General features: G+C 43.9%; 2 protein-coding genes across 3 annotated transcripts; both read right to left on the bottom strand.

The window, feature by feature from the left end:
* Positions 1-41,460: 41,460 nt before the first annotated feature.
* Positions 41,461-62,377, bottom strand: MIEF1 (mitochondrial elongation factor 1). Of its 2 annotated transcripts, XM_063426396.1 has the most exons (5): positions 62,207-62,377; positions 61,198-61,378; positions 60,461-60,714; positions 45,688-45,862; positions 41,461-41,693 (listed from the first exon to the last, which is right to left on the bottom strand). In XM_063426396.1, exons 1-5 carry the CDS (start codon positions 62,348-62,350, stop codon positions 41,614-41,616), a joined length of 834 nt encoding a protein of 277 aa, XP_063282466.1. In that variant the 5' UTR covers positions 62,351-62,377; the 3' UTR covers positions 41,461-41,613. The 2 variants fall into 2 exon arrangements, with proteins under 2 accessions (XP_063282466.1, XP_063282465.1); XM_063426395.1 differs by lacking the exon at positions 41,461-41,693 and having other exon boundaries at positions 44,450-45,862.
* Positions 62,378-62,974: 597 nt separating this feature from the next.
* Positions 62,975-63,216, bottom strand: LOC134568100 (mitochondrial ribosome and complex I assembly factor AltMIEF1). Its single transcript, XM_063426397.1, has one exon. It carries the CDS (start codon positions 63,214-63,216, stop codon positions 63,004-63,006), a length of 213 nt encoding a protein of 70 aa, XP_063282467.1. The 3' UTR covers positions 62,975-63,003.
* Positions 63,217-72,089: the final 8,873 nt, after the last annotated feature.

Genomic DNA, 72,089 nt, shown 5'->3' with positions numbered 1-72,089 from the left:
ATATGCCTGAATGTCCAGTCCAATTGCTGGGACGTGATATGCTATCAAAATTACAAGCGCAGATTACGTTCCTACCAAATGGAACAACATCCTTAAAGTTTAATGGACCTTCAGGTATTATGACTTTATCCGTACCAAAGGAAGAAGAGTGGCGACTTTATACAGTGTTGACTAGCCAAAACCCTAGGAGTGATGAGACATTGTTTAACATACCAGGAGTTTGGGCAGAGAACAACCCACCAGGACTGGCCCGCAATATTCCACCAATAAAAATTGAACTGAAACATGGGGTTTATCCAGTGAGCCTAAGACAATATCACATTCCACAGAAGGCTAAGAAGAACATCCAATCCTATCTGGATAAGTTCATACGGTATGGTATCCTAAAATTCTGTACTTCCCCCTGGAACACCCCATTGCTGCCTGTTCAAAAGCCCGGTACAGATGAGTATCGACCTGTACAGGACTTAAGAGCAGTCAATGATGCGGTTGTTAGCATACATCCAGTTGTACCCAATCCATATAACCTGCTTGCTTTAATTCCGGGCGGGGCTACTTACTTCACAGTCTTAGATCTCAAAGATGCCTTCTTTTGCCTCCGAATTGCCGCAGAAAGCCAATGTATTTTCGCTTTCCAATGGGAGAACGCTGTAACGGGCTCAAAACGCCAAATGACTTGGACAAGACTGCCCCAAGGGTTTAAAAATTCACCTACCCTATTTGGTTCAGCTCTAAGTCAAGATCTACTGGATTTCGAGTCTATCCCAGGAGAATGTGTATTGTTACAATACGTAGATGACTTGTTGATAGCAGCAGTTACAAAAGAAAAATGTCAGCAAGCAACGCACGATCTACTACATATTCTCTGGAAGGCAGGATACAAGGTGTCCAGGAAGAAGGCTCAGTTGTGTTTGCCAACTGTCAAGTATCTGGGATTCCATATCTCTGAAGGTCAAAGGATTATGGGGCCAGAGAGAAAAGAAGCTGTCTGCCAAATACCAATACCCAAGAATAGAAGACAAGTGCGAGAATTCTTGGGGGCAGCAGGCTTCTGTAGGATATGGATTCCCAGCTATGCGATACTGGCAAAACCTCTGTACGCAGCCATCAAAGGTACAGAGCACGACCCCTTCTTATGGACCCAAGAACAGCAAACGGCATTTGAAGATGTGAAGAAGGCTTTGATGAGTGCCCCAGCATTAGGTCTACCTGATCACACACGACCATTCTACTTATATGTACACGAGCAAAGAAGAATGGCTGTGGGAGTATTGACACAGTACTTGGGATCATGGCAAAGACCTGTTGCCTACATGTCTAAGCAACTGGATGCAGTGGCCAGCGGACTTCCACCTTGTCTAAGAGCCGTAGCTGCAGCCGCCCTGCTAGTAGCTGAAGCCGATAAACTCACTCTGGGTCAAGAACTTTATGTACGAGTCCCACATGCAGTACAGACGTTGTTGGATTACAAAGGAAATCATTGGTTTAGTAACAGCCGTATGACCAAGTATCAAGCAATGTTGTGTGAAAACCCAAGAGTGCATTTAGAGACTGTAAACACCTTAAATCCAGCTACCCTTTTGCCGCAACCTACTGAAAGTCAACATGATTGTTTGGAAGTAATGGATGAAGTATTTTCAAGTAGACCAGATCTTCGTGATTTTCCCATCCAGAACCCCGATGTTCAATATTACACCGACGGCAGTAGTTATGTGAAAGAAGGGATCCGCTATGCAGGATATGCAGTGACAACAATAGACAAGGTGATAGAAGCTCGGCCACTGGCGAAAGGAACATCAGCACAAAAGGCAGAATTAATAGCACTAACACGAGCGTTACAATTGGCTGAAGGTTTAAGAGTAAATATCTATACGGACTCTAAGTATGCGTTTTTAACCACTCATGCCCACGGAGCTTTGTATAAAGAAAGAGGACTACTGAATTCAGAAGGCAAAGAAATCAAGTACGCAGCTGAAATCCTACAACTATTGGAAGCAGTGTGGGAGCCGAAAGAAGTCGGTATCATACATTGTCGAGCGCATCTGAGAGGAGATGGTGATGTAACCAAGGGAAATCGGATGGCAGATAGTGCAGCTAAGCGTGCTGCTGAATCAGGAAGACAGGAGTATGTGGGGCATATAGCTGCTCTTATACCAACTCCACTGTCTCAATGGACTCCAGTTTATACAGCTCAAGAAGAGGAGTGGTTAAAGACTGAACCGGGAAAGTATTTGGAGAACAAGTGGTATCAGCTAGAAGATGGAAGAATAGTTATACCAGCATCACTAGCAGTAGAAATTGTCCAGAACTATCATAATGGGACATATTCTGGGAGAGACAGTACTGAAGAATCTCTCAGGAAACATTTCTACATACCAAGATTGTCCAACTTGACTCAGGCCATTGTACGCAGATGTGTAACGTGTGCTAAAAATAATGCAAGACAAGGACCAGTAAAGCCACCAGGAGTCCAGTTTATGGGGGGACTCCCCATGTCCGATCTACAAATAGACTTTACAGTGATGCCTAAATCGGGTGGACATCGTTACCTGTTGGTAATTGTGTGCACCTATTCAGGTTGGGTAGAAGCATGTCCTACTCGTACAGAGAAAGCAGGAGAAGTTGTGAGATTCCTGCTACGAGAAATAATACCCCGATATGGACTACCCTGTTCTATAGGATCGGACAATGGTCCAGCTTTTGTTCATCAGTGCCTACAACAACTGACTCATATGCTTGGTATAAAGTGGAGGCTTCATACTGCATATAGACCCCAGAGTTCTGGTAAGGTAGAGAGAATGAATAGAACTATAAAGAACCAGTTGGCTAAAATGTGTCAGGAAACCCAACTTAAGTGGAACGTTCTCTTACCTATAGCCTTATTGCGAATCCGCAGTACCCCTACCAGAAGGATGGGCCTCTCTCCTTTTGAAATCATGTATGGGCGACCACCTCCCGTACTTGGTAACTTAAGGGGGGACTTGAGTCAGTTGGGAGAAGGAATTACCCGGCAGCAGGTTGTAGAGTTGGGTAAGACTATGGAGGAGGTACAGAAATGGGTACAAGATAGATTACCGGTGAATATTTATCCCCCTGTTCATAGTTATCATCCAGGAGATCAAGTGTGGATTAAAGAGTGGAATAATGTACCGTTAGGGCCCAAGTGGAGAGGTCCTTATGTTGTTCTTTTGTCTACCCCTACAGCGATAAAAGTAGCAGAAGTGACTCCGTGGATACATCACTCCAGGGTTAAACCAGCAGCAGTCGATTCTTGGCAAGTTACAGCAGATCCAGAGAATCCCTGCAGGATCCGGTTGAAACGCACTACTCAGTCGGAGTAACGAGGAATTATTGTGGATTACAAATTTTATTGTTACAGGTGTGAGTGAGAAGGCCATAATAAAGCCTGTCCGCTTACCAACACATAGTGTATAAGCCAGGAAAGTCTCGAAGGGACACCTGTGAAGACGAGCAGAACTCCATTCCCTGCAGCCCTCACATCCTGGAAGCTGAGGTTCCATCGCACGGACGAAGACTGAGGATGACGGCGAAAGATGTGCTTTTGATTGTGTTTATTTATATGTGTTTTTATATTCAGGAAGGTAGAGGTACCGACACCCCTAGCTGTGAGGTATGCATTAAGACTACGAGAACAGGTAACCATATTTCCCAAACCCTAATTTGGCATTCACAATACGAATGTAAAGGAGAGGTATCAAGATGTAGATACCTAAATATAGACTATAGTGTGTGCCATTTAGGAGTAGGAGAACCTAAGTGCTTCAGTCCAGAGTATCAACCTCGTACAATTTGGTTGACTCTCAGGAATGGAGATCCTCAGGGGACCCTAATTAATAAGACGGTGTTAGAATCCGTACATTCTTCGGGTGTTCTGCTATTTGATGCATGTAAGGCGATATCAAGTGGTAGAAAACCGTGGAATGTATGTGGGGATCTTAGATGGGAGAGGACGTATGGGTCTAATGATAAATATATTTGTCCCAGTAGTAAAAATAAATATGTGAGTCCTAGATGCCCAAATAAAGACTATAACTTTTGTCCATATTGGTCTTGTGTGGGGTGGGCGACTTGGGGACAGACAGTAGATAAAGACATGATAGTGACTAAGTTGCCGACTAGCCCTTATTGTAAGTCTATGGAATGCAACCCAGTCCATATACTTATTAATAACCCCGACAAGTTCCTAGATAAGTATGGAAATTTATTTGGGTTTCAGATATACGGGACGGGTTTAGATCCTGGGACATTATTGTTTATAGGAATAGAGACTGATACGGTATCCTCCCAGACTCATCAAGTATACCATTCCTTTTATGAAGAGATGAGTATAGATAATAAGATCCCCCATAACGCTAAAAACCTGTTCATTGACCTAGCTGAAAGTATTGCCGGTAGTCTTAATGTTACCAACTGCTATGTGTGTGGAGGTACTAACATGGGAGACCAATGGCCTTGGGAAGCAAAGGAGGTAATGTCCGGTTCTGAGGCAGTTGACCAACTAATATCTACACAAGCCGATTATCATTTGAGTGTTAGAGGTAAATCTGAGTGGAGATTAAAGACCTCCATCATAGGTTATGTTTGCATAGCAAGGAAAGGAATAATGTATAATACTTCTGTAGGAGAATTAACTTGTCTAGGGCAAAAAGCTTATGATGATGATACTAAAAATACAACTTGGTGGTCGGCTTCAAATGTCTCAGAACCATCTAACCCGTTTGCTAGATATGCCAATTTAAAGGATGTGTGGTTTGATTTATCCATCACATCTACCTGGAGAGCCCCAGCAAATTTGTACTGGATCTGTGGTAAGAAAGCCTATTCGGAGTTGCCACAGGACTGGGAAGGGGCATGTGTGTTGGGTATGCTCAAACCATCCTTCTTCTTGTTACCGATTGAAACAGGTGAGACTTTAGGTGTTAAAGTGTATGATGTGAATCATAGGAAGAAAAGGGGACCCTTAGAGATAGGCACCTGGGAAGATAATGAATGGCCTCCCCAGCGTGTCATGGATTATTATGGGCCAGCCACGTGGGCAGAAGATGGTACCTTTGGTTATAGAACCCCTATTTATATGCTCAACCGTATTATAAGATTACAGGCGGTGGTTGAGATTATCACAAATGAGACATCACAAGCGCTCAATCTTCTAGCGAAGCATAACACCAGGATGAGGACAGCAGTCTACCAAAATAGATTAGCCTTGGATTACCTTTTGGCAGTAGAGGGAGGTGTATGTGGGAAGTTTAACCTGAGCAATTGCTGTCTTCAAATAGATGACGAAGGGCAAGCAATAGCTGAGCTTACTAGCCATATGGTTAAACTAGTGCATGTGCCTACTCAGGTATGGAAAGGGTACAATCCAAGTAGTTGGTTTGGTAGCTGGTATGAGTGGTTTGGAGGGCTTAAGGCAGTGGTAGGTGGAGTCCTACTGATTTTACTGTTGTGTCTACTCCTACCGTGTCTTATACCCTTAGTAGTTAGGTCTGTGCAAAGCCTGATAGGAAGTATAGCAGAGAGGAAGGCTGCTGCACAGATAATGGCGATATATAAGTATAAGGCTCTAGATCAAGGAGAACCAATGCAGGAAGATGAGTGTTAAAAGATTCACATCATAAGATAAGTCTGGTCTGGTTCATGGTAACCTGAGGTATATGCAAACCAAGGTTAAGTGATGCCTCAAGTAATTGTGAAATATCAGAGGCATCAAAGGGGGGAATGTGATGTAATTCCAGTAAAATACAAGTTTAGCAGGCTAAGATTGCCACAAGGCATATGTATGTATATGTGTTTGTAGTATCAGTTAGTTAATTACACGTAACTAAGATACTGTTATCACTGTACTGACCAGGTGCAGGAATGTAAGAACTGGAATTACGCGTCCCTCTCCTTTGTATCAGATGAGCCACGTGGTTAGACCGGATGGATGAGTTTAGACTCTATTTATTAAATAGGTTAAGGGTATGTGTGGGTGTAGTTAATTGTGGGAGGAGCTACAGTGCTATATAAGGAATGTACTCTATGTATTCAGTACTCAGACTTTGCTGTATTTTGGTGACGCTAGTCCCTCTGAGTCCCGATCGGTGATCCAATAAAGAATCTCTTCCTTCCTGAAGAAACCTGTGTCCATCTCTCTGTGCTTGGCTTCCGTCAGTTTCTCCGGTATCAATATTATATATTATATTATAATAATATATAATAATATATAATTATAATATAATATATATAATATATAATATATATAATATAATAATTATATATATTATATATATTATTATATTATATATTTTATTATATTATATATTATATATAATATAATAATATATTATATATAATATAATATAATAATATATATAATATAATAATATATAATATATATATATATATATATATATATTTTATATATATATATATAATTAATTTAACTTACCCCCCAGCCTCCTTACCTTTGGGAATGCTGGGGTTTCTCTATCTCCCTGGGGTCTAATGGGGCTGCCGGTCGGGCTGCTGGGCTGGTTGCTGGGCGGGCGGCTGGCGAGGGAGCTCTTCCTCTGACCTCTCTGCTCAGCTCCCTCGCGCGCCGCAGAGTGAGGCTGGGAGCCGGAAGATGACGTCATATTCCGGCTCCCAGCCTCACTCTGCGGCGCGCGGGAGCTGAGCAGATCGCTCAGAGGAAGAGCTCCCTCGCCAGCCGCCAGCCGCCCGCCCGACCAGCCCATCAGCCCGACCGGCAGCCCAGTTAGCCGCAAGGCTAACAAGGCACTTGCCCTGGGCATTTGGGGGCGGCGTTTTTTGCCGCCCCCTGGAAAATGCTGCCCAAGGCAAATGCCTTGTTTGCCTTGCGGCTAAAACGCCCCTGGGTATAGCACGACCGGGCCCCTTTAAACAAAAAAAAAAGCAGCCGCAGCAATTGCTGCTGGGAGGAAGTGGTCACTTCCTCCCTGCTCACTCCGCAGGGGGGGGGGGGGGCGCACGAGCGGCAGTGAGGGAGAGCTGGCCGACTACTCCCATCAGCCCCAGCCACCCTCCTGCAAAGACAAGGTAAGAGACAGGAGGGTGGCTGGAAAATGAGCTTTGTGTGTGTGTGTGTATGAATGTATGTCTGTCTGTATGCATGCATGTCTATTTATGTCTGTATGTATGTATTAATTTTGCACGGGAAAAGGATCAGAGAAGAAAGGTATGAATACAGCAAAGTGCATGTTGGGTCTCTTACTAGGGAAAACTTGGTCATTGTTTCCAGTGTTTCATCAATTTCTAGAGGTATGAAATCAATGTTTAATAGTAATTATTTTCCAAAGTACATATTCAAGGGGCGACTAGTTTTTGCGTATTTGAATACCATAATTTATTGCAAACTTATCCTGGTAAACATGGGAGGGGGAGATTTTCTAAATGTAATCATAACCGAGAAGTGGAGCAAAGTTTTAAAAGAGAGCAATCAATCGTTGAGGACATTTATATGATTGCTCTTCTTTTAGAACTTTGCCCAAACCTTCTTTTATCAAAACATTTCTAAATTCTCTCCATGTGTCATTCTATGCATGTCAAGTTATTTGTGTGCATCAAAATAGATACGCAAAAAATTTAGATTGTCATAACTTGAAATTATTTATTTATTCATCTTTAAATAGAAAAACTGAATTTAGTGGAGCATAAAAATCATCTTCATGGATTTTCTTTTCTGTATTTGTATTTTCAGTATATACATGTATGCCATTAACATTGTGGGATGTCAAATTTGACATTTGGGTAGAAACTGATGCAGTGTCATCCACATAAAGAAAGTGCCCTTATTCAGGCACTTCCTAAAAAGATTTCAGTTTGTGGTGGATGTGAATAATTTTGGGGCATGCATTATGTTTGTCAAGACAAATGGACTTTCATTTTTCTCAGCATGATATTGGCTGTCTGTAATAGCATGCTATTTGATGTTACCTAAAGATCATTTTCAGTATGGGAGATTGATTATGGTTGTCTGAATTACATGAAAAACAATATGTAGACAACTGAGTAGAATTCAGGTACAAGCTGGGGAGATTTTGTTAAGCTTCCAGCACAAAACATAAAGCTAAGCTGTTCTAAAGTTTGTTGATGTTGGAAAAAAATTTTTGATAGCACTTTGTCGGTAACACATCATCTACATATTGTACTAGGCAGCCAGCTGGGACAAAACCACAAGGTACGTATATAACTTAGTACATATTTATTTGATCTCACAAACACAAGGTGTAAATAGGGTTGTATTTAGAGATTTAAAATTTCCAGAAATTAGGAAGTCCTGTTCTTTTTCCGAAAAAAATTGACATTTTTAAAAAAATGCATAGTGGAGTAGTTTTACAAACTGAAAATAATTTTGTTACACTGGGAACATGAAATGCTGTGTATATCAAAGTATTATGCTTGAAATAAATGTACAGCATAATCAGTAAATAATAAACTAAATTTGCTTTTTTTTTTTTTTAAATTTAATTTTTTTGTTACAAACGGAACAAGGTCTGTAAATGTTAAGAACATTTCAACTATACATGAGAACAGGTAACTCCTCCCTTTCCCTCAAAAGCTGCAAAAAAAAACAAACAAAAATAAAACCATCAACATAAAAAAAAATCTTCTCTAATCCTCCTCAAAATCTTTCACTGGGTGAGTGATCACAAATACCCAATCAGATTTGCACGTTGGCACAAATTGCAAATAAAATGGTAAGTAACTGGCATTATTTGTGCCGGTAGGATGTGGCCACATGGCATTGTGGAGGTGGAAAGACCACCTCAATATTTAATCTTCATATTGAAGGTTTAACATTGGAGTTGTCCTTTAACTGGCATAAGAACTTTGGAGGAAAAAGCTACTTGCACTTTCATTGCCTTGGCCCTCATCGTTTAATTCCATAAAGTATTTCTTAATGTCTTTAGGACACTTCTGACGTGCAAGGGTGTGTTTTGTCATCCTTGGAGCATTTGGGAAATAATATTTCTTGTCATAGTATTTGCAAATTACAGCATTGTTCTCAGCAGAAATGGCATTGTGGAAATGTTTACCAATACTGAATGTTGGTCTACCCATCTTACTGAGAGGAGGAAAAGAAAAGCCAATTTACTGGCCAGCCAGACAATAGGTAAACATTACACAGTTAAGGGGGAGAACATTAATAGGAATCATTTAGATAAAGGTTATAAAGATAACATAATTTTTCAGAGTAATTTAACCTGTTAACTGTCAACTATAGACTGTAAGCTCGTTTGAGCAGGGTCCTCTCCAACCTATTGTCCCTGTAAGTTTTCTTGTAATTGTCCTATTTATTGTTAAATCCCCCCTCTCATAATATTGTAAAGCGCTACGGAATCTGTTTGCGCTATATAAATGGTGATAATAATAATAATAATAATGTATGTCTATGTATGTCTGTATGCATGTATGTCTGTCAGTATGTATGATATTATGTATGTCATTATGAATGTATGTCTGTATGTATGCATGTATCAATGTATGTCATTATGTATGTCTGTCAGTATATATGTATATATGTCTGTCAGTATGTATGTATATATGTCTGTATGTCTCTGTCTGTATGTATGTATGCCAGTAGCAATGTATGTCTGTATGTCTGTATATACGTCTGTATGTATGTATGTATGTATATATGTCTGTATGTATGTATGCCAGTATCAATGTATGTCTGTCAGTATGCATGTATATATGTATGCATGTATGTCTGTATGTATATATGAATGTATGTATGTATGTATGCCAGTATCAATGTATGTCATTATGTATGTCAGTATGAATGTATGTCTGCATATCATTATGAACGTATGTCTCTGTGTATGTGTGTATGGATGTCTATGCATGTATGTCAGTATGTATGTATGTCTGTCAGTATGTCTGTATATATATATATGTATGTATGTATGTATGTCTGCCATTATGAATGTATGTGTGTATGTGTGTATGTATGTCGGTGTCTGTATGTATGTATGTATGTGTCTTTATGTCCTTATGCATGTGTGTCTGTATGTATGTTAGTATGTGTCTGTCTGTCACTATGTATGCCTGTGTGTCTGTATATGTGTATGTCTCAGTATGTGTGTGTCAGTATGTATGTCTGTATGCATGTATGTCTGTTTCAGTATGTGTGTCTGTTAGTATGTATCTGTGTCCTTTTGTATCAGTGTGTGTGTGTGTGTGCCTGTGTGTATTCCTGTGGGCGGTATTTGGAGGCGGACCCTATGGGCGGTATTTGGAGGTGGGCCCCAGGGGGCCCAGTCTCTGAGCTGAGTTAGGGGCCCCAAAATTTCTGGTGGCGGCCCTGATGCTGTCGAGTTGGTTAGGCATGCAGGGGTGTGGCGTTGATGGCTGAAGCTCACTTGGAATCTGTTTTTCATCAGTTACCAATTCATCCCCATTGTCACAATCTTCTTGGCTGTTACTTAGAGGGTAAGTACTTTGTGCTTATTTTCCCTCCAGTTCGGATGCCTGTCGCATAGGGTTGCGTACAATGGAATGAGTTGCCCATGTTTTTGGAGTCACTTTGGCGGCTGACAAAACGGTGGGACCAACCTCTTGTCTTAGCTTTTTGGGTCTACAAATTGATTTGGTAGCAGGGGAATGTCATTTGCCGCAGGATAAGTTGGTAGCGCTTCGCCAGGCCATTCAGGAAGTTCGGCCGGAATGTAAAGTGACGCTGAGAACACTGCAATCCTTATTTAGACGTCAGAATTTTGCATGTCGAATTGTACCGGTGGGGAGAATTTTTAATAGGTTCTTGGCAAAGGCGACGGGAGGGATCAGTTCTCCTCATCATTTTAGCAGAGTTACTGTCCCAATGAAGGAGGACTTAGAAGTTTGGGATATTTTCCTTAGGGAATTTATTGGGCGGGTCTTTTTTTTCGTGATGCAGTGGTCCACTCACAGGAATTGGAACTTTTTTACGGATGCTTCGGGGAGTGTGGGTTTCGGGGCATATTTTGCGGGACAATGGTGTGCAGAACCATGGACCGAAGGTTGTAAAGTGAATCCCCTCATTCGGTATCTTGCATTTTTGGAACTTTTTCCCTTAGTAGTTGCGTTGGCTTTGTGGGGACCCATGTTGAGAGATAAGAAAGTTATCTTCTTCACGGATAACATGGCAGTGGTGTCAGTGGTTAATCTGTTATCTTCCTCTTCTATTCCAGTAATTCGCTTGTTGTGACATTTCGTGTTGTTTTGCATGCAACAAAATCAATTTAACTTTGATTTTCGGGCGCGTCATGGGCCTGGATTTTTGAATATCATTGCTGATGTGCTGTCTCGTTTACAGTGGGAGGAGTTTCGTGTGGCGGCTCAGGGTGCTCGGTCAGAGGGTCTGGTCTGTCACTTGCATGGGGATTGTCATATAAGGCAAAGTGTGGCTCCCATCAATGGCCTAGGCCATGGAGCCACACTTGGCCTTATATAACAATCCCCATGCAAGGGGTACGCCCACATGAACCTTGTTGGGGACTGCAATACAAAATTATAAACCAATAACAACAAGGTTACAATGCATGACACTCCCATGTACAATACAATAAGCCTTCCCCTTTACTTAGGAGATAATTGAGTCAAGCACTATACTAAATCCAATTATCTCCAAACACAAAAAAACACATTTTTACAAACCCCCCAAAATACCTTAAAAAAACAAACCCTGATGGCCCTGATCTGGGTGACCAACATATCCAAAAATCACCCAATCAGTTCAGGGGTTCAAGAATTCTATGGAAGTCATTTATTTGACTGACCGCAGGCATGGTCCCATGCCCAAAACAGTTCCAGAGAATCAGGGCTTGTGGTTGGTGTAGTTCGGTAGTTTGAAAATGAAAAAAACTACCGAACAGAGTCAATAGTCTTACCCTGGAGCTTGTTCCCTTCATCCAGATGAATGATCCCACTGAACAGTGCTCTTCTAACTTGTATAGAACCGAACGCAGGCGATAATGGAAGTCCAGCGGTGTCCAGGAGTTTCTGTATCCGATTTTAGTTCCAGGAGATTCATGCCCAAACACCGCTGCCTGTGTTCAACAAGATGGCCACCACCTCGTGGTTGTCCATAGGAATTGCAGCCACCCAGATGAACAATTAGAACACTGCGGTGAGAAACATTCCAAGTTGTTAATAGGTGTTAACAAGCTCCAGGGTAGTCTCTGGTTCGTGAAGTTGTTAGGTAAATGAACCATATAGTCCCAATTGCATGAACAAAGCCTGTTTAAAGTATTTTAGCTGGGTCTATTGCAGGGGCCATGGTCACAGGGTAAGAGGCTGGCCAGCAGGCTCCTCCAAGAACCAGTGACGAGGTTCAATTCGTCACAGTGAGGGATAGTCGAGCTGGTGGGGGAGGAGGGCATTCAATTGGAGGATGTTGAGTTAACTGATGTTTTTGGTAAAGGTTGCATGGTTACTCTTTATTTGTTACAAGGATCGACAGTGTGTCTGGTTTTCTGTGCTTCTGCCTATTTAAAAGATCTTCTGATGCATGATGATGGGTCATCTTTATCAAAATACCAGTTTTTCTGTGTTTTTTGCTTGGGTCTAGGCCATTTGGGCTTGGATCCTTTACAGTTTGGCACATATTCTTTTAGGATTGGGGCTACAACGTAAGCAGCACGGTTGGGCCTAGGGGACAAATTAGTAAAAAGGATTGGACGTTGGGAGTCTGTCAGGTTCCGGCCATATGTGAGATTAGACCGTCTGATATAATTTTTTCTTAAAAAAATTACTACATTTTGGTTGTTCCTTGTTGGTAACATGTTTCCTTTCTTTCGTAGGTTGGGTCGCCTGGTTGGTGGGCCACTCATTCGTTCATTGGGCGCACAAGAGAGCCGCAGTTATACATCACAGAGGACAGCTGGGCTTTCCACGGCACTTGGTCCAATTATATTGGTTTGACTATCGGGGTTTTAGATGGAGGGAAGTTTGTTCAGAGAGGCGTTTAGGTTCAGGGCCATCACCGGATTTTCTGTTGCTACATGCAGGGGGTAACGATTTGGGTCGGGTGCCCCAAGGGGAACTAGTGCACTGTATGAAACGGGACATAGATAAGTTGAGGACTATGGTGCCAGGTGTAGTTTTAATTTGGTCGGAGATGGTGCCCCGGTTCTATTGGCGTCATGCTAGGTATTCTGTGGCAGTGGCTTGGAGCAGGGGGAAAGTTAATAAGATGTCAATTTTTGTTAGACGCATTGGGGGTATAGTAGTTGTGAGACATGTTGAACATGTTGAATTGGTAGCCAGGCTTCCCGGTTATTTTCGGCATTATGGGGTGTACCTCTCCGACGTAGGTAACAACTTTATTAATATGGGTTTTCAGGAAGGCTTGCAGTGGGCATTGTTTATGCGGGGGTGGGGCACGAGAAGTCAATCTCTGAGCTGTGGCGGGGCTAGATAAGACATTGGGGGGTAGGTAGGTTTGGTAGCTATGATGTTTGGAAGTTTGGTAACAATATTCACATGGTTAAATTTGTTAATTGATAGGTTTGAGCCCGTAGGTGGTTTTATCTCCGTATACCCCTACAATGTTAAATCACTTGGAGTATGATGCCTGTTGTGGCTGTGTCTTGTGTACTGTTATTCTTGTTATATAGATTATTAGCTTATGTTATGGATCATTGTCAGTGGGTATAGTACTGTTAAAAGTTGGGGTGAATTATGTGTCTATGTTAAAATTGGGTATGTTTGGCAATGACCCATTTTGTTATTTGTATAGTTATTTATATATATATATATATTATTAAAGCCGTGATATTATATCCACTTTAAACATGGAGTCCGTGTCTTTTTGGGGGGTTTAAGATTATGATTTTATAACAAATGCAAAAAGGACGACTACGCGCATGTCATGTCAGTTTGTACTAATGTTTTAGCAAAGGTTGACTTTGTATCCTAGTGAACGTTGTGCTGAAAGGTCAAATAATGTTTAATCTTAGTGACATCCAAACTGCTTAGCTTCCACAGGTTTCATAGCAACAAACTGCGCAAAGCTTCACACACAAACAAGACGCGTGGATGCAAAGGAATGCAGAAAGAGAAGCCTAAACAAATGCAGACACAACTAAACAAATGCAGACGCATCTTGTTATACAGGACAATGAACTTGGTATCGTTACTAAATAGCTCAGTATGTGGTTTGACCTCTTCATTGTCAGCACATCAAAGGAATACAGCCTAGCTTCACTGTATCTTAATATGAAGAGGCTACTTGCTGTGGATGTGTTAGATGTGGCAGTGCTTTTGATTAGCTTGTATAATATAACAGACATGCATGAGAATTTAAAACATTTATTAACCCACTACCACAACATTTGGCTCTGATATTCAACCCCAATGTGTAAATAAATCCAAACCAAAAATGTTACCTAAATGTAACTGTGACGGACCCGCTGGCACTCCGACCGAGTACCTCCGCCAATCGATGCTCCTAGTGCTTGCCGAGGACTCCAAGCACTCCAACCGACACCATCAGCACTGCAGACTTATCCCATCCCCCAAGCAGGAGCCAAGGCTTCAAGAAAGGGTCAAGCAGGTCTGTTTAATGAGCATAGAAACATAGAAACATAGAAACATAGAATGTGACGGCAGATAAGAACCATTCGGCCCATCTAGTCTGCCCAAAAGCACACAGAAGCAGCAGCACTCATGCAGCAAAACAACTCCTCCTCAGAGGAAAACAAAATGACAGTTAAAAGGGTCAGACAGAGTTTGAAAATATGACAGTTATTAAGGGTTTAAACAGTCAAACTAAGTCCATAAAACAGGGGTTTTCTTCACACTCTGCATCCAAAGTGCATAGCAAAACTGCAGATCCTTTGTCAGAGCATGTAAAGGGCCAGAACCAGTCTAATAAAAATCCACCATGCCCAAATAACGTATTTAAAGGGCAAGAACAGTCTTTTAACCCCTTAAGGACCAAACTTCTGGAATAAAAGGGAATCATGACATGTCACACATGTCATGTGTCCTTAAGGGGTTAAAACACCAATAAGTCCAAATGGTGTTTCTAACTGGCAGAATCTCCCAGGGACCATAGTCATACGGCAAGAGGCTGGTAATTAGTCCTCTCCAGGCACAAGTGGCGAAGGGCACTTCGTCACGCATCTTCCCTCTGGGGGGAGACTAACCAGGTACCTGACCTTCTGTCGGTCAGTACCTGAGTTAGTCGAGTAGCCCACCCACAGTACACCATTACTGCACCTGGTGATTCCTGGTGTCCGGCTCTGGCCTGTATGTCCCAGGTTGCTGAGGGGAACTAGGGGGCAGAGATCAGCGGCGCTCTGCCCTGATGCCAGCGCTTCTGCTGGGTTGGCCGGTGGGTATTCAGGCTCTGACCAAGAGGGCAAGGGAGGGCAGAGGCCGACTGCGCTCTGCCCAGATGCCAGCTCTTCTGGCATCGTCACAGTTACCTATAATAATAAATTTGTATAGACAGGGAGAGTGTGTCAGGTTGCTGGATGTGCAACCTGCACAGCCTTTAATGCTTAGTATGCAGGCAAGGTAAAACTTGCTCCAAAAGATCAGACCAGGGGGCACTTGTGAAAAACATAACCTGTTCTAACAGGTTATTCAATAAATCGTGAAACAGAAATTCAAAGTAAATTTTAACTTATAGGCCCAAATAGCCAAACCAAAACATAGCTGACTTCTATAAATATTCAATTTCTGCTACAGTAACCCTAATGCGTGACATTCCCTTTAAATCCCAGACACATTATACCTTAGTGAAAAACCCTGTTATAGTGCTGCTACTTCACCACAATGTGGAAAAGGTTGTTATAAGTTTAAGATTACAGGTCTTATTCTATAATATTTTGTAGTGTTTTACTGCAATCTAGGTCACCCATGAGGCTGAATAATGAATGAGCTACTATTTTAGTTTATTAATATATTTTGCATTTATAATTAATTCTATTTTATTAATCCAACTCAAATAATGTGCTGTACTTCAGTTACATTACACACATATACTTGTTTGTCAAGGTAATTTCACAATATATGCATGCTGTTTAGGATAACACATGTATCTCAACCTCTTTTAAACTGTTATTGCTTGGGCGTTGATATTGTTTTTTAGATGTGTTACATTTATATATATTATTGCTCATTTCGTTATGTATTCAGAAGCCATAAATGGGCACCATTCCCTTTTCCCACCTGAGATTAAGGAATCTATAATATAGTGTATTACACATAGTATTGGTTTATCTTCCAGACCAACCAGATTAACGTCTTTCGACAGAGGGTTTGCAAGCTGACTAATTATTGGCTTTTATCTAAGGTGGCACTTGGTATTTTAGACTTCAGGGCAACATTTTAGCTGGGTCTCCTTGGCTTACACACTCCCCACATATTTACGGAACAGTTCTTACATATATATATATATATATATATATATATATATATATATATATAAATAGACGTGTAATACACATACTTATACGTACATACACAGATCAGCAACATATAGACACACACTGATATTCACACCCAAGCATACATGAGCAGTGTGTATAAATATCAACTATTCATATCAGACGCGTAACTAGAAACCATGGGACCCGGTGCAGAAATTGCCCTGGAACCCCCCCATACATCTACCCCCCACTCCATACGTCCCCGCCCCCATACAACTCCCCACGTCCTCACCCCCCCACACGTCCCCGCCCCGACACACATACACACACATACATACAGACACACATACACATACATACAAACACACACACACACACAGACCCATACATACAGACACACACACAGAGACCCACTGCTGTGTGTATGGGGAGCAGTGTATGTGTATGGGGGGCAGTATGTGTGTGGGGCAGTATGTGTGTATGGGGGGCAGTGTGTGTGTATGGGGGGCAGTATGGGAGGCAGTGTGTGTATGGGGGCAATGTGTGTATGGGGGCAGTGTGTGTGTATGGGGGCAGTATGTGTGTATGGGGGGCAGTATGTGTGTATGGGGGCAGTGTGTGTATGGGGGCAGTGTGTGTGTATGGGGGGCAGTATGGGGGGCAGTGTGTGTATGGGGCAATGTGTGTGTATGGGGGGCAGTGTGTGTGTATGGGGGCAGTATGTGTGTATGGGGGGCAGTATGTGTATGGGGGCAGTGTGTGTGTATGGGGGCAGTATGGGGGACAGTGTGTGTGTATGGGGGCAGTATGTGTATGGGGGCAGTGTGTGTGTATGGGGGCAGTATGTGTGTATGGGGGGCAGTATGTGTATGGGGCAGTGTGTGTGTATGGGGGGCAGTGTGTGTGTGTATGGGGGGCAGTATGTGTATGGGGGGCAGTGTGTGTGTATGGGGGCAGTAGGGGGGCAATGTGTGTATGGGGGCAGTATGTGTGTATGAGGGCAGTATGGGGGGCAGTGTGTGTGTATGGGGGGCAGTATGGGGGGCAGTGTGTGTGTATGGGGGGCAGTATGTGTGTATGGGGGGCAGTATGTGTGTATGGGGGCAGTGTGTGTGTATGGGGGCAGTATGGGGGGCAGTGTGTGTGTATGGGGGCAGTATGTGTATGGGGCAGTGTGTGTGTATGGGGGCAGTGTGTGTGTATGGGGGCAGTATGTGTATGGGGCAGTGTGTGTGTATGGGGGGCAGTGTGTGTGTGTATGGGGGGCAGTGTGTGTGTATGGGGGCAGTATGGGGGGCAATGTGTGTATGGGGGCAGTATGTGTGTATGGGGGCAGTATGGGGGCAGTGTGTGTGTACGGGGGGCAGTATGGGGGGCAGTGTGTGTGTATGGGGGCAATGTGTGTGTATGGGGGCAGTATGTGTGTATGGGGGGCAGTGTGTGTGTATGGGGGGCAGTATGTGTGTATGGGGGGCAGTATGTGTGTATGGGGGCAGTATGTGTGTATGGGGGCAGTATGTGTGTATGGGGGCAGTGTGTGTGTGGGGGGGCAGTATGGGGGGCAGTGTGTGTGTATGGGGGCAGTGTGTGTGTATGGGGGCAGTGTGTGTGTATGGGGGGGCAGTATGTGTATGGGGGGCAGTGTGTGTGTATGGGGGGCAGTGTGTGTGTATGGGGCAGTATGAGGGGCAGTATGTGTGTATGGGGGCAGTATGGGGGGCAGTGTGTGTGTATGGGGGCAGTATGTGTATGGGGGGCAGTATGTGTATGGGGCCAGTGTGTGTGTATGGGGGCAATGTGTTTGTATAAGGGCAGTATGTGTTAGGGGGCAGTATGTGTATGGGGGCAGTGTGTGTGTATGGGGGCAGTATGGGGGGCAGTGTGTGTGTATGGGGGCAGTGTGTGTGTGTGGGGGCAGTATGGGGGGCAGTGTGTGTGTATGGGGGCAGTATGTGTATGGGGGCAGTGTGTGTGTATGGGGGCAGTGTGTGTGTATGGGGGGGCAGTATGTGTATGGGGGGCAGTGTGTGTGTATGGGGGGCAGTGTGTGTGTATGGGGCAGTATGAGGGGCAGTATGTGTGTATGGGGGCAGTATGGGGGGCAGTGTGTGTGTATGGGGGCAGTATGTGTATGGGGGGCAGTATGTGTATGGGGCCAGTGTGTGTGTATGGGGGCAATGTGTTTGTATAAGGGCAGTATGTGTTAGGGGGCAGTATGTGTATGGGGGCAGTGTGTGTGTATGGGGGGGCAGTGTATGTGTGTAGAGTGTGTGTGATAAGGGTAGGGGGGCAGTGTGGGTAGGGGGGCAGTGTGGGTAGGGGGGCAATGTGTGTGTATGGGGGCAGTATGTGTATGGGGGCAGTGTGTGTGTATGGGGGCAGTGTGTGTGTATGGGGGGGCAGTATGTGTATGGGGGGCAGTGTGTGTGTATGGGGGGCAGTGTGTGTGTATGGGGGCAGTATGTGTGTATGGGGGGCAGTATGTGTATGGGGGCAGTGTGTGTGTATGGGGGCAGTATGGGGGACAGTGTGTGTGTATGGGGGCAGTATGTGTATGGGGGCAGTGTGTGTGTATGGGGGCAGTATGTGTGTATGGGGGCAGTGTGTGTGTATGGGGGGCAGTATGTGTATGGGGCAGTGTGTGTGTATGGGGGGCAGTATGTGTATGGGAGGCAGTGTGTGTGTATGGGGGCAGTAGGGGGGCAGTATGTGTGTATGGGGGCAGTATGTGTGTATGGGGGCAGTATGGGGGGCAGTGTGTGTGTATGGGGGGCAGTGTGTGTGTATGGGGGCAATGTGTGTGTATGGGGGGCAGTATGTGTGTATGGTGGGCAGTGTGTGTGTATGGGGGGCAGTGTGTGTGTATGGGGGGCAGTATGTGTGTATGGGGGGCAGTATGTGTGTATGGGGGCAGTGTGTGTATGGGGGCAGTATGGGGGGCAGTGTGTGTGTATGGGGGCAGTATGTGTATGGGGGCAGTGTGTGTGTATGGGGGCAGTGTGTGTGTATGGGGGGCAGTATGTGTATGGGGCAGTGTGTGTGTATGGGGGGCAGTGTGTGTGTGTATGGGGGGCAGTATGTGTATGGGGGGCAGTGTGTGTGTATGGGGGCAGTATGGGGGGCAATGTGTGTATGGGGGCAGTATGTGTGTATGGGGGCAGTATGGGGGCAGTGTGTGTGTATGGGGGGCAGTATGGGGGGCAGTGTGTGTGTGTATGGGGGCAATGTGTGTGTATGGGGGGCAGTATGTGTGTATGGGGGGCAGTGTGTGTGTGTATGGGGGCAGTGTGTGTGTATGGGGGGCAGTATGTGTGTATGGGGGGCAGTATGTGTGTATGGGGGCAGTATGTGTGTATGGGGGCAGTGTGTGTGTGTGTGGGGGCAGTATGGGGGGCAGTGTGTGTGTATGGGGCAGTATGTGTATGGGGGCAGTGTGTGTGTATGGGGGCAGTGTGTGTGTATGGGGGGCAGTGTGTGTGTATGGGGGGCAGTGTGTGTGTATGGGGCAGTATGAGGGGCAGTATGTGTGTATGGGGGCAGTATGGGGGCAGTATGGGGGGCAGTGTGTGTGTATGGGGGCAGTATGTGTATGGGGGGCAGTATGTGTATGGGGCCAGTGTGTGTGTATGGGGGCAGTATGGGGGGCAATGTGTTTGTATAAGGGCAGTATGTGTTAGGGGGCAGTATGTGTATGGGGGCAGTGTGTGTGTATGGGGGGGCAGTGTATGTGTGTAGAGTGTGTGTGATAAGGGTAGGGGGGCTTTTTTTTATAATATAGATATATATTTTGTTTATTTAATTAAAATAAATATTCTATGTCCCCCCTCCCTTCTTACCTTTGAGGAGGAGGGGGGACATTTCTCCGTCCCTAGTGGTCCCAGTGGGATTCCCTGGTGGTCCAGTGGGGAGAGTGAACTCTAGTCCGTAGCTCCAGGGCTACAGTTCACTCTCGCGAGATTTGGAGCGTTGGCGTGGTTACCGCGGCAACACTCCATGCTCGCGAGAGGAGGACCCGGAGGAGCTGCTGGTAAGAGCTCCCGGGTCCTCTCTCTGTCCCTCCCTCCCCTGCCGGCTTTCAGCACGGTGCCTGCAGAACGGGGAGGGAGAGCTCTGATCTCCCCTCCGGTCCACAGGCACATTGCAGGGCTAGCACCTGCATGTGCTGGCAGGGGAGAGGGAGACCGTCGTTTTTCTCGGGGTGGGGGGCAATTGCCTCATTGCCCCCCCCTGTATCCGCCACTGATGGGGGGCTTAGGGTCATTTAGGGGTGGCTAGGGGGACAATTAGATGTAGTGGAGTCGGGAGAAAAAAATACGTGATTTGGCCATGACAGTGCCGCTTTAATTGCAACTTGAAATAATATTTCTTGTACTTTGAGAGTGAGAACGAATTGGCAAACAGTGTGGAAAGTTTGTCCTGCATTTAATTTTGTGAAAAGATAAATGCCTTGTTGTTTTGGCTCTGTTAACCATCTGGTCTGGTAGACTGACCTTGTAGAGATATACACTGTAAATCTGGCTCTCATAATACAGAACATAATCCCATTAACAGTGTGCTATCTGTGTGAGGTTTATACTGGTGAATGTTTTAAAGAAGAAAGGCCTTAAAGAGGCACTCAAAAACGTATTAAAATTAAAGCAATTTATTAATAATAATAATAAATAATAACGCAATACAACTGCAGACAGGGTTGTGCAAAATTCTGCTTTGATACATGTTAAAAATAATGAATTTCTGAGAAAATTTGAGAACTTGTGTCAAGCAAACTGCACCAAATGTTAATCACTTTTCTATATTTGATGTTTGTCTATTGCTAATCATTTTATACATGTGCAATGTTTTTAATTTTGTTAGAATTGCAATTGTTGTTCAATTATGGGATGCTTCTATATGAGTAAGGACGCCACAAAGCTGCACCTTAATGCAGCATCAGCAGATGAAATGCGTCGGATTATCACTGCATGTAATGTTATGGTATGGCAGTTTCTGGGCACACGTTGTAGTTATGTGCTGACCTTAGGACATAGAAGAAAAGCCTGTAAAACAAGATTTGTTTTTAATAAATATTTGTTTTAAAATTGGCATACTGAAAGAACCCGATTCATATAATCATGAAGGATTGAAGTAGTTGATACAGTTAGATGATTGCATTGTAAATAAAAAAAAGTATTAACTGCTAACCATTTTATATAAGTTTTGTTTGATGAGAATCTATAGAATAAGTCAGCAAGTGTTTTCCAATGGTGAGGACCACTGGATCAGCTAATTCAAGTGAAAATCCCAATAATATATGAAGTTAAACTTGGTTCTGTACTTGCCATTCAATTCTGCTTTTTATATCACTAAATCCAATAACACGCGTTTGTGTCTGCAGGGGCATGATCTACTCACCAAAACCACTTACTCCTTTCAGCTAAAGTTGTTTTGGTGCCTTTAGTGTCCCTTTAATCAATACAGGGCACTATTTTCTAACCCAACACGTGACATCCTATTTTATAGACTTTCTCAACAATATATGATATTGCTGTTTATACCATTAGCTACTTTCCCAGTGAATGAGCAATAATAGTTTTGCGTCCTAGTAAACTAGTACCATGTTTCCCCGACAATAAGACATCCCGCGAAAATAAGCCCTAGTTTAGATCGTCGCTAATTCCCCGAACATAGATTTGCGGGATTCCATGCTCTAGTAAACTAATCTGTGTTCGGGGAAGTTAATAATTACAACAATGTAAGGAAGAGATTTTCTAGGCCAGTCCTTCCTAAAGGAAATGTCTACCCACTCTTTTTGATTGAATGAGCATCACATATAGACCCAGAGGAAGAAACCTGGACGGGGACGGGGAAACTACGCAAATGTGTTACTTCACTATTGCGAATTATTATTACTGGGGACATGATTGTTTGTGATCCACAGGAGTGACAGCTCACCGAAGGGGACATACTTGGCAGAAATAACTATACTAATGTTCAATGCAGAGATAGAGTGTTCAGTTTCCCAGATGATGGATGTAGGTCATCATTCCTATATGAGATATATATATATATATATATTATTATTTTTTGGAGACAGGAAAAGTTTTAAGCAATATACTGTTTTTAAAAAAGATAAAATAAACGTGGGAAGACTATGTGGGCTAATGCTTCATTTATTTAAAGGAATCTGCTTTATAGGTCCCTTTCTCTCTCTCCTTTTTTTTCCTGTTACTTAAAATTTGGCAGCTTATTGTCCCTATCTTTAGACATGATTGTTCCTATTATTTGAGAATGAGAATTTGCCTGTGTGCTATTTCTTTGCTATTTTCTGTTTTGGAATATTGCCAGTGATTACGGTCTTAAAATAAAGAATTTAAAAATGTTTTGAGCCTATTTGGAACTGAACTTGACCATATGGTAATAGACTTTGCAGAGCTGCAGAGATTACATAACATTTGTAACAAATCAAATATATCAATAGTATAATAGTGGAAGTTCATTCCATGTAAAGCAGAAATCTGTGATGGCATGGCACTCTGAGTAAAAAATGGGTCGCAAGAGAATACTGAGAACGGGCAGCAGCTGAAATAGCCTGCCCTTCAGTCGGTCCCCGCTCAGTTCTCAAGCTGTTTTTTGCTCATCTTGTGTCATTACAGAGAGAACTTCTCTGAAACATATCAGACTGGTCCCACCCATACGGGCAGTCCAGATCCGAAATGCCAGCAAGTTCCCTCTGCACGAGAGACACAGCAACCCCAGACGATCGTTTCAGCCTTGTTAGGCATCATCAGTGAGGCATAGCTGATATCTCCCTAGGCACCGTGAGCAAGGGGTCCACGTCAGGGCCGGACTGGGAAAAAAATTAGGCCCGGCCATTTTTCAATCAGAGCGGCCCCCTAAGAAGCACGCCACCTCTCAAAGTGAGCATGTTAGTTCAATGCGCAGAGCCCACTGAAGAGCTCTGGCATTAGAAAAAGGCCCTGAATTTGTTCTGCGCAGCGCAAGCAAATTTAATAACATGCTTGCGCTGTGTTTGCTTTTAAATTGTCTCTGGTTTCTCCACAAGTGGAATACCAGAGGACAAAAGGGCCAGTAAAGTGCATGGTGCATATGTATTGTGTAAATAGGTCAATTTCATTTGTGTTTGTGGTGTAATATGTGTGGCTAGGGGCTGTAGAGAGTGTGTGTATAGGGGGCATAGTGTTATAGGGGATGTAGCGAGTGTGTGCTTACGGGCTGTAGTGTGTGTGTATAGGTGACGTAGTGTGTGTAGGGGTTGTAGAGAGGGTGTGTGTGTGTGTGTGTGTGTGTGTAGAGGATTAAGAGTGCATATAGGGTAAGGGATCTAGCGTTTATCTGGAGCGTAATGTGTGTAGTGGTACAGTGTGAGGGGTGCTGTAGTGTGTGTGTGTATGTGTATATATATATATATATATATATATATATATATATATATATTTGGACGTATTGTATGTGTGAGGGGCGCAGTGTGTGTGTGTATGTAAGAGGGGTGCTGTGTGTGAGGGTGTTTTTTTCTACCGTCACATTCTAGGTTTCTAATTTTCTTTGTTAACTCACTGAGGGTTATTTTATATATTATATATATATATGTGTGTGTGTGTGTTCTGTATATGTGTGGGAGTGTGCTGTGTGTGTGAGCGAGGATGCTGTCTGTCTGAGGGTGCTGTGTGTGAGTGAGGGTGCTGTGTGTGTCTGAAGGTGCTGTTTGCTGTGTGTCTGAGGGTGCTGTGTGTGTCTGGGGGTGCACTATGTGTGTCTGGGGGTGCACTATGTGTGTCTGGGTGCTGTATGTGTCTGGGGGTGTGCTGTATGTGTCTGGGGGTGTGCTGTGTGTGTCTGGGGGTGCGCTGTGTGTGTCTGGGAGTGCTGTGTGTGTCTGGGTGCTGTGTGTGTCTGAGAGTGCTGTGTGTGTCTGGGTGCTGTGTGTGTCTGGGAGTGCTGTGTGTGTGTCTGGGAGTGCTGGGGTGCGCTGTGTCTGGGGGTGCGCTGTGTGTGTCTGGGAGTGCTGTGTGTGTCTGGGTGCTGTGTGTGTGTCTGGGGGTGCGCTGTGTGTGTCTGGGGGTGTGCTGTGTGTGTCTGGGGGTGTGCTGTGTGTGTCTGGGAGTGTGCTGTGTGTGTGTGTATCTGGGGGTGCTGTGTGTATCTGGGGGTGCTGTGTGTGTGTCTGGGAGTGCTGTGTGTGTGTCTGGGAGTTCTGTGTGTGTCTGGGAGTTCTGTGTGTGTCTGGGGGTGCTGTGTGCGTCTGGGGGGGCTGTTAGTGTGAGTGTATTTTGTATTTAAATTTAAATATATATTTTTTATTAATAATAAAAAAATAAAAAGTTATATCCCCCCCCTTCTTACCTTTAGGGGGTGGGAAGCCGGGTTTCCATGGAGGGTGCTGCCTGATCCCTGGTGGTCCTTCTTACATTCAGGGGGGATCTTTTCTGCAGCTTCCTTCCCTGGTGGTCCTAGTGGTGAGATTGAACTCTAGCCTGGAGGCTAGAGTTCACTCTCGCGAGATCTGAGCGTTGCCGCCAGTTGCTGCTGGCTAGAGCTCCGCCAGTGTTCCCTCCCTCCCTCTCCTGCCGGCGGCCGCATCTCAGTGTCTCTGGGCCGGTGAGGGAGATCTTTGATCTCCCTACCGGCCCATGGAGACACACAGCAGGGCTGGCGCTCGGGTAGCGCTGGCCCTGCAGGGGCTGGCAGGGGAGATCCCACGGCCATCGCGGCCCACCGGGCATTTGCCCGGTATGCCCGATGGCCAGTCCGGGCCTGGTCCACGTCTGGATTATCCCTTTAAACTTGTGGTGAGTAAAAAATGGGTCGCAAGAGAATACTGAGAACGAGCAGCAGCTGAAATAGCCTGCCTTTCGGTTGGTCCCCGCTCAGTTCTCAAGCTGTTTTTTGCTCATCTTGTGCCATTACAGAGAGAACTTCTCTGAAACATATCAGACTGGTCCCACCCATACGGGCAGTCCAGATCCGAAATGCCAGCAAGTTCCCTCTGCACGAGAGACACAGCAACCCCAGACGATCGTTTCAGCCTTGTTAGGCATCATCAGTGAGGCAAGGGGACCCACCGAAGGGCAGGCTATTTCAGCTGCTGTCTGTTCTCAGAATACTCTTGCGACCCGTTTTTTTTCTGTCCATAAGTTTAAAGGGTAATCCAGACATGGACCCCTTGCTCACGGTGCCTAGAGAGATATCAGCTATGCCTCACTGATGATGCCTAACAAGGCTGAAACGATCGTTATGGGGTTGCTGTATCACTCATGCAGAGAGAACTTGCTGGCATTTTGGATCTGGACTGCCCGTATGGGTGGGACCAGTCTGATGTGCTTTAGATATGTTCTCTCTGTAATGGCACAAGATGAGCTAAAACCAGCTTGAGTTCTGAGCGGGGACCCACCGAAGGGCAGGCTATTTCAGCTGCTGTTTGTTCTCAGAATACTCTTGCGACCCGTTTTTTTTCTCGGCATGGCACTCTGGTATCAAGCACTAAGGCATAATAATGCCAGTGAACGCAAACTACTACTACACTCATGGTGTGAATTGCATTAAATGCAGAGAGCATCCCCGCCTATCTAAAGTGAAAGTTTAAAAGGTGAAAACAATTAAGGTAATAAGGGAGGCTAACTAAGTTTTATTAAATGAGAATAAGGAACAATATGGGATTTCAAAGTTATACCCTTGTCTTGACTTCTGGGAAACATGTCTACATAACAACGCACGCATGCACGCACGCACAGATACACAATAACAGCTGGTAAAAACACATTACATATTTATTTTTATATATTTTGATGCCGTGCAGGTACTATTAATACTCATTCTGCCTCAATTGTACAGATTAAGGAACAGCGCACACATAGAAATACGGTTTTACATTTTATAGGGCTACTAAAAATCACCTATCACAGCAAACAAATAAGGGGGTTCAGTTCCACCATATGGACATATTGTGTGAAGCCCACCACCATGTCAAAATACCCCAATATCGGTGGATCCTACACTAATTCCAACCTGGGAGACTAATGAAAAGGGACAGTTTAGGCACCATAACAACATAATCTAAATAAAGTTCTTAGGGTGCCTTATGTTGCGAAGAGGCCCCCGGGCGCACTCTTACCTCAAGGGGTTAAACCGTTCTCAAACGAAATGAGAATATTTGTCATATTTTGGATAATCTAATGAAATGAGACCAATGATGAGTGAAGAAATAGTAGCAGCAAACAACACCAGCGTGGTGTTACGTATCTAGACAATATCTTGGGTACTGTGGGAACCTGTCATATAAATGTTAAATACATATTAGTAAAAGGTACTATACTTCCATGAAGTCAAAATCCCACCGCCCATGACACAGAGTGCCCCTGTTGATGAGGACAATATATTTAGCCTCTTAGACATAAAGGAATTTTGGCTTATAGCTCATTGTAAAAACAAATAGAATGTTGGGACTGTAAAATACTAATGAGTACTTTGCTGAGTATCAAATCATTTTGTCAATAAATTCAGTCTTCAGTGACAGTGCCAAGAGTGTCCTGGAGCCCCGTTTCATAATGTGGCCATATAAAAAGATGTATTTAAACGGACACTATAGTCACCAGAACAACTACAGCTTATTGAATTTGTTCTGGTGAGTAGAATCATTACCTTCAGGCTTTTTGCTGTAAACACTGTCTTTTCAGAGAAAATGCAGTGTTTACATTACAGCCTAGTGATAACGTCACTGGCCACTCCTTAGATGGCTGTTAGAGATCCTTCCTGGGTCATGGCTGCCTAAAATGCATCCAAACATTCAGTATCTCCTCCCTCTGCATGCAGACACTAAACTTTCCTCATAGAGATGCATTGATTCAATTAATCTCTATGAGGAGATGCTGATTGGCCAGGGCTGTGTTTGAATCATGCTGGCTCTGCCCCGATCTGCCTCTTTGTCAGTCTCAGCCAATCCTATGGGGAAGTATTGTGATTGGATCAGGCTACCACTTTTGATGATGTCAGCAGGCAGTGGGCAGGTCAAAAGGAAATAGTGACAAATCATGCAGCTGCAGACTTGAATACAAGTAAGATTTTACTATATTTAGGGAGGCATGAGGAGACCAGGGTGGCTAGATGGTGGTTTTAACCCTATAGGGTCAGGAATAGATATTTGTGTTCCTGACCATATAGTGCTCCTTTAAGTGTAATTTATGATGGGTGATCCCTGACCATCATTTAACAGGGTACTGTATCCAACTTCTATGAGCAGATCTCATCCAGTTGTAAACTGCTGCGGAATTTGTTAGCGCTATATAAAAATAAATAATAATTATGTGACAGAGTTCTACCAACTAACCGTATACTGCCATTATCTAACGAGATCCTCCTTGAATCTATAGTTTTATTTTTTTCCTAACATTGCAAATTCAGTAGAATTCTGTAGAGTCTTTACTAATATTAAGTAAAATAAATACACTAAAGGAGGCAATTATTTTAGATGGGGTAAAATGGCTGATCTGGCTGAAAAGCATGATGTCTCATTTTGGCACGCATTCATTGTTAGCTCTATGTCACCTGAAATATTGACAGAATATTATATTTGCCACCTTATTCCGCCATATTTTGAGTAATTATACAGCAAAGTGTGAGGTATGGCTGTGGGTGCAGGTTTTGCAGTTTTAATGCAGTGGATGTAATTTTGTAAATTCTGTGAACACAGTGTTAATACAGCATGGTGCGGGGTTAAAAAAGCATGTATTCACCCCTATAGGGGTTACATAAATGGGCCTAATAATTACTGCATTACACCCAGCTGCACAGAAAGTCAAGGATGGTGTAAGGCCAAATTGTTGGGCTCCTATCCAGCGGTGGAACTAACACCAGTTAAGTCAGTGCAGCTGCACCGGGGCCCGCACGCTGACGGGGGCCCATCAAGTGGCCCATGCATTTAGGCTCATTAAGTTAGGGCCACCCGATGGCAATGTGTCTTCAGGGGCATGGTCATGCATTATAGCACCTAAACAAAATGACCAGGCCCCTTAATATTGGCTGCCACCTCTGAGAGGAAGTAAGAGCCTTACTTTGTCCCAGAAATTTTAAATTGAATCCTAAAGAAAACGGGACGTTAATTCAAAGATTTACAATGGGGTTAGGAGTGGGAGTTTAAGATCATAAGCCCGGCAGCTGTTCCCTTTGTTATGTTAGAGGAATATCTGGGGATTTTGGGACTGATAAACAGTGGGATATAATCAGCTCTTTAAAAAAAAAAAAAAAAAAGTACTTTGCTGCGGTAGAAGCGTGAAAATAAAATTGTTTAATGATGAAATTGTCAAAATGTGGAGATTGACAAATGGATGGGGGTATTAGAAGAGAGCTCAGATTCAGAAATTACTCTAGGACAGTGTCGTTGGTTGCACTGATGATCCGAAGGAGGACTAAGAGAGAAGGATTTGCATTCGAGGGAGGAAAGACAAGATGGTCTGTTTTGTAGAGATTACATTTCGGAAAGTGGCAGTTTTCCAAATACCATGAGAACATTGTGCCTGGAGAGTCAAACTACAAAAAGTTTAAATTCTTGGGTGGAAAATATGATTACGAAAACCAGTCGTGCCAAGCTATACAGCTGGTGCAAAGGTGTCACGAAAGACACATGTGAATATATAAATTTAAGATATACACTGAAAGCTGCATCTCACACACACCCTGTGTATATAAACACTCAGTCATCAGCAGCCATATGCTGTTTTGTGGGATATTTTACTTCTAATTGTTAAAGAAGCAGGACAAGATTATTATTATCACATGAGTGTACTTGACGAGATGGGTCATGCGTAATAATGTTGTAAATGTAACCATTGTATGTACAGTGAGCAGCATTTGTTCTCTCAATCATTGCTGTTTTCTAGACAAAATATATGGATTCGTAGCACAATTTCACATGAAGTCACTCTATGTGTCAGCAGGATGAGCTGTCTGAGTTGTTAAACGACTTAAAGTTAACCCAGAAGACGATAGCTCGGTATGTAAAGGGCAATGGGTGCATGTTGACGTGCATGCTGAATGGGAAGATAGGAATATGTAGTCGGCAATGGGCTAAAAAGTGAATGAAACTGAAATACAAATACGAACAGGAGTCAAATGATAAGTAATCGGTGGTGAACACTGAGAGTAAATCATTTCACTTTTAAATAGGCAACATTTAAAATCCAAGTGAAATCCTACGTAAATAGCATTAAAAATAAGGTAAGACAATATTGTGCAGAGAACACAGCTAAGAAATTTGTGGCAAAACATTTGGTTCATAAATACAATTTTTGTGTGTACTTAATGGCTCTTTGTAATTGGAATTATATGGTCATAATGATACATATCATTTTGTCACATTTCACTTATGGTTTGAGTAGACAGACATGGGAAGAGTCCTTGTGTAGCCTGTCTCTTTAGACAGTCACCTGGTTACTTCTAGAGACTCTCTACAGTGTGTTTTCTTCTCCCCACCAGATGAGTACTTGTTCTGAATTTGTGTGATCACGATCACCAAGCTTCTATAATGATGAAAGCCATCAGGTCTGAATGTTATTGCTCAATGTAAAGAACAGATTTGTGTTACCTCTATATTAGAACACAAATAGTGAGGCCCTTGCATTCAGTGGCTTCTGAACTGAGCAATGTCTTATTCTTAGGAATGATGCTCACAGCCCATCATTATTTGTATTTAACATTTGATATATATCGTAATATTGTGTCCCCTGCTCTTTGTGTGACTCTCTGATCTACCTTCTTAGAGTGTCTTTTTTCTGTTCCCTTCTACTTTTTCTCCTTCTCCCTTTGTGTAGCTCTTTATGTCCATCCTCCATCTCTCACAGTTTACATTGTCCATGCAATGGTTTATCTTACTGTGCAAAAAGAGAATGTATCAAACCATGACAGCTACAAGCAATCTGTCCAATCACACACCACTAAGGCCATCCCTAACAATGGAACACATTGTAGGATACCCCAAGAATAAGAGTTACTGTTAATTCAATTTTTTTTTTAAATATGTATTTTCAATTTTTATTAAATGTATACATCATGTATTCAAGCTTCTTAGTTTATCTTACATTCAACATTTCACATAATAAATGTAGATTACGTTATACAACATATTTACTACTTGCTATTTGTTCTTACCTAATCTACATACAATTTTACCATTCATACATCATTCATACAGGACTATGGAATTATTAAATCTATATTACCAGTCAAGGGGTAGCAGGTACAGATAAGGAAAGGTTTAGGTACTAGAGTAGAGTCTATTGACCCATGGGTCCCATATTTTTTATGTTTTTCCAGTTGTCCAATAGAGGGGTAGTATCCACGTTCCATATTACACTGGTATTAAATTTGATTGATTATTTTGATCCATTTTAGTTCCGATGGGATTTTCCAGTTTCTGGCTATAGAGATTTTTACAGCGAATAGAATATGTGTGATAAGCTACTTATGATCTTTAGTATGGACTGGAAGGTCCATATTTTTTAATTTATGTTAATAAATAATTAATGGTGAGATGTAACTTATGTTGTCAAATTATTTAAAATTTGAATATTTTAGAGTACCATCTAAATTGCTGGTACTCAAACCAAGCAGCTTTCTAGTTTTGCTGATGTTCTACAGGAGAATTTTAACCCTGCAATGTAAAACATTGAATTTTTTAAATTTTATTTTAGAAACGGCAATGTTTACATTGCAGGGTTAAATCCACCTCTAGTGGCTGTCTTCCAGACATCCAAAATATTAACTTCCTCCTCAAAACCGTGTAAAACTTGATCTATTAGTCGTGGAGGAGCACAGCATTTGACTACGCCTTGATTTTTTTTCATGGTGCTCATCATCTATGGCCTGCCTCTGGTGTCCTACAGATTTCTTTAACTGCTTATCACAAAGGTGTAAAAAAATTGAACTTATCAAGTGTAGATGCTTTTTAAAAACGAATATCCATTTTCTCAGCTTTGGGATATCATATTTTGTCCGCACACGCATTTTTTTTTTTTTTACAGAAATGTGTAAGTATGCAGTGGAGTATTTGTCTTATGAACCATGCAAGTAACTTTGTTTGCATATTTCACATATTTTGAAGAACATCCCCATAAGTGACATTTAAACATAGCAAAGAAACTGAGTGTGCACTTCCTGTTAGTCCGGCCGGGTACAGGAAACAAAATCTCCCTGTACCCGTGGACCATACAGGGCTCGGCCACGCTACAACATAGGTAGGGGAGGGGGGAGGAAGAGAATGACAAGGGAGGGAGGGGGGAGGAAGAGAATGACAAGGGAAGGAGGGGGAGAAAAAAGAGTGGCAAGGGACGGGGAGAAAGAGAGTGACAAGGGAGGGAAGGAGGGAGGGGGAGAAAGAGAGTGACAAGGGAGGGAGGGAGGGAGGGAAGGGGAGAAAGAGAGTGACAAGGGAGGGAGGGAGGGAAGGGGAGAAAGAGAGTGACAAGGGAGGGAGGGAGAGGGAGAAAGAGTGACAAGGGAGGGAGGGAGAGGGAGAAAGAGTGACAAGGGAGGGAGGAAGGGAGGGGGAGAAAGAGAGTGACAAGGGAGGGAGAAAGAGGGAGAAAGAGGGAGAAAGGGAGGGGGATAAAGAGAGTGACAAGGGAGGGAGGGGGATAAAGAGAGTGACAAGGGAGGGGGATAAAGAGAGTGACAAGGGGGGGACGGAGAGGAAGAAAGAGAGTGACAAGGGAGGGAGGGAGGGGGAGAAAGAGTAACAAGGGAGGGGGAGAAAGAGAAAGAGTGACGAGGGAGGGAGGGAGGAAGGGAGGGAGAAAAAAATATTGGAAGGGTTTAGGGGGGCTACTAATATGGATGGGAGGAGGGGGGAGGTAGAAAAGTTATTGGAAAGGGGTTAGGGGAGTACTAATATGAATGGAAGGGGTAGGTTGGGTTCTAATATGCATGGAAGGGGTTAGGGGGTACTAATATGCATGGAAGGGGTAGGGGTGATTCTAATATTCATGGGAAGGGTAGGGGTGGTTCTAATCAGGAGGATCCCGGAGCTGTATCTGGGTAAGTAAAACCCCTTCCCTATAGTGACCCTTTAATGTTATTATTTAATCATTTATATAGCGACTGCAAATTCTGTAGCGCTGTACAATGGGATAAACGACTCCTAGTTTACTGAATAAGAATATACCCGGCGAGTAAAAATGCTATCCCCCCAGATTTTTGGGGGTTCCTACGCCCATGACCATGGGGATATTAATATGGTTATTATGGGGTTTAGGTAAACTAGGGAAGCATTATTGAACTTGCTTTGCATGTTCATGCAATATCTTCTATAGATCCTGTTTTGTATGTGTGTACATCCATGACAGTATAAAGAAAGTCATAACTCCTGGTAGTTTTTTTTGCCTGAAGAAGAAAAGTTGTAGATGGCAGGCCGGGGAGGGAGATCTTCAGGAAAATATCTCTCTCCCCTGGTGTCACTAGACAGTAGACAGCAGATGACGGTAGCCTTTGGTCTGGGGGCAAGTATAAACAAGTAGCCTTTGTTGCACACCAAAACTCACAGATCTCTGTGTGGTCCAACTCACACTGTGCAGACAACGTTCGAGTTTGAGAGATGAAGGTGGCTGGAGTGATGAGATGTGGCATCATATAGTCTGACAACCTCTATGATTATGGCCTGCACAGCACGAGGGAGCATTCTATGCTATTCTGTTATGAAAATTTTACTTGCAAACACCCTCACAACATAACTTTTCATCGTCTGGCAGCTTGATCAGCCCTGGATACTGCGATCTCCCAAGAAACATCCTAGGAAGCCTGGAAATCATTGAAGGCCACCAGCTCAAATACAAACCCTGGGTTGGGCTAGCAAAATCTCCACATAGGGCCTCACTCCTGCAATACTGTGCCAAAACACCTCCAGTTGCTTTGAATCAGCTCAATAATACAGCAATTGACCTCCTGCACCCTTGCTAGTCTTACCCTTGAAGTAGACGAATTACTATGCAGAGAATGTGACAGTGCCATTTAAAATATTTCTACAATATACAGTATGATCATTGTGCCCATTACTGTAGTTCTGCCAAAAAGCCTAAAAGAATATATTTATTGCTAATATATGCCCTGGATCATGGTCACAGAATACTTTATAAACTGAAACAATTTATGTATTACCATTTAGTTTAGAGTGTGAAGGAATGTAAATATTGAAATACGATGTTCTAACGCCCTCTAGTGTCATATCATTTAACTTCACAATATGTTTATGAAATTCTACCATTCGTAATCTCATGCTTTAACCTTGGCAGTCCTATATCCTTCACCCCCAATTCTGTCATGTTATTTCCTTATCTTACTAGACATATTTTTGTCTCTCTCTGTATCTCCCCTAAGCTCTACTGCTCATCACTCTGGTAATATGGATGGAAGGAATGCACTGAATTATTATTCTATTTATATAGCGCCAACAAATTCCGTAGTGCTTTACAATGGGTGGACTAACAAGCATGTAATTGTAACCAGACACGTTTGACATCTATCCTCCCTAATACACAAATATGTCCCGTCTAGGCCTCTACGCTCTGCCGAAGACCTGCGTCTATCTTCTGTTCGTACTCCCACCTCTAATGCTCGCCTTCAAAACTTCTCTAGAGCTGCACCATTCATGTGGAACTCCCTTCCCTTTTCCGTTAGATGCTAACCCAGTCTCCACTCATTCAAAAAATCATTAAAGGAGACTAGATGCACATCGGCAGAGCTCCAGGCAAACCTGCCCAAAATAAACCAATTTAAAGCGGCACTGTCATGCCGAACTTACCTTTCCCCAATCGATTCTTCTTCTCTCCCTCTGCCAGGATCTGTTCTTCATTTCTTCCTGTCTGCTCTAGTTTTCTTTAAAAATTAAGACAAAGTAGGGACTGTTTCTCCTATGGAGGTTTCCTACACCATGACGAGCTATGACCAGCGGAGGAGCAAAGTGTGCTTTATTTCCGGTGGTCAGAGCAGTTTTCCCACAATCCTTAGCTTTCCTCCCTGTTCCCACGATGCTTCCTGTCAGTATTGCCGAACGTCCTGTCATTTAGACAGAACGCCGGCAAAACTGCCGAATTGCATACTAACAGAATGAGAACAGTTTCTCCATTCGTGTTAGAATGCAATTCGGGACTTTGTTCGTATCGGAATTTCATTTGATCCCACGGTATTAGGGAGCTATCTACCAAAAGGCTGAAAGACCTAAATTGGTCTTTCAGCCACATTTACAAAATGTGTAAATTCTGTAAATTCTGCCCCTACTCGCTATAGCGCGAGTAGGGGCATGTCTAGTAAACAGTGAGCAGCCAGTGGCTCAGGGGTGGGGATCGGGGGGAGGACAGTAGGTCCCCATTGTGATTTATGGCCCCCACCCACCGCACAGGGGTGGGGGCCGGGGGGAGGACAATAGGTGTCCCCCCCTCATTATCTTTATGGCCCCCACCCACCGCTCAGGAGTGGGGGCCGGGCGGGGAGGACCGTAGGTCCCCCCTCATTATCTTTATGCCCCCCTCATTATCTTTTTGGCCCCCACCCACTGCTCAGGGGTGGGGGCCGGGGAGGGAGGACAGTAGGTTCCCCCCATTGTGATTTATGGCCCCTACCCACCGTGCATGGGTGGGGGCCAGGGGGAGAGAGGACAGTGGGTCTCCCCCCATTGTCATTAACACTTCCCCCCCACCGCGCAGGGGTGTGGGCCGAGGGAGGGGCTACTAGGGTTTTTGTTTTTTTTAACAGTGAGCAGCCACAGACTGCTCATTGTTTAGTAGACATGCCCCTACTCACGGTATAGCGAGTAGGGGCATTCGGGAGATTTAATTCTCCTTTATGCTAATATGGGGGTCATATTGACCCCCTTAGAGTGAGGGGAACCTGGGGGGCTTAGGAAGTGGCGGGGAGCTGCACGCCGGTAGCTCCCTCCTTGTAATAAGCTGAATGAACAAACAAACACTGATATTCGGTGTTTGTTTGTTCGTCTGAAATTTCTATTCATTTATTCGTCTTTCTGATGACTGAATGAATATATGAAATTCCCGTTCGCATGCCCAAGTGTTTAACTGGGCATGTGCGGGAATCTCACAGTCTATCTATTGTGGGAGATGATGTGTCCCACAGGGACTTCCTCTACCCACACAAAGCTGGCGGCGCCCAGAATATAGATCGGGGCAGAAAATAAAGTCAAAAAATTGGTAATATGGGGGGCTTAGGGGCATTTTGGGGTGACTAAGGGGTCAGTAAGATGTAGTGGAGTCGGAGGGGGGTTAAAAAAAAAATGGAATTCGCCCATGACAGTGCCGCTTTAAGCAATTTACAGTGCCTATAAGCAAGCAACTTTCCACCCCAAGCCTTAATGGTAAGGGCGCGACGATCGGTGGCCTTTTTCGCCAAGCACAGGGTGCGTGTGGGCCCAATATGGCCGTGGGCTAGCCGTGGGCTATGAAGACCCCTCCAACTTCTCAGAAGAGTATGCCCAATGCACAGGAGCCGCGGACTTACCGCCACAAGCTCTAGGACTCCTAGCAGGTAACGGCAGAGATGCTGAAGTACCTAATGGCTTATCTCTAGAGCACGCTTCAAGCAGATATGGCGTCCCTACGGTCAGACCATTACTGGCCTTGTGACAAGACTGGGCGCAGTAAAGATAAGGGGCATCTCTGAGGACGTCCCAGCGACGGAGCTTCCGCACTTACTAAGGAGATTACTCATGGCCCTACTGTCTCCAAAACAGACCATGCAGATCTTCATCGACAAATACTTTGGGGTGCCTAAACCACGGAGGGCCCCTGAGGATGTGCCCAGGTATCTGGTCCTATTCTTCCAGAGTACCAGCGATAAAGCTGTGGTCCAGAAAGCGTTAAGGGAACCTCTCCATACAAATTTGAGAACATGAATCTCACTTTCTTCTCTGACTTATCCAGAGACATGCTGCAATGGCGGAGGTCCCTGCGCCCATTTACCATGCTCCTTGGAGAACATGGCATCGACTAAAGATGGCGCGGATCGAAGACCCTACAAGTCCTGCAGGGTAACTTGGTCCACTCCATATGGGACATGAATGGGGCAGTGGGACTCTTCGGAACCATAGGCCTCCCAGGGGACTCTTAAGGGCAAAAGAGGACTGCAGTGGCCACCACAAAGCCACACACATGGGACCCTGCGACTACCATTCCGTTTGTTCCCTGGAAAGTCCACATGGGCGGTTATGCTGCATCCACAACCTGAGGCCGTCCAGAGATGACAGTTCAGCAGCCTTAATAACAATAGACTATATTTAGCTAGTTTACGTTGTACTATGTTAATTTTGTATACTCCTGTACTTTAATTTGTCACATTCACACCCTGACGGCCCAACACTAACACCCATCACTCTATACCGCTGATTTTGTCTCCCAACTACACTCATTATTCCTCCCCCCGCCTCTGACACGAACCCCCCAGGAACCATACCGTCACTAGGCTCAGAGGCGTAACACCACTAGAAACCAGCGGCCTACAGGCCATAGGTACAATGCGATTTTGTAGTACTCAAAATAAAAAAGGCACACACTACCTAAGACATGCCACAATACCCATACGATCTCACTGCACTCACATTGGGCTAGCTCTAGAGAGCTCATCACACGTACGCTACATGTGATTTCTACTCATGTGCTACAAAAATAAAGAATACAAAAAAAAATCATTAAAAACCCACCAAAAGTTACCCCCTGTGAAAACCTAATGCACTCCACATACAACCCTTGAGACTTAAAAACAGAAGCACACAAAAAGTAAACAGATACAATCATTCGCAGACACACTCATGCACTTAAAGACAAACACAGAGACTTACAGAGGCACAATGGAGAAGGTTTCCCTTCTCAATTTGCAGTAAAAACTACAAATAAAAGATTTTGCTCACTTTGAATCCAACGCTGGGTGAAGCTCCCAGTTTCGCTCTTCCACTCCCCCATTTCCCCTTCGGAGGTCACTGGTTTCGAGCACGGCCCAATCACAGCTCAGAGCACATGTGGTTGCTCCAAGCCAGCAAGAGAAGGAGTGGAGAGGACAGAGGGTTGTTTAAAAAAACAACAACAATGTGCATGGAGGAAGGCGGGAGAGAGTCCCATGTGGGAGGGAGGGGTAAGCAATGCTGCCAAAAGACATTAAATATGCACAGAATTGACATTAGGTAGCCTGAGTTGCCAATGTCACATGTACAGGGGTACAACTAGCCCCAGCCCCTGCACATACTGACTACTACTACCATGAAGTGGTCATGGTGGTTGGAGTAACCCTTAAAGCGTGTGTATTGCCCAGCAATGGACCTACTCTTGCTGGATTCTCAACCTTGAAATTATTACAGAAATTCTTACCAGAGTGCTCTCTGTAAATCTTGACTGGAAAAGTTCAACAACCCCACAGCCTATAGTGAATCTTGATGTCCTCTCTCACTGTTCTTTGGGATACCCTGAGAGTTCTCACACACCCATTCTTTTTTTTTTTCTTTCCTTCTCTCCTCCTCTTCCCTTTTCTCTTTGTTCTACCCTGCCTATCTCTCATTCACTCAGTGTTAATCCATTTAATTTCTCTCCATAGTTCTTTCTTGTTTGAAGTTATAGCAGTGATTGTCCTGTCCTGTCCTCCAGTCATTGTTTATCTTATTTCATTAATGTTATATTTCATTTGAAAAGGAAGGAAGGAAGGAAAGAAAGAGAGAGAGAGAAGGAAAAAGCTTTCATGCTTTCTTCATTATGAAAAAATTGTCAGAAAAGATTAGTCAATAAACATTTATTTTTATTTTATAAACCAGGAAGTGCCATCTAGTAGACAGCCACTAGAGGTGGAGTTAACCCTGCAAGGTAATTATTGCAGTTGATAAAAACTCTTAAAAAGGGTTAAGAGTAGTGGGAGTTGGCACCCAGACCACTCCAATGGGCAGAAGTGAAAAAACCCAGTACCCACCCCTCCTAACCTTCAGCATCACCCAATTTCACTCTTTAGAAAGTCATTCCTAAAACTTGCATTTTAAATCATACCGCTGTATGCTTCCTTATTAACATTTGGACATTTAGTTTGAGTATTGTGTTGTTTCTTGGTTGCAAATTTAGATTGTAGGACAGGCTTAGCGTCTTGCAATTCAGTTCTTTAAAGGAAGTTTGAGAAAAACGGAAAGGGTGGGAGGTGAATTATGATTTCTCAAATAATTGTGTTTTTTTTTTTTTTTTTACAGTTTGTACATAAGCCAGCACTGTAATACCATAGTTAGGCACATGAACTCTTTTATCAGTTATCACAATAATTGGCAAGAAGAAATCTAACTTGCAAAAGTTACTAGAGATTGCTTGTGTGCTTTTATCATATTGAGGCTGTTCACATTTTTTTAAAAATTAATGTAATGAACTCACATGAAATATTTGTGGTAAATAAACATTTCTTTGCAAAAAAACAAACATTTGAATTACACTCAAAATAAATCATAAATTGATCTATATATGCTTTCTTTGCCTCCATTGTAACTTTATCTGAAAACTGCTTCCAAAGCTGTAGATCTCATCAGCAACCTACAAAAGCCCTCCTATTTCTCCCCAATCACAGGCTTTTATCTGTGTCAGAAATATTCCACAATTAGAGGCTTCTCATTGAGAGGCTTCACATGTGCCGGGGAATACTCCAATCAGAGGCTTCTCATTGAGAGGTTTCACATGTGCCGGGGAATACTCCAATCAGAGGCTTCTCATTGAGAGGTTTCACATGTGCCGGGGAATACTCCAATCAGAGGCTTCTCATTGAGAGGTTTCACATGTGCCGGGGAATACTCCAATCAGAGGCTTCTCATTGAGAGGTTTCACATGTGCCGGGGAATACTCCAATCAGAGGCTTCTCATTGAGAGGTTTCACATGTGCCGGGGAATACTCCAATCAGAGGCTTCTCATTGAGAGGTTTCACATGTGCTGGGGAATACTCCAATCAGAGGCTTCTCATTGAGAGGTTTCACATGTGCCGGGGAATACTCCAATCAGAGGCTTCTCATTGAGAGGTTTCACATGTGCCGGGGAATACTCCAATCAGAGCACTCTCATTGAGAGGTTTCACATGTGCCGGGGAATACTCCAATCAGAGCACTCTCATTGAGAGGTTTCACATGTGCCGGGGAATACTCCAATCAGAGCACTCTCATTGAGAGGTTTCACATGTGCCGGGGAATACTCCAATCAGAGCACTCTCATTGAGAGGTTTCACATGTGCCGGGGAATACTCCAATCAGAGCACTCTCATTGGGAAGCCTTTGTGCGGGACCCACAGATGCGCACACGCAATTCCAGCTTTCCAAAACTTCTCGAGTAGCTGTAATACAACTCACGGAGTAGAGGGAAAGGCGAGCACACAGCATTTCCTTTAGTACTGTGGAGCGAATAGAACAGAAAAGAAAGCCTCTCAGGCTGTCACACTGTTTCTGCCCTTAGTTTTAAAAAAAAATAAAAATGCTGATTTCTATTGTAATCGGCCCTTTTAAAAACAAACAGTCAGGAATGTGACAGACTCCAGACAAATAAAGAATAGCTACAAGTTGGAGTGCTTTATGTATGGAGTGTTCATTTAATGTTTACCCAAAATATGTCTTACATTGACAATAAGTAAGCATACAAAAGTTTACTTTTAAACAAAGACATAGCAAAAAAAAAAACAAAGCTCAAAACATAGAACATTTTGGAGTTTTGTTCAAGGGCTGATAAACAAAATAAAGTCTTGTATCAGTACTCATTGATACACAGGCAGATGAGATGTAGATTTTAAAGGGATACTATGAGTGCCAGGAATACAAAGCTCTATCCCTGGCACTATAGCTCCCTCTGCCTCTCCCCATTGAATAAAGTGTTAAAAACCCTTCATTTACTTACCTTATCCCAGCTGGACCAATGCTCCGCGACGAGTGGGCGCTCATGCGTGGCAAATACCACACGCGCAATCGACCACCCAGAGGAAAGCATTGAATTAATGCTTTCCTATAGGTAAAAGTCTGACACAGGATGAACTCACCAAAAGGTCCTTTTAGATTCAGGAAGCCCTCTTGTGGCTGTCTGGTGGCAGCCACTGTGGGCAGACTTAGAGCTGCAATGTAAACATTGTGGTTTCTGCATTGTGTGCAAAAGGGACACTGTAATCAGACCACTACAATTAGCTGTAGTGGTCTGGGTGCCTAAAGTATACCTTTAACATTCGCGTTTCTGCCAAATCGACAGATTGATTTCTTTAACATGCAATCTTTATACACAAAATTGGCTTTGAAAACTTTTCTACGAGAATTATATCTATGGCACCTAGAGCCTCTCTGCATCTGGCCATAACATTTATATGGTTTATCAGGATTCAGTCGCACTGAATGGCTGCCAACTCCTTCCAACCTTTGCAAGGATGTGACATTGTTTAGGTCTTTGTGCCTACTTTAAAATCACTATTGTTTTAAAAGCACACACTTTAATAAGGACACCAACACACTTTTAAAATGTGTCTTTTTTATTATTAATATCATTCATTTCATTCACACACATCTCAAAAACATGCATGTTATACGTTCCCAACTCATATATTCACGAAGGTATACTTCTGTAGGTTTCCATGATCACAGGGGCCTCCAACAGTGTTGAATATTGTAATGTTAGCCTTTCTGGAAACTACAGGTTCATTAGATTTGGATATTCTGAATGTACAAGAACACTTATCCAGCTTTACACAAAATGTAGGTATTATTATTGCATTGTATTATCATTTGTATGCGTATTGTTGAATCTGGTCTGTGCCCTTCCAAGGAGGCAGCCATCTTTGTCCTGGAATTCCAATACAGGATTACTAGAAAACCAAGGATCATCACAACAACTCACTGGAACCTGGTTGGGAGGAATGTTGCAATAAATCCTGCATTTATATTTGTTTTTCTTATTGCAAGAATAGCCTAACACAAAATATAAAATGACTACAAAAAGGCCTTCAAAATGTTCACAGTGAACTGAATGCAAAATAAAAGTATTTGGTTTAGATCTTTGGGAACCACACAGAAAACCTACTCCCCGATTACATTACAGTCTAATTTCCCCCTGCCTGAGATACAATCCTGAAGATAAGAGCACGCTCTCAATTTAATTTAACAGTAAAGAGAAATAAATTCATGTATTCACAATTTATCGTCAAGTCTGTTATTTTCTTCAGATGTCATGGACTTGCTGAAAGTATGCTGTAGCCCTGACTTCCCATTTTTTATGTTGGCCTTATGGCTTGTCTGCTAGACTTCAATCCTACTAGCAAGGTCAGCACACCTCTTAGTATCAAACCGAAACCTAGGTGCCAGAGGGAAAGCACAGTCAGCATATTCATGTTCAATGACCTGGGGTTCCCATAGAGTAAAATCAATGATCTGTGACAGGAAGCAGGGAGGAAAATAACATTGGCATCATTTCTGTGAGAAACTCTTAACTGATCTCAGAAAAAAACTCTAAATTTCCATCACGGATTCTACACCAATAAAAAGTGGATTTTCTGCATTTAATTGTTCAGGGAAAATTAGTAAATTTCCCTGTAAATAACAAATATTACATGGATATTTTGTTTTTTTAAATGATGGGCCTTTAAAGGGACACTATAGGCACCCAGACCAATTCACCTCATTGAAGTGATCTGGGGGCAATGTTCCTGTCCTTCTAAGCCTGCAATGTAAAACAGTTTCAGAGAAACCACAATGCTTACATTGCAAGTTTAAGACTGCCTCTAGTGGCTGTCTTTTTAATCCTTTATTCACTAGTCGGAGGGGAGAGGGACACTTTAGTGTTAGGAATATAGTTTTGCATTCCTAACAATATTGTGTTCCTTTAAAAAAAAAAGAACTTCAACATTCAACCCGAGAGTGCATTCACAGTGTAAAACTCATGTGTAAGGAAGTACTAACAGTATAAAGTAAATCACAATCAATGTAACAGTTCAGAGGAGTCTAAAGATTCTACCAATACTCTGTGCCTTTTAATTGCATTACAGGTTCCATTTTTGACATTTGCAGACTTAAAAGATATACTTTGAGCATCAATGCAAGTAACGCTGTTAATAATTTTTGGTTTCATTAATGTGCTGTTTTTTGCATGCTTAGATCTTTATAGTTTTTGCCCACAAAAAAGTAATGTTTTGCTGCACAATAAGCCTGCCTCCTTAACCACGCCCCCTCATGCCAGAAAGACTTCCTTATAAAAACATATGTACACAGCCCAGCCACTGACAGTACTGAATGATCTGAACTACAAAACAACCTGCATTTGAAGGAGAGGACACCCAGGAAGACCTATAGTAAGCAAATCACTGCCTGAATTTAGAGTGTCTGAAGCCAGGTTGTGACTACAAAGCAGTACTGTTATTTGCGGAGCTAAGTGCATACACTGAAAATCAAGTCTTTGTAGCACGAAGGGGCATGTCTAAGGAGACATGCAAAAACTATTATGGTTTGCGAATGCCAAAAATACAGCATATTAATGAGGTCAAAACCTGATAAATACATTAAAGTAGTATTGTTTCTCAGAGTGTCCCTTTAAGTACTAAAGAAATGCATAGTTTCAAAGAGGCTTTTAATACAACGTAGCATTCACAGCATTTTCCTTAAACTGATTTCAAAGGTTACACAAACAAATTATAAAGCCTAAAACTGTGTTGTAGCTGCCCAATACAGACAAAACTTTTCGAAAATCGAATATTCCTTAATAGATTAAATAGAGGAAATCTCCACTTTTTTCAGTCGTGGTTTGGTGACGCATATTGAGGTAAATTCATTTTCCAATTGAGTTTCATAAGGAGCGCAGGCTATTCTAATGTTCAAAAATCAATTGTGGCAGTAAATAGATGCATAAAACTGACTTGTAGCTGAATACTTTTTTTGTGCTTGATAGAAATCTGACATTTTAATAATTCACTATTTTGAACAAACCATAGAAGGGTTATTTCCATGGATTTTGATGAAAATATAGCAATGGGTTAAATCAGCAACATCGGCTCTATCCAGCGAGAAAATGGTTTATTTAATACTTATGGTTGTTTAGTGATTAATTGCAGGTAACAGGGAGACATCACTTCACCCTTCCACAGCAGAGGGTGACAGTGCACGCAAAGTGTTTCTGTTTTAATTAAACTATAACACTATAAATGCTATGGTTGCAACTGAAAGAGTGAGATTTGATTAATCATACTTAGCAGCTTCAAAAGGTACCATGAAATGGCATTAAGAATAAATATAAATTGCATTATTTTGGGTCATGCCACAGCATGTGATTTACATACAATATTGCACATTGCAAGAGTTTTCTTAGAACCTTGGATTCTTCCCTAAATACTGGTGCCATTCTATATTTCCTATATAAAAATCCACTTCTGACATGGCATAGTAGGTCTAATACCTCCATGTAGCTACAAACTTAAAATCTCAAATCCACCGCTTCCCAATTAGTCATTCACCAGCAAATGGAAATATTAAAAGATATACGTAAAAAGGACAGGGTCAGCTATATGTGAATCAGGGCTATCCCATAATATGCAGCAAGCTGGTGCCTCTCAGAAATGGAATACTTGTGAGGCAAATTAGATGAATATGCAGTGTCCCAGTTTGCTAAACTTCGGTACCTTCTACTTTGCAATGGCATACGCACAAAGAAAGTCAAAAGAGATATCTAAAGTGTAACTTATTTGCCTAAACTGAAACTGCATTGATTTAAATGGATCCTTGCTAATTTTAAATTCATCTTTGTAAATAACAGAATTCACCAGCATGAAAAAAAACTAAGCAAAAAGAAAAAACAATAAGATATAAGGGAATTTCCCAAGAGTACGTTACAAGGGATTTGGAACAATTCGGTTGTCTGTGAATAGTTCAATCAGTCAAGATATACAGATATTTAGCTATTTTTAACAGGTAACGAGGCGGCAGTCGAATAGTAGTAGTACAAATTTGGCTGCAAATAAATTTTGCATAGTGAGTGTCCGAACGGTTTAACCCCTTAAGGACACATGACATGTGTGACACGTCATGATTCCCTTTTATTCCAGAAGTTTGGTCCTTAAGGGGTTAAATCCAACTGAAAGAGACAAATTTTGACAGCCAAACAACATACAGAATAGCCCATGAAGAATACCTTTCATTAATGCATTGGCAAGCAAAATGGCAACTACAGCAGTGTATTGATAAAATGGTATTCCCTGAAAGTAGCACCAAGTAATTTTTTACGACAGACGTACTGTAACAGAAAATACCATGGTACAAGACAAACAGATTTAAGATAGATGTCTATAATTACTATAGATATATATTCCAAGTACATATCCTAAACTTGCACATCTCATGATTAGTGTAAAACGGTGAACGGACAGGTTCCATAAGTTGTTGAAATCATTTAAATGCATCTTGTTCTAGTTAGGTTGGCTATACAATACTTTTCAAAATTTACCCTATGTCTGGTCTATACCATAGAAGGTGTCTTTCTTCGGATAGTTGAGGAATCTTATTAAAGAAGCTACTAAAAGATTAAAACAAAAAGAAAATACACATTGTTCAAGTAATTTGAGAAAAAAATAATTGCATTTCATCGATACAAATCAGGTTAAGATGCAGGTCCCACAGAAAAGAACAGTGTCTTATACTACTGTATATGTCTATATCCCACCACAATTAGTCCCCTGTCCTCAGTAGCACCTCTGGCTCTGTCAAGGAACAATAGAGAAAATACCCCATCTCATCCACCTCTTCTGCTGTGAGTTCAGAAAATAAGTTCACTTTAGGGTCTACAGCTGAGGGCAAGTCCCCCCTCTCCAAGTAGCTTACAGTCTCCTTAAGTGCATGAAGGAATCGGTCAGCCAAGGCACCCTGTGACCAGTCTGACTCCTTTTCACAGATGTGGAGGATAATATTAGTTAGATGGGAGGCTGTAAGGTGAGTGATAGGCAGATTGTAGCGGCAAATTGCTTTAAGGATCTTTAGGCAGAGACTTCGACAACCCCCGTCTTGCTGATCTTTTCCTATCAGGGCAGCAGTTTCTGCTGCACGTTGACTGAGGCGCCACATGTTCCCATAACGAGGCAGTCTGTGAGATTTGGCTACTGCTGTTCTATCTTCAAGTGCCACCAATGGCAGAAAATCAATGAAGAGCCTTTGGTTTTCTTCATACTGAACTTCCAAGATGAGGCTATCAGATGGCACCACAGGTCTAATTACATAACCTAACATACTACCAATAGCTGGCCAGTTGATAGAGCCAGCCACAACTTTCTCAAAAGTGGCTACCACAGCCTTTGGGCAAAGGTACCCACCCACTACACAGCGATCCCAGTAGCTTGTCCCCCTAGGGAAGTACTCAAGGTTTTCACGACGTAGAAGACAGAATCCTGGTAGGTTAAGGATAGTTTCTTCACCAGGAACACATGACCACAGATTCTTTTCCACAGAAAGTGGAACCATGAGCTGAATGTGATCAGCCCTTACCACCTAAAAAAAAAAAAGATATAAGAGAAAGCTTGTTAATTTACAGCTTTGAATTATTTGCACCTTTATATGTGCATTGCAGATGCCATTATGGTGTCTTCTCATAGCAGTATTTTACAACTAGTCAAAAAAATGTATATCAGTTCAATAAAAGATTAGTAGATGTTTAAGTTTCATGGCAGGACCCCCCAATCTGCATCAGAACAGTGCCTGGCATTTACATTTATTATACTAACTCACCTGACATCTACATTAAAAGTTTTGCTTTTAACCTGAACATTTATAAAACAATGATTACTTATAAATCTAGAAGCCCCCCATGAAATATACAAAATTGTATATATAAATATATTATTGGTGTACATATGCCTTTGCAAGCCCTTCCCTTCTTCTCCAGCCCAGACTTTCTGTGGCTGTCCAAACATATACTTCACAAATGTAGCTCAATGAGAACTGTTTGCAAGGCAAGTGTTCTAGTCAGTTGCTGCCTCTTGAGTTTAGCTCCACCTAGCTAAACCACCAGGAAGTAACAGGACTGGGGGTCCGATTGACAGCCAGGGGGTGTTACAAGATGTGCCAATTTCTATAAAAATCTGCATTTTTTGTAATAATGTAAATGTTTGGAGTGATCGTTTAATTCAGTGGTTTGTAATCAATGACAATCTCTTAGCATGGCTCAAATCACTTCCTGGGATATAATGTTGCAGTGTAAAGAAATAACAAAACTAACAAAAACGTGGGATTTACAAAAAAAAAAAAATAATGAATTGCAAAATGACAAGCTGTGACTATAGCAGATGTGAAGACTTTTAGTAAATCAGCTACTTTAACCTAAAGTTTGCAATTCCGTTGTCAGTTTGCAACAACTTTGTGTTAAGTGAATAAATCCCATTGTGTTTACAGAAAAGAACAGCGACACTGAATAACAAGGAAGGGAAAAAAGACTTTGGAGATAAAATAGAGGGAGATAGTGTGACAGGATTATCTTTCTTCCTCTACATTATTCCCAGCAATGTACTCAGTGGAATAAATCAGCGATTTGTTTCTCAGAAGAGATTTTGAGCAGAATCCAAAGTTACAAGGTCACCGAGCCAGAAAAACGTGTTTTATATAAATAAATCACAAGACTTATGGAAACAGCCCATTCTAGGATATAGCATAGCCACCCATCCCGACAATGAGAAACAAGCTGGTTTATACTTTGTGCTAAATGAAGAGCAGATGCTCAGATTTCTTCTTGCTGATTTTATAACAGATCGGCTAGTGAACAACATCCCATTCATGAAAGCCCTGCTTTGTATCACTGGAAACTCACTGATGAAAATCAGCACATTAGGTCTCTTAAATGAGCAGTCTAAGCACAACAACAAACTAGTTGTAGCGGTTAGGGGTTAGGAAACTGCAAACACCATTTTCTGATTCTGTGTCAAACCATTTCTAAGTGGCTTGACACAAACCAAGAGTTTCCCCAGTCTCCCACGGCCTGGTCTCTGATTACCGGATTGCTAGAGCAGAAATTCCAGCAATGTTGATTTCAACTAAATTTAGATAGATTGATAAACACAAGTGCATTTGCATATCTGCACTTTTTTCCCAAATCTCAAGTAAAAACACTAATGTATTCACATATGGTGGAGCCTTTGCCCACTGTGTCCAAAGGGTTATCTGCTATACCCCGCTAACTGGCCTTTAAAAGCTCACAATTTCCAATAGATTATTTAAATCATGAAAATAAAGCAAACAATAACTGTTGTTACTTTACTGGGGATTTCCTTTGTAGAATTCTTAAAAAGGGCAAGTGGCTTTTCTGGAAATATCACCATTAAATAAAACATTGATAATTGTGTTAGTAATTTTTTCACGCCCATCTAGTCTGCCCAATTTTCTAAATACTTTCATTAGTCCCTGGCCTTATCTTAAGTCTAGGGTAGCCTTATGCCTATCCCACGCATGCTCAGACTTCTTCACTGTGTTAACCTCTATTACTCCAGCTGGAGGCTATTCCATGCATCCACTACCCTCTCTGTAAAGGAATACTTCCTGATATTAGTTTTAAACCTTTGTCCCTCTAATTTAAATTAATGTTCTCTTGTTGTGGTAGCTTTTCTTCTTTTAAATAAAGTCTCCTCCTTTACTGTGTTGATTCCCTTTATGTATTTAAATGTTTCTAACATGGGAGAAATCATCCCTTCTTAACCTAACCTTATGCTATTGTTGACATTTCTGTTGAAAGCGTAAATCTTTTGCTGACCCTGCATCATTTGTCCCAAATACCTTAATGCGGCACAGTCATGGCCACATCCATGTTTGGTTTTTTTACCCCCGACTCCACTACATCTAAATTTTCCCTTAGTCACCTATTGTCCTCCCCCCCACCCATGAGCAGGGGGGGGGAGGGGGCTGGGACAGTGGAGGAGCAGGGGGGGGGGGCTGGGACAGTGGAGGAGCAGGGGGGGGGGGCTGGGACAGTGGAGGAGCAGGGGGGGGGGCTGGGACAGTGGAGGAGCAGGGGGGGGGGCTGGGACAGTGGAGGAGCAGGGGAGGGGGGCTGGGACAGTGGAGGAGCAGGGGAGGGGGGCTGGGACAGTGGAGGAGCAGGGGAGGGGGGCTGGGACAGTGGAGGAGCAGGGGAGGGGGCTGGGACAGTGGAGGAGCAGGGGAGGGGGCTGGGACAGTGGAGGAGCAGGGGAGGGGGCTGGGACAGTGGAGGAGCAGGGGAGGGGGCTGGGACAGTGGAGGAGCAGGGGAGGGGGCTGGGACAGTGGAGGAGCAGGGGAGGGGGCTGGGACAGTGGAGGAGCAGGGGAGGGGGCTGGGACAGTGGAGGAGCAGGGGAGGGGGCTGGGACAGTGGAGGAGCAGGGGAGGGGGCTGGGACAGTGGAGGAGCAGGGGAGGGGGCTGGGACAGTGGAGGAGCAGGGGAGGGGGCTGGGACAGTGGAGGAGCAGGGGAGGGGGCTGGGACAGTGGAGGAGCAGGGGAGGGGGCTGGGACAGTGGAGGAGCAGGGGAGGGGGCTGGGACAGTGGAGGAGCAGGGGAGGGGGCTGGGACAGTGGAGGAGCAGGGGAGGGGGCTGGGACAGTGGAGGAGCAGGGGAGGGGGCTGGGACAGTGGAGGAGCAGGGGAGGGGGCTGGGACAGTGGAGGAGCAGGGGAGGGGGCTGGGACAGTGGAGGAGCAGGGGAGGGGGCTGGGACAGTGGAGGAGCAGGGGAGGGGGCTGGGACAGTGGAGGAGCAGGGGAGGGGGCTGGGACAGTGGAGGAGCAGGGGAGGGGGCTGGGACAGTGGAGGAGCAGGGGAGGGGGCTGGGACAGTGGAGGAGCAGGGGAGGGGGCTGGGACAGTGGAGGAGCAGGGGAGGGGGCTGGGACAGTGGAGGAGCAGGGGGGGCTCGGACAGTGGAGGAGCAGGGGGGGCTCGGACAGTGGAGGAGCAGGGGGGGCTCGGACAGTGGAGGAGCAGGGGGGGCTCGGACAGTGGAGGAGCAGGGGGGGCTCGGACAGAGCAGGAGCGGGGGGGGGCTGGGACAGAGCAGGAGCGGGGGGGGGCTGGGACAGAGCAGGAGCGGGGGGGGGCCTGGGACAGAGCAGGAGCGGGGGGGGGCCTGGGACAGAGCAGGAGCGGGGGGGGGCCTGGGACAGAGCAGGAGCGGGGGGGGGCCTGGGACAGAGCAGGAGCGGGGGGGGGCCTGGGACAGAGCAGGAGCGGGGGGGCCTGGGACAGAGCAGGAGCGGGGGGGGGCCTGGGACAGAGCAGGAGCGGGGGGGGGGGCCTGGGACAGAGCAGGAGCGGGGGGGGGCCTGGGACAGAGCAGGAGCGGGGGGGGGGGCCTGGGACAGAGCAGGAGCGGGGGGGGGCCTGGGACAGAGCAGGAGCGGGGGGGGGCCTGGGACAGAGCAGGAGCGGGGGGGGGCCTGGGACAGAGCAGGAGCGGGGGGGGCCTGGGACAGAGCAGGAGCGGGGGGGGCCTGGGACAGAGCAGGAGCGGGGGGGGGGGGGCCTGGGACAGAGCAGGAGCGGGGGGGGGGGGGCCTGGGACAGAGCAGGAGCGGGGGGGGGGGCCTGGGACAGAGCAGGAGCGGGGGGGGGGGGCCTGGGACAGAGCAGGAGCAGGGGGGGGGCCTGGGACAGAGCAGGAGCCGAGGGAACCTGGGGAGAAGAGGAGTAGGGGGAGTAGTGGGAGGCTGGGGCGGAGAGTAGGGGGAGATGGGGCAGAAAAAAAAATTATACATTTGAAATAACAGCAACTATATTTTGCCAATATGCGGGGTACAGTTTATGGAAATGGGCTGCCAGGGGGTACTCAAGTAAAACAAGGTTCGGAACCACTGGGCTAGGTAAAAGTTCAAAACGTATAACAAAGAGCCACGCTGGAGGACCAGTTTGGATTTATACATGTCATTTTATTTTTCAGAGCTAAAAAACATATTTCCTTTACATCGGGAATCAGTCAATCTACAATTACAATCTCGGGAAGTGGCTTCTCACTTTTGAGGCACTCCCTTCCATTGATTATCTGTACACAGGCACACATACATGATTTATACCTATTTTTGCTGCACTAACACACAACTCTATACATCCAACATCAAAACAATGTTTCTATAGGAATTATCCAAAATTTGTATGATCAAAAGGGTAGTTGCAGATCTTTAGTATGCATCCATTATTATACTAGATGTAAACGGCGAAACATTACATCCAAATTGGATTTTCTGCAGCAAGTTTAAAAGCTGCGAGTAAACCACAGGTGTATTAACAGGTTTTTCTGTTAATGCAGTATGGTACACATCCTGCGTGTTGCCGTTAGAGGTTATTCTCATAACCGCCACACCACATCCTGGCACGAAGAGTCACATTATCTAAAAAGTTCAATATTACACAAATGGCTTGTTAAAAAAAAAAAAAAATATACAACTAAATACAATAAAAAGTACATCCTCATCGGTTTAAAAAAATAAAAACACCTAACCATACCATAAGATTGTTTCTTTATTATTCACAACTATTGTTTTTATTCACTACTTCTCTATTATTCAATACCTTAGCAGTCACGCCAATATATTACGTTCACAAAGCATGTGTATTCTACAAAGATGACTGTCTCATATACACAGACTTTTCTACTGCCACATCTGCCATTTATCATGAGCCTTCACTATTGCTGGCTGACGAGGACAGGTATCCAGCAGGATCCTCTATAGACACCCAGTGTCTACTCTCCTGCATATGCAATACTAAACTTATGAGGCAACTCTTGACAGATGAAGCGGTCCAAGAGGAAGAGAAAATCAGGTAAATATCTACCACTCTCATCTTCCCCCAGGCATCCTAATGTAAGCAGAAAGCTCAGCAAAACTTTTGAAACTATTTAACACACAAACATTTGCATCAACTAAAAGAATATACTATGACAGGGCTCGACAAATCAGAGGCGCCAGGTCGCCGTAGCAACCAGAAAATGTGTCTTGACGCCTGGGATTTGTGTGCCTGTTCAGGCCCTGATGTAACCGGCTGCCTGAGATTGGAGGCGGCAGTCGGCTTATGGTGACGCAGGCCATGGAGAGCTGAGGGGCGGCTCATGGAGAGCTGAGGGAGATGTGCAGGTGGGCTGATGACTGAGTGCAGCGTCATCTCAATACTCTGCTGGTTCACGCGCCCGCCAGTGTTGTCGGGAGCCAGTTATGAGGTCAGCCTGATCCGGAATCACTAAACAGTGCTCTACGGAGCAGAGCAGGGAGATGACAGCAGCCCCAAAAGTAGGGAGGCTGGGTGGATTTAAAATAAAATTAAAAAAGTAATAATGTGTGAGTGTCTGTGACAGTGAGTGTGTGTGTGTGTGTGTCTGTCAGTGAGTGTATATGTGTATCATATCAGTGTTTCAGTTTGACCTGCACCCCTCCAATCACAAAGGAAAGGTGTTTTTACTCAACTTTTTCCCAAGCTGTGCTGTGCTCCTCTAATTTAGACAATCTCAGCCAATCCACTGCTTACCCATAGAAAATAATTGGGGGTCTATTGCACATGCGCTGCAAAACGCCACACTGCACCACTTAATGTCTCCTCATCAATACTTCCCTATGGGGAGCAATAACTATAGTGTCCCTTTAAGAATTACCAGATTTTACTAATTTCATGACGTAAAGTCATGATTTTATTAAGGACACGGAGGCGAGTATTATGCTTATTCTCTTTCTTTTATTCCTCAGCAGCAAAATATTTCTTTTAGAAAACAAATCTAAACATGTAAACATGCCCCCAAAGGGTTAATCCTATAACAGTATAACAGTACAACCAACCAATCATAATGCCTTCAGCACCATCAAGTGCCCATGTGACCTTAAGCCACTCCTCTTTCTTGATGTTGTCGACGAATAATCCACAGCAGAACATAAGTCAACTTGAATGAAAAACGAAATGCCAAGAACGCCACAGAGAAGAGTCCGGTACTCTTCAGAGAATGGAGACTTTCCGTAGGTCCTGAAGGAATCCGTGCATGAAGCTGAAAGGAACAGAGAAACAAACTGGTAAAATGTGTTTCTGGACATTTGGTCATAACCCTAGTACAGAAATCATCATCGGACTATATGCCACCAATAACAGATTATCATCTAAACAAACCTTTCACTACCTGCAATGTGCTGTAGTAACCTAAATCTGAACTAATCTAATGACCACATATCCGTGGGAGGGCGCCACTTACCTGCGTCGGGTGGGATAATACTCGCCTCCATGTCCTTAATAAAATCATGACTTTACGTCATGAAATTAGTAAAATCTGGTAATTTTATTTAAGGACACGGAGGCTCATATTATGCTAGTTCAAAGCTGTGAAACTACCACATCAGAAATATGAGAAATCGGACGAAAATAAAACTCCTTGAAGGTAGATTCGCGAGACCAATCAGCCGCCCGGAGTAGGTCCTCCAACCTGCATCCTTTGGAGAAAGCCTTAGTTGCCATGGCACCCCTGACCGAGTGTGCTCCATACACTGTAGTGTCGATGCCCGCTGATGCCATAATCCATTTGACCCAACGAGACAACGTGACTGTTGAAACAGGGTGATATGGATGACGAAGGGCCAAGAATAACTCTTGAAATGTAGGGTCACGAGTAGACGAAGTCCTGGACTCGTATTCCTTGAGACATGCCACTGGACATAGCTTAGCGTTTTGTGGAAAGGCCGGGTAGAAAACCGAAGTAATTGACGTCTTTGTACGCCTGGAGATATTAAACGAGACACCTTCGGGGGTGAATGAACGTGCGGAGAGGTCCAACGCACGTACATCAGACACCCGTTTACAGGAGATCAAACAAAACAACATCACTAACTTTGCTGTGAGTTGTTTCAGTGAGAGATCTTCGTTCTTTGGCCAGTCTGTCAGAAGCTGGAGGACGAGGTCAACATCCCATGATGAAGAGTACCTAGGTTGCGGAGGACGTGCAAATGTAATGCCGCGCAGGAGTCGGCCTACAAAGAGATGTTTACCTGCCGGGGAACCTTCCAAACCTTGGTGTCCTGCGGAAATTGCTGATCGGTACACATTTATCGTGCGATAGGCTAGGCCATGGTCGAACAGAGAAGTGAGAAATTTCAAAACGTAATTTACAGGGGCAGATAAGGGATCCATGTGTTGTTCCATGCACCAACCACTCCATGAATTCCAGGCATGTATGTAGGATTTTCTTGTTCCCGGAGCCCAAGCTCCCGCCAGAAGGTCAATAGTTGTCTGTGGAACGTCTGGGATGAATCCAAATCCCCGGAGAGGAGCCATGCCAGTAACTGGAGATGTCCCTGTAATAGCATGGAGTGCGGTTCCCCGTTGGGGTCTAGTAAGAGGTCCGGAGAGGTTGGAAGTAGCCTTGGGTAGTCCATGAGTGTAGGGAACCATGGCTGAGCCGTCCAGAATGGGGCGATGAGAATCATGGTGGTTTTGTTGCGCCTGAGATGTAGAAGCGTTCTCGCAATCAAGGAGAAAGGCGTACGTTCGTGTGTCCGGCCACCGTTGAAGGAATGCATCTGCCGCCAACGCCTCTGGATCCGGTCTCCAACTGAAGAACCTTGGAAGTTGGGAATTCAATCGTGATGCGAAGAGGTCGATCTCCAGTGGGCCCCAAAGTGACTGGAGTTGCAGGAAAATGGTGCGCTGCAGCCGCCAATCGCTGGCATCCCGTAGGTATCTGGAATTCCAATCTGCCACCATATTGGACATCCCGGGAATGTATTCCGCCTGAACCGAGATATTGCGATCCAGGCAGAAGTGCCAGAAGTCTTTCGCCAGTTCCGCTAACACCACGGACCTCGTGCCCCCGAGATGGTTGATGTAGCGGACTGCTGACACGCTGTCCATCCGTAACAGAATGGAACAGTTGGTTGAGATACCCACGAGACTCCGAACTGCAAATGACCCCGCCAATAGCTCGAGGCAATTGATGTGTAACTCTTGCTCGACTGGGGACTATTTCCCTCCGGTGGAGATAGGACCGCAACGCGCACCCCAGCCCAGCAGACTTGCGTCCGATTCCACGACAAAGTCTGGCCTTGTCCCAAAAATTGCTCTTCCGTTCCATGCTTCCATGTGCTGCAGCCACCAAGAGAGTTCTTCTTTGGCTGCACAATCGAGAGGTACCGAGTCTGCATAGGAGAGACCCGAGCAAAGGTATCTTGCCTTTAGGCGTTGAAGTGCCCTGTAGTGAAGTGGGCCCGGGAAAATTGCTTGGATAGAGGCCGAGAGAAGGCCGATGACCCTGGCCAGTTGTCGTAACGTTAGCGCCGGTCGGGCCAAAGTCCGGCGGATTTCTTTCTTGATGATCCTGAATTTGGAAGATGGTAACAGGAGTGTTCCTTTCACCGAATCGATGGTGAAGCCCAGAAATTCCAAGACTTGGGCGGGTTGTAACACCGACTTGTCCCAGTTGATGAGGAAACCAAGGTTGCCAAGTAATGACATTGTCCAATTCAGATGTTCCTGGAGTAAGCGTGGATCTTGTGCCATCAGAAGCATGTCGTCCAGGTAGATAATCAGACGCACCCCTCTGCTGCGCAGGAGGGCGACCACTGGCCGCATGAGCTTCGTGAAGCACCATGGGGCCGAGGAGAGGCCGAAGGGCAAACATCTGAAACGCCAAGTGGTTTCCTCCCATTAGAACTGGAGGAAATGTTGGCAATCTTCGGCCATCGGGACGGTGAGGTACGCATCTTGCAGGTCGAGTTTGACCATCCAATCCTCCATTAGGAGCAGGTCTCGGAGGGAGTGGATGCCCTCCATTTTGAAATGGTGGTACGCTACAAAGGCGTTCAGGGGGCGTAAGTTGATGACCGGTCGGACACCTCCGCCTTTCTTGGGCACCATAAAAAGGTTGCTGAGAAAACCTGAAACTCTCGGATGTGACTATGTCGGCCAGAGACTGTATCTCTGCTGCGATTAATGATCTGTCGTGGGAGGAGGAGGCGATATGTCTGGGAAGAGCTATCTGGGCAGGTGTTTGTACAAATTCTATGGCGTAACCCACTGCAGTTTGTAGGACCCAAGTATCCAAAGTCAACATTCGCCAGGCATCTATAAAGTGGCATAACCTGCCCCCCACCAACGTTACTGGAGGGAGTGATGAAGGAAGTGAACTTACCATAAGGGCGTCGACCATAGGAAGAGTTTCTGGATCCACGAGCCTGCCAGGGTCTTCCTCGAACTGGGAAGAATGGAGAGGACTTGGGTTCCGCACCCTGGTAACGTGACTGGAAGGAGCCTCTAGAAACCCGGTACGAGCCCCGGGAGGAACGGCCGGGCAGACGGCCCCGATATCTGCCGGCCCCGCCAAAAACTCTATGGGAGAATACCTTTTTATATTGGTTTGAGCCTTGTCCAGAGCAGTAAACGTGCCCACATAGGTACCCAGCTCCTTCACAAAACTGTCCCCAAAAAGAAGGCCTTTGTCCTGTGGCCCAGGCTCCGTAATAGCCAAGGTAACTAGCTTTGGCTCAATCTTAATTAGTATAGCCTTCCGTCTCTCTGTGGCTAGAGCCACGTTGGCATTTCCGAGCAGACATATGGCTCGCTGTATCCAGCCCCTGATAGCTAGCGGGTCTATGGGAGCTCCCCCTGCCAATGCCGTTTCGACCATGTCGAATATCTTCGCACTGGGTCCGAGGACATCCAGTACCTTATCCTGGCAATGGCGAAGTGCAAAGTCTAGACCCTTGTTTGCCTTCCACCCAGTCTTTCCCAGGAACTGGGCGATTTTAGGGTCCACCACAGGGGCGACACATATCAAATCTGGGAGCGTGGGGCGTGGGCATTCTGCCCTCATCTTACTTCATCTTACTTCTTGCCCCCTTATCAAGGGGTTTTCTGATCCGTGCGGCAATATATTTTGCCACGTGGTCCAGTGGGAACCACTCAGTAGATCTTGGGTGCTGCAGATTATCAGGGTCAAACAGTGGTTCACCCTGTGGGTCAAGGAGAGTGGAGTCTTCCACACCGTCCTTAATCTCATTCACAGACACAGATATAGAGCTGTGGTCAGGGAATAGTGCACCCAAATTGTATGAGTCTTCATCATCAGACTCGCTCCATGCCTCCTCCTGTTCCGAATCTGACTCGGATGATTCCACTTGGGCTTTCGCCCTTTTCCAACTCCTCACCGATTTTGCCCGGTGGGTGGCTCTTTGTTGTGGTGCAACCACATTATCTTTGACAGGACGTTCCCTGTCTGTCAGTAAAATTTTGGAGGCTTCCTCGTCTATATGGCGAGATTTTTTGGCGGCTTTGCGCCCACTGGTCTTGCCAGTATCGTGCTCTGTGGGGTTAGGAGCAATATGAGTAGAGGTCCGCTGGGCGGCCATGAGGGCATGGCTGATAGAGTGGGACAGAGTGTCCGACATAACTCCCATGGCCGAATAAACTGCTTGGGTCACGGATCTAGTCATAGTGGCATCCAGGAGAGAATGAAGCTCTTCCGAGTTCAAATGCTCCTGGTCTGTCACATCAGTGACAGTTAAGCCGGAAGGCCTGGTGACAACCTGGGGAGCAGGGGGTATATCAGCCCTAATAGGAGAATTGCCAGAGGCTGTGCCCAAATCCCTTTGAGACTGCATAATAAAATAGCAGTTCTCACAGTGGTTATAGTAAGAAATATAAAAAGGGATTCAAATACAAAAGGGGTGGAAACCCAAATAACTCTAGGTGGGAGAGAGTGACCACACTTAAGCCCACAAGCTTATAGGCAATATGGGACAAATAAGGCACTAGCAGAAAGATGTATTATGCAAACAAACTATGCAGCAATATGAAAAAGGCAAGCTCACCAAGTGTTCCCTCAGGAATGGCTCCTGGGGCACACTGGTAAGCTGCCCAGCAACTGTGCTGTCCAATCAGCACCCACTCTCGCCCCCACAAGCTTAAAAAAGAGCGGGAACCAAAAAGGCGGCAAAAATGCCAGCCGCAAGATGGCCGCCGCAATGAGGAAAAAAAACCTCTGAGGCACTGAATGACACTGGGCGGTAAGAGCCTCCACACGGAGAGCTGTTAGCCGCCACAGCTCAGTAGGTGATAATCCACCTGACTGAGCAAGAGATGGGAGGGGGGGGGGGGGGGAAGGGGTGAGGAATTGGCTCCAGGTCAAGGAAACAACCCAGAGCCAGCAATAAAACCAAGCATAGAAGCAGGGCAGAAGCCCTGCAACAGACAGAAACAACAAATAAAATATAAATGCAATATCAACACAAATTATGACAAAAACACACTGGCAGCATACAGAGAAAAAAATAGAAATGTACTTAGCTGAGGAAGGCAGCAGCAAGAAAGAGGAGTGGCTTAAGGTCACATGGGGACTTGATGGTGCTGAAGGCATTATGATTGGTTGTACTGTTATACTGTTATAGGATTAACCCTTTGGGGGCATGTTTACATGTTTAGATTTGTTTTCTAAAAGAAATATTTTGCTGCTGAGGAATAAAAGAAAGAGAATAAGCATAATATGAGCCTCCGTGTCCTTAAATAAAATTGTAATTTTGACATTGAAAAATCTGGCTCCTAACATTTTAGCTGGCTCCTAGATTCAAGTTTGTCAAACCCTGTACTATGATATGTGTAAAGAGTCCATAATAATTATGTACCATGATCCTGCTGCTCCTAAAAAAACTCAGTCTGATTTTGTTTTGCACACTGCCAAAAGGCAAGAGAACCAGGATTGGCTAATATATTGCCATTTCCTGGAGACAATTACATCAATAGAGAGTCAGCAGGAACAAAGAATTTGCAGCTCATGTGAAGAAGATTTTCTGTTTAACCATTTTAACCAACAGTGCAAAGGCAAAACGAAAAAACAAAACAAAAAAAAAACCCCTTCAAACAGGATGTACTGAAACTTTTCTTGCAAAAAGCACAAAAGTTTCCAATTCAGGATGGTCAACTGGTTTGTTCTGCTTCAGAAAGTCGTTCTAATCTTATTGTATTGTAAAGGTTTTTCTCTAGATAAAAATCCAAGCAAGTAACACAAGATGTCCATAATCACAGGTAGAAGATTTACTACTGAGCATAAAACAAAGAGTCATTTATGCTGTAAGTTTCTTCCAGCCCTCGTATTAAAGGATCACTATAGTGTCAGGAAAACAAAGTGGTTTTCCTAACACTATATTGCCCTGAGGGTGCCCCCACCCTCAGGGTCTCTCTCCCCCCCCCCAACCCCAACCCCAACCGTGGCGCCTGATAAAGGGCCAGATCTAAAACTGTGACTGAGTTACAGTTATACCTACCTTCTATTTTAGTGGAGTGTGACACACACACACTTCTTACAGCCCCAAGTGTTACTAGTGGGAATCCCCATAAGACCTCAATTCTTGTGCTAACTGCACATCTTAAATTTAATATTTTCGAAAAAGCGCTTCAAATTATTTAATATTTCTGTGTAAACTTTTTAAACTACTTAATTTTTTAAAATGATTTAAATACTTTGATACAGTATGTGTTTATATGCATTTTTTAATATTCTAATATTTTTTAAAAATAAAATAATTTAAAATGTTTATCCAAAAGTGGAGAAATTCGCTGACTGAACTTACCGGCCACCTGCGCACAGCGGGGATACCATATAGATGGGGAAACCCTCGCTCCTTGCTCATCACCCACCAGGGGACCACCCATAAACTCACCTCAGGGACTGAGGCCCCTACACTGCTTGCAAAATTGGGCCTACAAAACTTGCCCAACCTGGGCACTCCCCACGTCTGGAATCTAGATGTGCCAAGAGGACAGAGAATGGACATGCAAGCCACCTGACGGACAAGGATCTCTTACCCCTGCCCACTCAACGACGATACCCATATTACTTTTCAAACACAACCTGTATTCTCCCTACCTTCCCCGCAATACAATGGCTGATGTTTACGTTACTATCCGTTTACCGCAAGTTAGAGGAGATAGCCGGTGAGGACGCTGGCGTGCTGCCTCATTACCAGACCACAAGCCATAGCCTAAGCCAAAACCTACCCCCCGACAGCCCCTAGGTTAGGGCCACCACCTCTCACGAGTGGTCTTCAGTGGAACTAGACGACCAGGCCACTTCAGAAAGTAGAAATAAGCACATGTACCACTCACCAGACTACCTGACCGACAAAATGACACCCAGTGCACCCACACGGGCCCTAGCACCACTACGCACCTCTACGCAACTACTATATAACACTTATAGGATCACGCCTCCGACACTGACCCATGACCTAGGTACTGCACCCGCAGACGAATTGCAAGACTAAACGCCTATACAAACCCAACCTCTACCTAGGATCTTACGCATGTTATACTCAACAACAAAAAAAAATTTGTGCTAAAACTTATCAAATGCATTATTTACCCAATGTTAAAGCCTGTTACCCTCTCAAACGATGCATACGTTGCACCATGTATAAGTCTTGTGCACGCAAAAATAAAGAATAAAAAAAAAAAAAAAAAAGGTTTATCCAAAAATATAAAATCAATTGAAAAGCTTACCCAACAATAATAAATCAAGGCCAATGTTAGCAAGTATTAAATGTGGACCCAAATCTATTCAGTATAACTGAATGCAGGAATAACTTTAAATGGAGTCACTTCTCAGGATTTCATAAAGATGTAATCCATATGAACGGATCAAGTGAAACTTAAATTCCAACGCAACCCAAAGACCATCAGACAAAGTAGGGACTGCTTTGCCTTGCAGTAAACCGGAGGTTGGCAAAAAGGCAGAGCTCAGCAGTCAACAACGGTCCAAATTGATTTGTCTCACTAATTGACGAATGGCTTCCATGTAGGCTCTCACACCAACATCAGTGTTTTACCCTTGCATGCGCAAGAGTAAAGTACTGACAGTTCCTGTCAAATGAAATGCCAGGAGTAGGAGAAGTTGGTGGGGGCCGCAAGGGACAGCTTAAACTATGTAAACCTCTTTTCCACTGCACCCCTTCCATCACCTGACGCTAACCCCTAAGGAGAAATGTTTCATTTGGGATATTTGCAAAGTAAGACCCAATGAAAGTGACAGATTTGCTCTAAAATGAAAATATAGAGATTAAAAAACAAAACAAAAAATTATAATAGTTTTTGATAAAGGGCACGTTTTAAATTACCTGCAAGTCATCATAGAGGCTCCCACTCAGGTGCATGTCTCGAAGAGGCATATTTGGGAACTTGCTGCGAATAAAGTTGTGCAGTTCAGCACATATATCAATAGCAGCCTGCTTGGCACAACTCTGCTCTGTTGGTGGGATGGCTACATGCTTTTTGTAGTAAGTGAAGAGCTTCTCCTGGAGTGAGAACTTCAAACGAGTCTTCTTCAGGTCTGCTTGTGATTTCCGAGCTGGTGGTTTGGGATGAACAGGTTCTGCAAAGAGTGGGTCTAAATTAAACTTTTGAAAGATTACATTGGCATGAGCTTACAGTTTACTAAAATTTGATATGCTCCATACACAAATTTGAAGATATAGGATTAAAAACAAACAAAATATTGGATACCTGTAACATCATTCATAGAACTCCTACTCTCATAATGAACATTCTGTTTCTGGGTTACATGTAAGTCAGATATACACTTCAATAAAGAAGAACCCTACACTACTTGGTTGCATTTTGGTTGTGCTAGGGATACAGCTCAATGAATACACAATTAACTTAACTGGGCTATAACTGGTTTGAACTAAACCTCAACGTAGTAAATAATAGAGATCAATTGCCAAAGTCGTCAAATGTGCCGGCCGCGCTCCCAGCCCATCATTGTTATGCAACGCTTGGATAGCTTCCACTAATAACGCAAAGTGTCATTAACCTTGAAAATAATGTAAGCAGTTTATTGTGAACACATCCTTACCTGATTCAAATACTGAAGGGTCTGTGGGGAGAGTCTGCAGGCTACGACTCACATTTGTCTTCATGTCTTTGTTCAAAAGCCTTGTAGAAGATCCAAGCCAGCTTGGTTCCTCCCAGCTCCGTTTCCCAGACTGACTGGAACGTGAAGGACTGGCAGGCGCACTGATTGCTCGATCATACATCTAGTAAGGGTGAAGACAGCACAGATGAAAAAAATCTATTGCTGCTGCATGACTAATAATGAAAATAATATGGCCAAATAATGCATTCAACTTAAAACTGCAATGCTCTCTATCTCAATACATTATGTTTATTTTATATTATATAGTGTGTGTGTATATATATATATATATATATATATATATATATATATATATATATATATATATTATATATAAGATGCCAAAATACCAGAGTATTGCAGTATGCAATGATACCTTTTTTATTGGACTAACATAATATTTCAAAGACAAGCTTTCAAGAGTTTTCCTCTCTTCCTCAGATCTGAAGCAATCTACACTATATATTTACACACACACACACTTTAACTGTTTGAGCACTGAAAAAAAACAGTAAAATATAAAAGAGGATTAAAGAAACCGCTCCCAGATGAGCTTTAGGGGTTACATGCATATCCCTTTACTTATTTTCTGAAAGTGCTGAGCTCAAGAGAAATTGTCTCTTTCATATGTGAGCCAAGTCCCACACTGAATTTATCAGAAGAGCAAAAAGTGGCGACACCCATGCTACTCTATGAGAAGCACATGATTGGCACTGAACATCCTCACAAGTGAAGATCTCTCAGGGGGTGTAGCAGAGCTGCGGCTAGGATAAAGTAATGCTAGCAAATAAGATACAAGGAATTTAAAAAATGTATATATATATTTTTTTTTTAGAGGAACTTATAAATATTTCAACGTATAACTTTGAAATTTTTATTTAAATGTAAAAAATGAAAATATGTAAAACAGCACACTTCTTCCCTACTAATTGATATCCTGGTTACTTACCCGTTTAACAGCCAGTGTAGCTATTCCCAGCATGGCAGCTCCCCCCACACCAAGTACCAAACGTGCATTGGATAACACAAAATCAATGGCAGTTCCAATGCCATTGTCGTCCTTCTTGCCTTTCTTCTCCCCAGCTCCTGCCATGATTCAGCAAAAATAAAAAAAAAAACAGGGAAGATCACCCTAAAAAAAAAAAAAAATTACATAAAAAAAATCTAATCAAAACATGTCCAAGTTTAATAACTAGCCAGAGTTCTTTCACAGACATGCTTATCTGCTAAGCAGTGTTAAACCTCTGATTTTTTTTATACAGAATATAGCCATTTCCCTACTGTTTTAGATCTATGCACCTCCACAATGAATGCTTACACCTTACCCATCCCAAATGTTGTATGCAACATTCCAAAATTGGCAAGAATGCATTGGATTCTATACATTGTGGGATAAAACACTGAAAAAGCAGGGGCATTTTCACAAAACATTTTCTATCTGCTGCTGCAGCAGCAGCAGCAGCAGCAGCAATCTTAAGGGGAGACAACAGCTTCAGACAAGTATAAACTTGCATACTGATACTGGGAGTGAAACGGAATACAGTTACATAATTAACTAATGTTGATTACATCATTTGCACTATTTGCAGAACACAGGTCTACTGTACTCCAGCCTCCCTTGCAAATACACATACTTTCTCAATAACATACTAGCACATAGTCACAGCTTACAATAATGTTGCTAGATGTGCATATTGAGTAAAACGATGCTCACCCTGGTTAACTGAAATTCAATGTCTGTAGTTATTAAACTAAGCCACCAAGCTTGGTCTTAAGAAAAAACTGTCCTTTCTCAAGCTGCCTCTCTTTATCCTCCAGTTTTGAGAGTCTCTGCTGGTTCCTGAACTCTCGACGAATGTATGCAGCGTAGAAGTCGCGGTCTGTATATTGCAGCTGTTGCCCGTGGCGCATGAGGGCACGGTAAAGAGTCAAAACAGCTTCACGGGACCAGGCTGCCATGACAGGCAGGAGGAAAGAAGAGCTGGCCAAGCCAGTCTGAGAAGAAACACAAACAATAAGTGCATTTTTTTAGTCTGTATAACGAATAAATTTTAACGATTAATGTGTCAGTATTAAGGTGTATAAATCTACTGTGATGAAACAACTGTATGGCCTGTAAAAAAAAAAAAAAAGGAAAAAACTTTTTTCATAATGTATGCACACACATATTATATGATTTGCCTATTATTGAAAAAGATGTGTTTTTAAATCCTGCACTCTTCAGTGTTGACGCAAGACATGCATTGTTCTCAGTAATGCATGGAGTGACAACAGTGCAGCTGAGGGACTTAAATCCTGTTTGACATTAATGGGAGTTACACTACAAGGCAGCACCTGCAACCTTTCTAATTCAGCCGTCTAATGATAATGATATTGTGGAGGGTGACCTGAGTTGACAAAAAAAAGTGTGATTCTGTATCCCCAACTCCTCTCCTGGTATATTAATATTAGGAGTGGAACTGAATTTATGAATGATGGCAACTGCACCTATACCACTGCCAACCCTGACATTAAAGGAACACAAAGCCTACAAAAATAAAAAACCTTATTTCACCATAATTGTGCATTATTATCTATATCTGTCCTTTATATTGTAAAGCCCTGCGGAGTTGGCGATAAGTTGGCGCTATATAAATGCCCAAAATAATCATTTAGAATATTGAAATATTAACATTGTGTTTCTTTCTAAAACTTGTCATCTTATTGGTTACACTGTTAAATGCAGGTGTGTGTATAAAAGTCATTAAAAGTTTTTTTGTTTTTAAATGTTACATTTAAAACACTCCTATGTCTGTATAAATGTTGCTGTTGTAACACACCATACATTCCCAAAAGCAATCCTTACAGGGGGTGTCATGGGTTAGGTGTAAATATATATATATATATATATATATATATATATATATATATAACCCTCACATTGGCGTTAGTATGGGATAATAAGCTATTAAACGCCTATTACTCTCAGGCAGCCATGAGCCTATCCTCACCCTCCACCACGCCGAATGCAACACACACCCCGATCCTCTATCTCCCAGCCCTTGAGTGGCCGCTAAATGCACAGTACCTCTCAGGGTCGCCGGTAACATGGCGGAACTTCCGGGGTCACCGGTGGGTGGAGACTTCCGCTTAGTAGATTGCACTGAAAGCGGCAAAACGTAAGATGCCTGCATCCATTCTTTATTTAAAGGCGATTATTACATCGAATGTGTTCTAGTTGTTACAATATGAATGGGAGTTTGTCCGATCTTTGATGAAATGTCCCCAATTCTGCATGTCAACTGCAGCGCCATATTGATGGACGGAGAGCTTCCGGTTCACATACCATAGAGTGCGGAGAGCGTGTGCCAGACAGGACTGCTGTATTCACAGACCTCTTGTAGTTTGATCTGATTGGACGGTGGACTAGTGCCTTTAGGGCTTTTTGTTTTAATGCAAATACATAAGCACGTTGTTTTGATGTGGTCCTTTACATAGGGACCTGCTCACAACAAGTGGTTTGTTGCAGCAGCCCTGTCTTCTTAGTACAGGGGAGACCCACCTCCACACATGGACAGGATTTAATTAAAGTGTTGGCAACATTTAATCCAGTGTTGATTATATTATACGAGAATACGTACCTGAGCCAATTGGCCTGTTGAAAAATTAGTTGCTAATGATATGTATTTAGTTAAAGGGAACCTGTCCTGCCCATGGTGACTTTTAGATCGGGAAAAGTGTATTTTAGCGTATTTTATTATTTACTGTTCAGTTAACGTGTATGATAGCATAATTTATTTTTTGCATTGCTACTAAGGTGCGCACCCATTGCAGAGCACCCTCACTGTCACAAACCGCACCCATTGCAGAGCACCCTCACTGTCACAAACCGCACCCATTGCAGAGCACCCTCACTGGTACAGGCAGCACCTAGTGATGGGCACAGACATCACCCAGTGCAAGGTATTCCTGCGCACCTGATATTGAAGGGGCACCCATTGCAGGGCACCCTCATTGGCTCAGACAGTACTTGGTGCAGGACTGCAGCCAATGAAGGGTATTCCTTGGCAGACTAGCATTCACTACAGGCATCCTGATGGGCACACACTCCGTGTACTATTCACATACAGCACCCAATGCAAGGCTTCCCAATGGACACACAGCACCCACCGCAGCACCCACGGATGTCCGGAGCTCTTGCCCATTATCCCAACCCCACCCTCCCTGCTATTATACCAACAACCTCCCTGCCATTATACCTCACTCCTCCCTGCCATTATACCCCCAATCCTCACCTTGTCATAATACCCTCCCTGCCTTTATAACCCCATTGTCCCTGCCATTATATCCCCACCCTCCCTGTCAAATATCCCCAAACCCACCTTATCATAATACCCTCCCCTGCCATATACGCCCCCACCTTGTCATAATACCCTCCTTGCCATATACACCCCCTCTTTGTCATATTATTCTGCCTGCCATAAGTCCACCACCTGGTCATAATTCTCACCCTGGCATATACCCCTCAACATGTCATATAATACCTACTCTGCTATAATACCCTCCCTGCCATATACAACCCCACCTTGTAATAATACCCTCCCTGACATACACCCTTCTCCTGCTGGCAATGCTCACATATACCTCCACGTCCTCACGTTGCCCCATGCAATATCACACACAAAGTCCCAGACCCCAATCTACTCTGACCCACCCAGGCACATACAACTGTTCCCCCGCTGTCACATAGACACATTACACACAGGCTCACATTCACAGATTACATATGCAGTCACACACATTGCACAAACATACGCTGTCACACACACATTTTCCCACACAGGACAAGGACAGAAATATAGTGGAAGGCAGTGAGATTAAACATTTTTATGGATTACATAAGAGTTTGTGAGCGCAGGCAGCCAGGATAAGACTTCATCCTGGCATCGGCATTTATACTGGGAGCGTGAGTGAGCTGTGCAGAAGGAGCACAGAGATCCCAGCCGAGCAGAAACCGCTAGTCAACAGGTGGAGGATCCACTGCAGCCTTCCCAGAGAAAGGTAGGGATGTTGGGTGGACCTCTTACTAAATATGTGTGTTTGAATGTGATTTTTGTGTGTATGTCAGTAATTATGTGTGTATGTAACTAATAAGGCCTCTAGAAGCCTGGCTCACTGGGAGGCATTCTGCAAAATCACTATGCGATGGTACCTTGTGCCCGCAAAGCTCTCCCACATATATCCTGGCATGTCCACCATCAGGGCCGGACTGGCCCACTGGGATACCGGGAAATTTCCTGGTGGGCCGTGGCACCTGGGGGCTGCGCTGCGCATATAGGTGCCACCGGTTGGCCAGTCCGGTGGCACCCTCAGAGTGGGCCGGCCGCATACCAGGCTGGAGCCGCCGAGCCGGGTGGCAGCCTCGCCGGTCCGGCGGCACTCCTGTCACTGATGATGCTGAGGGCTGAAGGAGGAGGAGCATGTCTACCATGCTCCCTCGCGGTTCTCACAATCCCTGATACAGCATACTGATACAGAATACTGTGCTGGGGATTGTGGGAACCGCGAGGGAGCATGGTAGACATGCTCCTCCTCCTTCAGCCCTCAGCATCATCAGTGACAGGAGTGCCGCCGGACCGGCGAGGCTGCCACCCGGCCCGGCGACTCCAACATGGAACGCGGCCAGACCCCCTGACTTCTCTAGATAAATAGAGGGGGTGGGGGGAATAAAACAGAGAGGGGAATTGACACAGGGAAAGGGGGGAGAAAGAGACAGAAGGGAAGAGAGATGTGGAGGAGGGAGAGACACTGGGAAAGGGAGGAGAAAGAGACAGGGGGAAAATAGATTTGGAGGAGGGACAGACACAGGGAAAGGGGGTAGAAAGAGACAGAAGGGAAAAGAGATGTGGAGGAGGGAGAGACACAGGGAAAGGGGGGAGAAAGAGGAGGAATAGAGAGATGGTGGAGGGAGGAGAAAGAGACTGGGGAAAAGAGATTTGGAGGAGGGAGAGACACAGGGAAAGGGGGGATAAAGAGACAGAAGGGAAGAGAAATGTGGAGGAGGGAGAGACACATGGAAAGGGGGGAGGAATAGAGAGATGGTGGAGGGAGCCATGTGCTGGAGGTGTTCAGGTTTTCATATGTTTGATGTTGAATATAGCTAAAGATGCAGCATTCTGCAAAAAAAATATAAATAAAAGTGTGTATGTATATATATATATATATATATATATATATATATATATATATATATATATATATATACAGAGACAGAACAAATTGAGAGCACTCAATGGATTTGGTAAATCAAAATCTTGATAAAGACCGCTAGACGGTCGAAACGTTGATTTATATGCGTGTTATTTAATATATATTTTTTGATTTACCAAATCCATTGAGTGCTCTCAATTTGTTCTGTTTATATTACTGCACAGAGAAGCACCTGGTAGTTGCTATTTATACTATTTTTGTTTGGGATGAGTGCCAGAAATTGTTTTGTTTTATATATATATATATAAACTTTTTGTGTCACGACATAAAAGAACCTCAGCATTCACACATACAATGACACAGCACACAAAGCATATTCAGCTTCTTTTACATCTTCTTTTCTGTCAAGTTTCTTGTTTGTATCATCTTCCTCCTTCTTACAAACAATATTTTTATTTCTCCCTCTTTCCTTTACTTCCTCCTTTTTACAATGCTATAGGAGAGAAAGATCACATATTTGCTTTATTTATTTATTTATTATTGGTTTTAGCTGCATTTTCACTTTTTTTCTTAAAATAGACTGTTATGTATTTAGACTGTTAGAAGTGATCTTGCCGGGTTCCTATAGTGTCCATTTCAAAGGACACTCTAAGCATCATAATCGCTTTAAACATCATAATACTTCCGTCATGGACCCAGGCTGCAGTCAGGAGTTCCTCTTGCTTGGACGGGAATTTTACAAGGGGCATTTGTTATTTCGTGTTGTTTGAATTATATGGACAAAATGGAGCTGAGTATTTGTTTTGGTGGTGCTGAGGAAAAGTAAGTAGTTATGGGACAAGGACTTAATGGGGAACTGTGTGTAATGTTAATTACCCTATTGTATGAAAATAACCCTCTGTGGGATACAAATACCTCTGCAAAGATGCAAAAGACTCAATTCTGTGTGACCCCTACATGTGTAGGTTAAAGGCTCTAATCACTTGCTAAATTTCACCTCTGAATATTTTGAGATGGGCATCTGAGAGCTCCTAACAGCACAGCACAGCAAGGCAATACAGATTGCCTAGGAAGCTGAGAAGTAACCGGAGTACCCACAGGCCGATACAATTTCCATGTGAGCAATATAATTTCCATACTTATTTGGGCAGCATACATTGTCTCACCATGCCAGTTAACCTACACTGTTTAACAAATGGCATCTAGACATGATGATCTTACCCATATTAAAGTTACACGTTCTCAGCAATATGCCAAGCAGGTTGTACAGGTTGTACAGGCACATGTTGGACTCTTTGTGTCAACCTTTTAAAACAGCAATTGGAAGATAGAGCAAGTCGATATCATAATCACTACAGCAGCAATAGTGATTAGACTGCCCATTTAAAGTTAGGGCTTCAGAGCTACTAAGTTTCTAGAAATGTTTAAAGGGACACTATAGTCCCCAGAACCACTACAGCTTAATGTAGTGATGCTGGTGTCTATAGCTTTTCCCTGCAGGCTTTTCATTGTAAATGCTGCCTTAAAAAAAAAAAAAGAAGGCAATGTTACTTTGGTGCCTAGTAACTCCTCTAGTGGCAGACACTTTGCAGCACTGGCGCTCAGTGTCTCGTGCTCTATCCCTGCAGGCTTTTCAATGTAAACCCTGACAGAGAAAAGTCAGTGAGTGTTTACATTACAGCCTAATAATAATTATTTTTATTTTTTTTAAATAATCTTACTAATCCCTCCCACCCGAATCCCACCTATGATCCCTATTAATTAATTCTTAGTATGAGTTTTTGTTTGTTTACTTTACTCATCTGATCTTAGAGAAAGAGAGAACCTCTTGTATCCTATATAGTTTCGATGTTTTATTATTCTATTTCTTCCCATTTTGGGGTTGTATTCTTTTCCTTTCTTCTCCCCTCATCTGATCTAATATTTCCCTTCACTGTGACTGAGCATGCGGCTTATCTCTGTTGGTTATTGCGATCTAAATTCTGAAAGAATGAAAAAAGAAAAGAAAGATCACTGCAGAGAAAGCCTGATATATTATCCATTTGGTTTATCCATGTGTCCCAGCCTTCTATGTGCTTATATCTGTTTCCTAAATTCACCAGAATACCACGTTCCGGCTTGCCATATAACTTGTTTTATTAGTTCATTGGTGCATGGAATTATCCCGGTTTCCAATTTCGTGCTAAGAGTAATTTAGCTGCTGTGATTACGTGTAATATTAACATTAATGTTCTTTTTGTCATATTTGGCCAGTTCATGTTTAGTAAGACCACTTCAGGCTTAAGAGGTAAAATTATTTCTGTTATTTGATATATTTTCTTAATTACTTCTTTCCAAAATTCGTTTATGGGTGTGCATTGCCACCAGATGTGGATCAAATTACCTTCGTTAATATTGCATTTCCAGCATCTATCTGATAACTCTGGAAAGATTGTCTTTAAGCGTTTCGGTGTTAGGTACTATCTATTTGATAGTTTAAATAGGGTTTCTGTAAGGTTTAAGCAGTGTATATTTGTGGTGGAATCTCGGTAAAAATAAATTTAGTAGGCCGAGATTACCACGTGGCATGTGTACGTGCATATGCTGACGTATCGATCAGTTGGTTGCACGAGGCAAGATACGATCAGTAGTGTACGGAGCATGTGCAAGAATACAGGATGTAGTATTCCCCTCCTCCATTGTGCTGGACAAGCCATGCGGTCAAGCAGGAAGTTAATTCTTATTTGTATTGATTGGTCAAGAGAATGTGCGGGTGGAGCTTAATATGGGAGGAGTTATGTGCCTATATAAGGAGCCTGCACTATTGTCCGGGGCTCAGAACTTGCTGTATTTTGGTGACATTAGTCCCTCTGAGTCCCGATCGGTGATCCAATAAAGAATCTCTTCCTTCCTGAAGAAACCTGTGTCCATCTCTCTGTGCTTGGCTTCCGTCAGTTTCTCCGGTATCATTTGGTGCATTGGCCGGGAAGCTCATCGTTCAACGGTAGCTGAGAGGCAGAGGCGTGAGACGGTCTATCTTTGCCCACGTTCTCTACGGCTGCACCCCTGAACTTCTGCGTGGACCTCCCTTCGTCTCGGCGCCACTGGTCTGTTGTCCAGGAGATCATCGGCCTCTACGTAAGAAGGGCTGGGGTGTCCCCGTCGATGAGTGTGAACTCAGGTTCAGGAACGAGGAGGTAAGACAACTGCTGTTTTAGACGGCAGACCCACTAGGGGTATACCGATTGTGCGGTAGGCCCATAAGGGGTTTGAATTGTGTATGGAATCTGCCCCCTCTGTCGGGGGGAAGGAGCGAAGGCGCACCGCTCAATCGAACGCTCTTTAGTCAGACCGTTTGATTTTGTTAGTCAGTCGGGGTTCTGGTGTAAATAGCCCTAGCCGGACACCGGTGTCTTGTCTAGGGTGTATATTACGTTCGCTAGGTCGGAGGGACCAGGAGACTAAGCGGCGCCTGTGTAAATTCGGTTCGCTAGCTCTCAACCTATCTTGGCTAAGTGGGAAGGCGTGTAAATTTGGAACCCACTAGATTTTTGATAGTAATCGACTAAGAGGCGTCTGTGTAAATTCGGTCCTCTAGCTCGCTATATGTGGTGCTTGGGCAGTGTGGCTAACCAAAACGGGTGTACATAGTTTTAGGTAGTCCATTCAAGGTACTGGCCAATAGTTTAGTTGGGATTGTAAATGTGTTAAAGATTGTTAGTAAAGTGTATATCTTGTTAGATAGCGCGAGCTCAGCCGTCTAGCGAGAGTGTTAAGTGTGTTGCTGTATCATAGTGCACGGTACCATAACCCTGTATATTTACTGACACTGTATATAAGTACTAATCACTGTCGTCCATTGCATGTTTAACACCATAACCACTAATAATTGTATTGTGACCTTAAATTGTGCTTTGACCTATGCTAACCGTACTGTAACTGCTATTTGTAAAAGACGATGTTACTGGGGTGTGTTATAGACGGGTAATTCATATATAGAGAATTATAGCGTGGGTGACTGTATAGTTTCGCCAAAGGGCATAATATTGATTATCTAGTGACTGGTGTAACAGCTGTGTGTGTACGGGAATTCCCTGAGTGTTTATTGTGTTATTGTGTACGTTTCACTTGGTAACCGTACCACGTGGTGCTGTTGCCAGAGGAAACGGGTGTGACTGTTGAATAGTACGCGTGCATAGTATTCGTTGTCAACGACGTTCCATTGATAAGTATGGGCGCGTCGGAGTCAACGATTCCGGATCCCTTAGGTTGTATGGTAAAGAATTTTAAAAAGGGATTCAAAACATGTGATTTTGGGGTTAAAATGTCTCCTGTACGTTTGGTTACTTTGTGCACTAGGGAGTGGCCCACTTTGGTTGCGGCATGGCCGCCACGGGGTAGTTTGGATCCAACCCTGATACAGCGTGTACACGTGGCTGTGTCAGGTAGGCCTGAACTTTACGGACAGTTTCCATATATTGATTGTTGGAGACAGGCCATAAACGACTCGCCAAAATGGATTCAGCTATGCCACGAGGAGCAATGTCGCCTCATGGTGGCCAGGACTTGTTTGTCTACTAGGACGGTGGTTAGGCCCATTTTGGACACGCCCCCTGAGTCCGAGATCCCTTTGCCGCCCCCTTACTTCCCTACAGGAAGAGGTA

This window comes from Pelobates fuscus, chromosome 7, assembly GCF_036172605.1.
Source record: "Pelobates fuscus isolate aPelFus1 chromosome 7, aPelFus1.pri, whole genome shotgun sequence".
Classification (NCBI taxonomy): domain Eukaryota; kingdom Metazoa; phylum Chordata; class Amphibia; order Anura; family Pelobatidae; genus Pelobates; species Pelobates fuscus.
The sequence above is the reverse complement of the archived record's forward strand: the minus strand, read 5'-3'. Positions and strand labels throughout refer to the sequence as shown.

What these genes read in the sequence shown, in the direction of transcription:
- LOC134568100 (XM_063426397.1), bottom strand. Translation starts at nt 63,216, where the DNA reads ATGGCAGCCTGGTCCCGTGAAGCTGTTTTGACTCTTTACCGTGCCCTC.
- MIEF1 (XM_063426395.1), bottom strand. Translation starts at nt 62,350, where the DNA reads ATGGCAGGAGCTGGGGAGAAGAAAGGCAAGAAGGACGACAATGGCATT. An exon ending in CTACACTGGCTGTTAAACGG is followed by an intron (nt 61,379 to 62,206) that starts GTAAGTAACCAG and finishes CACCCTTACTAG; the next exon opens with ATGTATGATCGAGCAATCAG. An exon ending in CCCTTCAGTATTTGAATCAG is followed by an intron (nt 60,715 to 61,197) that starts GTAAGGATGTGT and finishes CACTCTTTGCAG; the next exon opens with AACCTGTTCATCCCAAACCA.